At 35.1% G+C, this 72,089-nt stretch overlaps 3 protein-coding genes and 1 pseudogene across 3 annotated transcripts; 2 read left to right on the forward strand and 2 right to left on the reverse strand.

Annotated features, from left to right (window-relative positions):
* The first annotated feature begins 13,081 nt into the window (after positions 1-13,081).
* Positions 13,082-15,115, forward strand: LOC148761747 (desmethyl-deoxy-podophyllotoxin synthase-like). Its single transcript, XM_088807835.1, has 2 exons — positions 13,082-14,140; positions 14,295-15,115. The coding sequence occupies exons 1-2, from the start codon at positions 13,244-13,246 to the stop codon at positions 14,901-14,903; spliced, it is 1,506 nt and encodes a 501-aa protein (XP_088663961.1). The 5' UTR covers positions 13,082-13,243; the 3' UTR covers positions 14,904-15,115.
* Positions 15,116-15,486: 371 nt separating this feature from the next.
* Positions 15,487-18,348, reverse strand: LOC148761748 (peroxidase 1-like). The gene is made up of 4 exons (XM_088807885.1): positions 17,910-18,348; positions 17,318-17,515; positions 16,304-16,469; positions 15,487-16,201 (listed from the first exon to the last, which is right to left on the reverse strand). Exons 1-4 carry the CDS (start codon positions 18,249-18,251, stop codon positions 15,732-15,734), a joined length of 1,176 nt encoding a protein of 391 aa, XP_088664011.1. The 5' UTR covers positions 18,252-18,348; the 3' UTR covers positions 15,487-15,731.
* Positions 18,349-19,305: 957 nt separating this feature from the next.
* LOC18594730 (putative terpene synthase 6) lies at positions 19,306-22,228 on the reverse strand. Its single transcript, XM_018124617.2, has 7 exons — positions 21,989-22,228; positions 21,362-21,632; positions 20,867-21,239; positions 20,541-20,759; positions 20,278-20,419; positions 19,723-19,971; positions 19,306-19,599 (listed from the first exon to the last, which is right to left on the reverse strand). The coding sequence occupies exons 1-7, from the start codon at positions 22,226-22,228 to the stop codon at positions 19,306-19,308; spliced, it is 1,788 nt and encodes a 595-aa protein (XP_017980106.2).
* Positions 22,229-32,312: 10,084 nt separating this feature from the next.
* Positions 32,313-38,182, forward strand: LOC148761749 (putative terpene synthase 9; annotated as a pseudogene).
* Positions 38,183-72,089: the final 33,907 nt, after the last annotated feature.

Here is a 72,089-nt window from a genome sequence, read left to right on the forward strand (position 1 = left end):
TTAAAAAATTTTGAAAACTTCTAGTCAAACCAAAATTTTAAGGAAAGTTCAATGCTATCACATAACTTTAGGAATTTCTTCTAAAGTAGGAAACTATTTCCTATGAATTTCCCAAATTAAAATACTATCCTTAATTTTAGGAATTTCTTTTAAAGTAGGAAACAATTTCCTAATTTTATGAATCACTCAAAATCAAAATTCTATCCTTAATTTTAGGAATTGCTTTTAAAGTACAAAACAATTTCCTATTTTTTTATAAATCACCCAAAATTAAAATAGATGGTATGTAAGTGCTCTTAAAACTCCATAAATCATAAATCAAACTCATGAAAAAGCTACTGAAAATTTCTAGCATGTGTGTTTAACAATTAAACACAAAATTGATGAAGAATTAAGCCACCAAAACCAATCATAGCTATCTAAAACTTTCTACATTGAATCGTTGTTGTTTTGAAACTCGAAAACATAATTTTTATGAACCTTTTTCATACTCAATCAAGTTTGGCTGAAAACATGCAGTAATTTAATTTGATAAAACTAATTTTGAACAATTAAAAACTGCTCATAATGCTTACCCAATGTTAGTAAAAATAATTGGCACATTAGTCCCTAAAACACCTCAAAACTATTCGATTTTAACTTGGCTTTGCAAGCTTTTTAATCCATTCATTAATTCTTCAATTAAACATGATTTTAAACCTGTTAAAACATGTTTTAATGAATTAATTACATGCTGACCAGATTTGAATTAAAACAAAAAATAAATTTTAAAGAAAGCCTTCAAAACTAATTTACACCAAATCAACACACAAATCAATCCTATTGATTATCACTAAGAATCAGGCATGCATTTTACATGAAAACATCAAATAAAGGCTTTGATACCACTACTAGGATTCGACCTCATGGTCAAGCATGAAAATAATCAATAAGTTAAAATAATATAATGCAACGGAATAATAAACTAGCATTTAATCAGAGAAACAGTTGAATCCTACAAGATCAATGTCTATGTTTTTCATGTAGCTTTCAAATTAATTATGAATACTCATAAGTTTAAAAGTTACATACCTTGCTCTAGATATCGTAATCAAGAGCCAATTAAATCAAAATCTTGGCTTCTTCACCTTTAGGATTGGTTAAATCTTCAGCCACCCAAGTGTTTGGCCTCTAACAGTAGTCCACACAATGACCAAATAAGGCCTTCTCAAAGGTAGGATTTTTACTTGTGCTAGCAAGTTTTGTTTCTAAAACAAAAAGACCAAAATTCTTGCTGAATCTTACTTTTGTTAGACAAAGAAAACTATTTTTCTATTCTTATTTTATGAAACAGTTAAGAAGTGGTTGGAGGCTTAGAGTTTTAGCTTGGTAATATAATATATTTATATAGCCAAACTAAGTTGTAACCCTAAATACAACAGTTGTATTTAATTAAGTCTTTGAGAACTTAATTAATTTCCCACTTTATTTTGGTATCTTTCAATGAAGTCCAACTTAATTAATTATCCTTATTTAATCCTAATCATGTCACTTAATGTGTGTCACCCATTAGGATTCTAGCATATTGGCAATAAATATAAATCCTAATCAAATATCAATTTGATAATTAATTTATATTTGTAGATCATGAGCGGCATCTAGGAATACATCATGACCACCCAAATGTTAGAAAATCAATTAAAGAATTTGACAAAGCCCTTCAGTGGTAAGCCTCTCAGTGCAATATGATCCTTTCATCAAATATCGAATATGTCATTAAGCATGGCTCGGTGTGTCACAACCCAAATTCCCAAGCCATGACTGGTGCATGAGCCCAATGGGCATAGCTCACTAAGCCCAAACAAGCCTCTTTATGCAATTCCGATTATCATTCCCATTCATCATCTTTAAAATGAAGTGTTGTAACTCTCAAAAGTAAATGTTTCGTTAATATTTTATAACAACTGAATATTCATATTTATATTATATCAAATTACTGTCATCATCAATCCAACATATACATACTTCATTTAGAACATGACTCTTCCTAGTTTACATTACATATACATGTTCACAAGTAATAGACTCGAGACCGTCAGTTGAGTGACTCTAGGTGAAGATGCAGCAACTCAGATGCCATAATACCTTCCAAGAAGACGAGTATATGTGTGCGACTCAATCTAAATCCCAACTACCTCTAAATCTGAAAACATAAACTTTAAAAACATTAGTACGAAACTTAGTGAGTGAACATAAGAAGGGAACAAGCAAACAGTAGGAAGAACTTGGAAATCATGATGCACTTGTTTCAAAAACAATGCACTTGATTTAATTTCTTACTAAAAAACCCCTCAATTCAAACCTTGATTAATACTCTCATAGTGTTTCACAAACCCATGATCAATCCATGAAGTTAAATGAGTGAAAAGTAGGTCAAAATCAAGCAAGGTAGCAAGCATGGCAGCAAGTTTCTCGCTACAGCAAAGTTCATTCTAGCTACAGCGAGATTCAAGGTCCAAAACAAAACGTTTCTCGCTGAAGCGAGAAATAGTGTCAATTTGCATATGTTTCAATGTTTCAAGCATATCTCCCGCTACAGAAGTCCAATTGACACTGATTGTTAAACCATTAGAAAGCTAAGAGACAGGGATACAACTTTGATGTTTACCACTTTTCCCAGTTCGGACGGAAAAGTGGTCAAAATCTTCATCAAATTGAAGGTACTGCATTAGAATTTGAGAGTTTCTCGCTGCAGCGAGATTTATTTTCTCTACAGCGAGTTTTTTGCTCCCAAAACAAAATGTTTCTCGCTGCAGTGAGAAGCAGGGCACCTAAGTGAAAAAAGAGCCTCCTTTGCACAAAAAATCCATTTGGTGCTGCAATAAAGATCAATTTACAAGAAAATGAGAATTTCTCAAGATTTATCATGCCAAATTTCACATGCATTACAACCATATACCATTACTCATAAACTTCCTAAAACACACATATTTACATATGTATATATATATATATATACCCATCATCATCATGCACACCGTTCCATCATCATCATTCACACCATCCCATCATCATCAGCTCTTGTGCACTCTTTACTCGCACATGGCTGGGTCATCAACTGTTTATGCGCACTCCCTACTCGCACATAACCAAGTCATCATCGGCTTATGCGCACTCCTTACTCGCACATAGCCGAGTCAATATCATTACACAACACTATATTCATACGTATATATATATCAACATAATGTAGCAGTATATGAATCCATAATAGCCACATATCACAACACAAAGATAATTTATCAAGGGTTTGTTCCCAAGGCACCCATTCTTAAGAAAAGTTCGATAAAATCATTTAATGTCTTGTGCAAACACATTCACATTCCCAAAAATACTTTAAAATGCAAGTTCACTCACTGATCTTGTTGTTTCTTTTGCTTGACTCTAACCTCAACTAATACTCCAAATGGACATGTGAGGCCTTGTTGGAACCTATACACACACAACATCACAACCAATCCAATTTACATTAATATCACTCCAAAGCTAGTTTTTAATTCAAATTCTACTAGTCATTCCTAGTTGGCTTCCAACTATATCAAATGTCTATTCCTTACACTACTCTAATCACACTAAAAATGAGTAAACAACTCAATAATAAAATAGCTCATAATCCCAATTACTAGCCATTATCAACAACTTAAAACAAAGCCTAGTTCATCACTCACCGTAGGGTTTCTTTGTAGTTGAATTCTCTTCCAATAGCTTTCAAACAAATGTGAAAAATCTCTTTTTCTCTCTCTAAAACCTCCATCTAGTGAGAGAAAGTGCTGAACAAGGAATTTTTGAGGGTTTTAAAGTGACAAAGTGAAAGAGCACAAAGGTTCTAGTCAAAAGGGCGCAAAAGTATGAAAATTAAAGCTAGAGAGAAAAAGTTATGAAAGTTTCATATCAAGCTTCCATGGAGGATGGAAGCAACGTGAGATGGAAGAAGAAGAAGGAGAAGAAGCTGTTGGAAGAAAAATATATTTATAGCTCAAGCTTATCTATTCCACTTGAAATTACAAAAATGCTCTTAGCAAGTTAGCTTGTTCTTCTTCAATCTTCTGTGAAATATTTTTACTCTTTTTACACTGAGGCCAAGTCCACAATGGTCTAAATATACTCAGGTTTACGAAAACTTAAAAATTTTGACTCGGGGTGCAAAATGACCATTTTGCCCCTGTTGTGAAAATTATTGCCACATCTAGTTTTCTTCATGTTTTCATCATTATACATCATTTATTTGGTCTTTATGCTTATTTAGACCTTAAATATCAGAAAACTTCCTTTTGGGAACTTATTAAAGGAAATGACGAAACTACCCCTAGCTCGGTTATTACGTCTATGCCTCGTTATGAGCCTATAGGGGTTAAGGTCTCACACGGTGTCTACTTATAACATTCCATATTAGTTCTCATAATTTATGACCAACCTTATGAATTTAGGAAACTAACTTTCCTCAAATTCATCATGCTTTGGCCAAAGACTTTATACAAGTTAATCAAGAATTGAGAACAATTGAGATACATTCCCTTATATCAGTTAGGGTGATGAATCTTCTCTTGACCACTCATTCACCTTTGCATGCTTCATGGCATACACAAAGACACCATGTTTAAACATCTGGTCACTTTCAAACCCGTAAGGGTGAAAAGTATGTCATTCCCTATACAAGATGACCTGATGTCTCAAGTTTGAGGACTAGTTACATAACTATCACATGAGAACATTTTCCATAGACACTTGAGTGAAATACTAAATGGAGTTCTTATAGTAGGTCATGTTTAGTGAACTTGTTCTTTAACAAAAACCTATATATTATCCTCAAGTATCCTATATACTTTAATCTATGAGATTAATTGCTTACTTCCCAAGTAAGGAGGCTTAACATATACCAGTCTTTGAGTATTGTCAATGCCCTGTCTTGACAATACAATGACTAGGAACAATTTTAGGAACATAGCTTTGATGCATAGTGATCTCATAATTGTAACAACTTTACAATTCTTTGGTAAGGCTTTTATGTTCCATGGGCTTCATCCAATTAGTACTTAATAGCTCTTTATTATTGCACTAACATGAAGAAAAACTTTTATCACATATAATTATGTGATTAAATATGCATTAAATGACAATATATATTCCTTAACTAATCTAATTGGCTCAAAGGAATACACCAACATGTAAGACCTTGAGCAAGAGGCCTACACATGGTGCAATATGAATTATCGATTAAGGACTATGCCAAATTATGATTAAAGGCACAATGATTGGGTGATATCAAATATTTCGAGGTCAAGGGGCCATGGTTGCTTATGGAGTTGATCTATGCATGAATGCCCACGTAATTATGGTTGATTTGAAGATATGCATAAGGCTATTAAGCCATGATTGATAGGATTAAATATGATGAATACCCATGTGCGGTTAAGGGCAAGATGGCCTATAGATTTATTATGTTTCATTTGATGGTGCCTTAGAGATTTGAAGGCACTTAGAATTATATTGAGCTTAAAGATGGCTGAAGCTCGATGAATTTGAAATAATATTTGATATGGACATATGGAATGTCACAGGCAATATGGCCTAATTTGTGGATATGTGTTCCGTTAAAGTGATGAATTTCGGACATTGATTTGACTTTAGGTTGAGTGGAGTCCCCTACCCTATAACTTTGTGTGCCTATAGGGATAGTGGTAAGTAAGGACGATGGCATTTGTCACGACCCGGTACTCCCTTCGAGCTCGTAACAACTGTCGCGGTGTCCCAATTGACACTCATTACATGGAATGTCAATCGGAACCCCGCAAGGCTTTAATATCAGTTTTTCATTTCCCTTGTCAGTAACCGTTGCCAAATATCATGTTCTAAAAGATTTTAAGCTATTTCCAATTTAAATCAATAAAAACACTTATTTCTGTCTCACATGGGCATTTTGATCATTTTTCTTCAAAAATCTCAAAACCAGCTAAAAATGTAGTATGCAAGTGGAAAACACATATTTCATAATCAAAAATAAGTTTAGATATCTAAAACATTCATTTAAAGTGAAATTATAACTATTTGAATATAATAAAAATATTCAATAAAATATTCTATTTTTTTATAAAATAATATTTATAGGGTTACCGTTAAATAATTTTTACAGCGTAAAAATTAAATAAATTCATACATACTGTAATACAGATAACCAAAGTATAAAATTTAATTTACAATGACACGTGGGCCCACGAACGACCAAAAGTATCAAAAGCGATAAACCAACAGTTTTTGAGGATGCAAGTCCAACTGTAGCCCTCAACAAAGTGAGCTATCTACCGACTATCTTGAGCCTGAAATGGGTGGAAAGGAGGGTGGTGAGATTATATAATCCCAATGAGTAAACAAATACCATCTAAAATATCTAAATCTGAGTAAATGAAGACAGATAAAATAGATAAGCATAAAAATGATTCTCAGCATTTCGAACTCATTTTAATAAGATAAAATAGATTCATTTCATCAAAATAAATAATGAGGCATATGATTTCCTGAAAAGTTTGGCTCGTGCCAAAATCATTCTCATACTTAGTTATCAGGGATACCTTGGCTGAGGGCTATCCCAACCGAGTCTGCCAAGGCTGTTAAAAAGTTATGTATGCATAAATCATGTTTTTATTTTGAAAACATAGCCGTTCCTTGGCATTGGTTGAGTTCACCCTCACGTGGTGGTTTGGCGTGAAGTGAACTCTAAAGTTTTAACCTCAGGAGTTATCCAACCGCGCCTCTCATATTGAGGTATGAATATAATAGGGTTACCGTGCCCCTCTAATAGGTTGATCCACAAAACCCGTCCACTGCAGCAACCAACTATAACCCAACATACAATAAAATTTGTGATAACATGACATGGCAATTATTTTATTTTACAGCCCCTCAAGGTAAATCAACAGTTCATACATTTTCAGCACATTTGCTAATTCAACTATTCATGCCAATATTATCATAAGCCATTCAGTTCAAACCATGATTTATAACACAGCAATTAGTCTCCAATTACTCCATTTTCAAAACTATCTTTCAATTTCAAGACAATTTTACAAAATCATTTCATTTAATCACATTTTGCTTATAAAACATAAAGATTTACCATTTAAACTCATTTTCCATAAAATCACAAAAACGAGTTAAAATTCACTTCAGATAATCAAGATGATGATAAGGTTACTCACTATTTTGGGAGTCGAATTTCGAGTACTTCGATTCTTAATCCTCAGGTACTATCTCTTTACTTTTGCCAGAATGCTCACACCTAGACATAATGCACAATAAGCCATTTACTACGTTTGTGCTAAATTGTTATAAAACCAATTCAGGCTCTATACTAATGCATGAAATGGGATGTAAATTGTTCAAATTATCATCTAAACACAGTGTTCTACACAAATTCAATTGTGTACCTAAATAAAACGGTATTGGCCTAATTCGATCTATCACTCGATTAATTGGCCAATATGTCCAATTCAACTCCAAATAATTCCATTTTTCTCCCAATACTCCAAATCATCAAACACAAATTAAATAACTTGAAATATGGCAAAATCATCCTCACATTTCTTCTTGAGAATTTCGGCCATGGTGAGTGCAGCAACACTATAATTTTTCCTACTTGATTTTCTCACCATAATTCATCATTTCCTAACCAATTCACTTGAAATAAAATCAAATCCACCATCAACACTCTACAAGGAAGATTCGGCCAATGATGAACTCATGAGGAATATGTGAATTTCAAGCTTAATTCTTACACTTGACACCATAAACAACTAAAAACATCCATATATCTTAAAAATCTATTTAAATCATCATCAAATTCTTTCTCCTAGGGTTTGATCAGCACACCATCCTCCATGATATCTTGTGATTCAACCATGAAAAATGCAAAATAATGCATGGGAAAGGTAGATCACAAGTCAAAATCAAGAAATTTTACCTTTAATTACTTGATTACTTGAAATCCACTAATTTTCTCTTGAATTTTCACTCTAGGGTTCTTGTTCTTCTTTTCTTCCTTTGTTCTTGCTTTGGCTGGCCATATGAATGAGAAATGGGCTGGTTTTGTGCTTATTTATAAGGAAAATAATAAATGGATGAAAATTTGACACATGTCACCATTCCATTGATCCATGTGTCATACTTACCTATTAAGCAATCTCTCTCCACCACTTAAATTTTCTCAATTATCTATGATAATATTGGGTAAAATCCATGTGCTGGACAAGTGTTGGGTGGTGTAAATTACAATTTTGCCCTTAGGGTGGAAAAATGACTATTTTGCCCTTATGCTTAGAAAAATGCCGAAATTAAAATTTTTCACTTCTCAAACTCAAATTATACTCCAAATGATCAATCTTAGTCAAAAATTTCATCCAACACTCACATCTTAACCTCGGGTAGCAAAATGACCATTTTGCCCCTAAGTCATGAAAATTCCAATTTGACTCCAAATCGGTCCTCGAACTCCGAATCACCATTTTAAGTCATTTTGGGGTTTTAAAATTCTCAATTTCATCTTAAAATCTCTATTTGCACTAGTTTGAGGCTTAATTCAACTGAATTGTACCATTTGGTACAATACCATCCTTTAATGATTTTTAAGGTACCCAAGTAAGCAAACATGCATTCTTATGTAGGAATGGCACAGTAAACATATTGTAGAGTCAGGCTTGACAACATTAATCTCGCTTGTGATTTCGGCCTGCAGTGCTTTAAAGGCATCCATTGAGATTACTCTAAGTGATGGCAACTGTCGAGCTATTACTTTGGTCGATGATATGATTCCCCGTTAGCTGCTTTATTTTTAAGTGTGATTTGTTCTCCACCCATTGCTTAGGCATGTGCATGATTTGATTCTCTACTAATTGGCCAGTAAGCGTGATTTGACTACGTCTAGCGTAAGACCACTCATTTGATTTTGTTTGACTATGATAACATATATCGAGTATGGCATGATATGATTTGAAATATGAATAAGTGGTCACCACTGTGAATGATATTTGATGAAATGCTTCGGAATAAGCAATTATTTGTAAATATGTCACACATGATGTGCCATTTGAATTGTATAAAGGTTGTATGATACAAACCTGCTATGACAGCCAATGTATGACCTTGTGAGAAATGTCTAAGTTATTGTATACAAATTATGTGTCAAAGGTAACACTTATGTATTTGAATTTGAATGTTATTATGAAATCCCTTGGTTATGTATCTTTGGAAATTCTGGGGCTTGCTCCGGTCTCGTAGGCTTCCCCTGTTGAACTCATGCATCGGTCACGGACCCTCAAGTTTGGGTTGTTACAAGTTAGAAGACACCATTGCAGTAGTCTGAAGGTAGCTCGTCACCATCGTTGTCACCAACGTTGTCTTATGTTAAGTAGAGAAAAATGAATGGGCGAGGTAAGGTCAACAATTAACATTTCATGCATCTGCATTTTGATATAAATGAATCCGACCATAATTTCTTAGTGGTATATTACATGCACAAGCGCAATGTCGGGATATTAAGGGATCAAGGTCTATAGCTTTTCATGCATTTAGAGAAGCCTGACAACCAAATGAGGTCTGAACAAATCGATGCATGCGTCAGTGTCATTTTTAAGCGCCTTATAGGTTCAAAGATGTTTTTGTTGAGCAAGCATTATTACGTGGTTAACACGGCATTCTTCATAAGTTTAGGTTTAAGGGTTCTGAAATTATGATAATCTCTCTGTGTGTTGTAGTTACTAATGGCTAACAACTTTTAATTTTGTTTACAAGACATCATCCACATGTTAAGCATTCAATATGTGGAGAAGTTTGACCCCATGATTGCGTAAATTTTGCTTGGGTTGGTGTCTTATGTGTAGGGTGATTTACCAACCTAAGAAAAAAATGGACAGATGTTAATTACATTCTCACCTCATATAATGTGGATGAGCATTGAATTTTTGTAAAGATTGACTTGGTGAATTGGGGGATAAAGATGGTGGACTCTACACCAACTTTTGCTGCTATTGACTCTAGACTGCATCAAAATCAAATGCAATGCCTTAGTACATTGATTCCCATCATCTACCAGTAATCCAATTATTTCAATTATACGCGGCACAAGAAATGAGATTTAATGCCAATGCCACTAGAGATATCACCCCTAAAATCTGTAATACATCGACAAAGCGATCACTACAGCTATGAGATGTTTACTGTTGCATATATTGAAGACATTATGCTATCGAGACAATTCAAAGTCAAGTAGAAGATGATTGTGAAAAAGCAGAAGGAATTCGCTTTAGAAATATTTTCAAATAGTTGTGAGGGTGAAGTCGAAAGTTGGAAAAATCAATGTTGATTGAGCATTTCTGAATATATTTACTTGAATATGTGTAGAGTTCGTAACTTAATTGAATGTGTGTGATAGCTAGCATTCATGACAATGTCGTTTGAAATGAGTATGCTAAATTATCAAATTAAGGTTAAGGAGTTATTAGATTGTTGTCATTAACGAAGGAAGCAGTTGACCATTAGGAATGGTGTTTGGCAGTTTAGCATGTTAAGCTTGGCATTTTGCCTTTTAAGTTATTAGAGTTGGCGCGTTGCGTTTTGCTTTAAGGCTTGGCGTATTGCATATTAGCATGTTAGGCATGGTGTGAGGCATATTCGCATTTTAGGAATGGCGCATCGCTTTTTCACATTTTATGCATGGTGTGTCACATATAATGAGGTTGCAATATGGCGTCTCGCATTGTCGCCTATTCGTTTGTTTTGCTCCAAATGAAATCATTAACCTAATCAATGATCTTATGTGATTACCCTTTAACCACCTTCATCCAAAATCTTAGATCCACCATTAAGTTTGGGTATATAAAAAATAACAAATAACATACCTATTGACATACCTAATGGTAAGTGCAACAAGATCTAATTACTATAAAAGCAAAAGAAAATAAATATACTAGAATTTAGCACACTCGTTACATGGGAAAAAAAATCGATGTTCTAAAAGAAATAGAGAAGTAGAAGTTGCACAATAAAAAGGGGTAGTTTTTCTCTGTGCATGTGAAACAAAATACAAAATAAAAAAATCTATTTATAGGAAAAGCGTAAAGACATATATATATAACTTTAAACTATTTGATGTAGTTATTTTATTTTTAGATAATTAATCAATTAAGTTAGTATTACTTAATTGTATTATCAAATTCAATAATTGACATTATATTAATATATTAAATAAACTTATAACTAACATCAACTTATTATTTGAAAGTAATGAAACAAAAAATTTGTAAACCTTAGTTTTAGGAATCACATTTTCCCACAGTTTTCTAACCTTCGGTAGTTGCCTATTCTTGCCAACCCAAACCTCGCATGGAAAACCATTTCCCCTCCTTTTTATTCATTCTTACCTTTGAGGATGTGGATGAAATCCAAAATTATCCAATTGCCTTGCTTCAAAGCTATCACCGGGTCGACCAAAATTACCTTTCATTGGAAACTTGTAATCTAGTTTTTTACTGTTGCTCATCAACTTTATAAATTCATCTATGGTACATTACTTTAAAAAGTTCTTAAATTACTTTAAAAATTTTGAACAGACTTTTATTCTTATATTTCGTTCAATCAACCCCTTATACTTTTATTTTAGATTAAATAAGCTTTTGTAATTAATAGTTAATTAAATACTATTAGTCAAAACGTCGTCTATCATTTTATACTTACATGATATTGATGTGATGCTAACGTAGATAGTGAAAATGTCACGCGATCATGTCATCATGCTTTGTCACTATCAATTATGATATATCAACATATCATGTCACTGCTATGTAACCTAAGATGACAAGTAACTTTTTAATAAAGATAGTTAATCAATCGTAAATTATAAGAATTTATTTGACCCAAATTAAAAGTAAAGAGTTTGATTGAACGTAATAAAAGAATAAAAACTTATTTAAATTTTTTAAATAGTTCAAAGACTTTGTTAAGTATTATACTTTCATATATTTATACATATACACATACGAAAATACACATATATATATTTAGACATAAAATTATTAGTTTATAGATCACGATGGCATTTGCATGTATTTATGTGTATTTTTATTATTAATTAAGAAAATTTATTTAAAATTTTCAGTGATAAATAAATCAATCAATTAATATAAAATGATGCATAAGTTTGAACTAACAATTTTGTCCTTTAAGTAGAAAGTTCAAACATATAATCATGTCCCATAGGGAAAAAGAAAAGGAAACAAATAGTCATGTGCTAACAGAATAATTGAATCCTACCCAACAATCAATTGATTTCTTATGGATTTGTCGACACAAAATAGTGGAGAAAATTATGAAGGGCAGCAATCCTTGTTTTTTCTCTTATTTTCATCTTTTTTTTTCTAATCTTTTTGTATATTTATTTCTTTGTAAACCTTATAATTGTTTGTTTTTGCAATTTTGGCATTTTTGAAATTTTGTTAGGACTCTTTTCAATATGTACTCCTTACAATTTGAGTGACACGTGAGACAGGACAAATGAGACCCATACTAAGTGTAACTCAAATTTGATATCACGATTACTTCAGGTCCCCATCATTATCTTCTTCTTTGGCATGTTCTTCCTAATGAGCTGGTTGAATCGTACATCTAGCATCTACAGCCAAACTTTCTTGGTCTCACATGCTTGACTTGAGCGTAATTCACATCTTCTTAATAGGATTCTTTTCATGATTCGTCATTCTCAAAGGATAAGAGTGTTGAGGTTGGGAGTCTGCCATGAATGAAGAAGAAGAAGAAGACCCGAGACCCACAGCATGTGATATGCTGATATTTATCCTTTTATATTTTATATCTTTTGTTTCGTTGTGGAATACAAACCGTTTTACTTTTACATTCTTCCATTCAACTTCTTGCTAATTCCAGTAAAATAAAACGCAAAAGGGTCATTTGATTGGGACATATAACATGCAAATTGCATGCTTCATGGAAAGCAATCATAAAATATCAATAAAAGCACTGTTCAGCTGCTGACAAAACATATGAAATGAGACCACTAAAATCAAGTTATATACATTTGGCACTGCATTTTCCCCATAGTTTCACCCCAAATCTCACCCTTCCAACCCAAGTTTCCAAGTAAGAGAGGAGATTCATAATCAATAAAGGAAACTTCCCCTCCATTTAATTCTTTCCCACTGCTCGCATGGAAAACCAACTCCCCTTTTTCTTATTCCTTCTTACCTTTCTCTTCTTCACATTCAGGGCTTTGAGGACATGGATGAATACCAAATCTAGTGGCTCTCCATCAATGCTACCACCAGGTCCTCCAAAATTACCTCTGATAGGAAACTTGCACCTTCTTATTGGGACTCAACCTCATCGCTGCCTTGCCCGATTGGCTCAGAAGTATGGTCCAGTGATGCTTCTGCAACTTGGGGAAGTATCAACAGTTGTGATTTCTTCACCAGAAGCTGCTAAACAAGTGATGAAAACCCACGACTCTGTTTTCTCTGAGAGGCCTTTTCTCTATGCTGCACAGTTCATAACTTACAACTTTAGAGATATTGTATTTGCCCGTGGAGATTACAGGAGACAAATACGCAAAATTTGTGTGCTGGAGATGTTAAGTCAGAAACGAGTTCAGTCATTTAGACCAATCGGGGAAGAAGAGATATCTAATTTAGTAAGAACCATCTCATCGAAAGCAGGATCGCCCATCAACCTTAAGAACTTCTTGTACTCTTCAACAGTCAACATATTCTCCAGAGCAGCCTTCGGTGGGAAATGTAAGCACCAGGATGCATTCAAGAAACTTCTTCCGGACATTGTAGTGTTGTTTGGAGGTCTCAGTGTTGTTGATGTCTATCCTTCCGCAAAATTGCTCCATCTGATCAATGCCATGAGGCCTAAAAATAAAAAACTGCATAACAAGGTAGATGAGATTCTTGAAAGCATCATTCAGGAACATAGAGCTACAAAATTAACAACAATGACAGGAGAAAGTGAAGTAGACGACCTCGTCCAAGTCCTTCTGGATATTCAGGATCGTGGAGCCCTTGAAGTTCCCTTATCAACCAGCAGCATCAAAGCTATTATTCTGGTTAGTGAATTCAAAGTCTGTTCCTTTATAGTCAATTGCTTTTTTTTTTTTTCTCTTTTCTATATTTTGGCTAGGTGCGATCATAATGTTGACACTCACAAAATCAGTCTTTTGTGCATGCTTAATTGAAACTTAATAATCCTACCTATTTCAGGATATGTTCCTTGCGGGGGTTGAAACCTCATCTACAGTTGTAGAATGGGCAATGTCAGAAATGTTAAGAAACCCTGAAGTATTGAAAAGGGCACAGGCAGAGGTGAGGCATGTGTTTGCTGGTAGAAGAGATGTTGATGAATCAGGCATTCATGAGTTGAAGTACCTCAGACTAGTTATCAAAGAGACACTAAGATTGCACCCTCCAGCTCCTTTGCTACTTCCAAGAGAATGCCAAGTGAACTGTGAGGTTAACGGATGTGTCATACCTGCCAAATCTAGGATCATAATTAATGCATGGGCAATAGGACAAAATCAAAATAACTGGACTGACGCTGAGAAGTTTTATCCTGAGAGATTTTGTGATAGTTCAATTAATTATAAGGGAGGAGACTTTGAATTTATTCCATTTGGTGCTGGAAGGAGGATGTGTCCTGGTATGTCGTATGGTATTGCAATTGTAGAGCTTATACTTGCAAATCTGCTCTACCATTTTGATTGGAAGCTTCCTAATGGAAAGAAGCCTGAAGATTTAGACATGACTGAACATTTCCGTGCTTCATTGCAAAGAAAAGATCTGTGCTTAGTTTCCATACCGCATCATCTGTGACTTCAGAATAATAATTGCGACATGCTTTAAGCGAAAAAAGGAACTTTGCTTGAAAAGAAGATTGGGGCAAGTTTTTGCAAATTAGAGTACGCACTAAAAATCTAGTTCATCTATGTATCAGAACCTGCATTTGTGCACTGTCTGTTGTGCCCCATTCCCTAGTGGTTTTAGCTTCCATCTTTATGTTGACTTGATTTGTTCTGGCAGTGAAATTCATTTTGCTAAACCAAATTAAGCACACCATTATTTGAATATGCAAGACTACATGGAGTTTGTAGTCCTGCTCATGACAGATTAAAATATGAGACAAGCATGAACACAAAACTTTTGCATGTAAAACAAAGAAGAAGACGATGACGATTATGATAACTAAAAGATTTTATGTTCTGACATTCCCATTTTCAACAACCAAAAGGGTTGACAGAATCTTCGTTGCATTTCTAGAGACAACAGTCTTTACACAGACAGATGATAATAATCCGACATCTAGGAAGCCTGTGAGTGATTACCATGACAGCTAGGAATTTGCAAATTAATGCTTCACACTCACACAGAATAGTTTCCAAATACCAGGCAAAAATGATGAAGTGAAATCATGCTCGTACACTACAGATATTACTTATCCAGAATTCTCCTGATCAAACTTACAAACAGATCAAAATGTCATCCTCAACTTGATTATTGCTCCACAATTGGGTTTAATAGTAGTTGAAGGTATTGAAGCAAAAAGTTTTTCATCAATTGTACAACTCCTCGAGATAGTAGTACATTAAACTAGTAAAGAAATGGAGAATCTCAAAATGCACAACCTGGTTAGGAGACTGTTGTTTAAGAGCCATAGAGAGGCAGGGAACAGTTAGTTCGGACCTGACCTTGGAATCCTGTCAATACATCGAGTACAGATATCTTTACCATATCCCTGGCAAAGTCTGTTCTAAAGGCTGATCCATTACCAAAGGCATAATCCCTTACATATCTAGCAGTCTTCTCATCAGCCATTAGTTGTTGATCAGAAAAGAGGAGTCCTCTACCCCTTACCAAGTTCTGATAAAAGTGATTGTCAAAACCAGCTCCGGAGGAAATTGAAGTTAGTCCTTGGAAGACAGTACTTTCCGAGATAGATGGATTTGTAGCAGTAGGAGACATACCATTGCTGCTGTCACGAATTTCTTGACAATTTATTCTCATTTCATTGAGAAAATCCAATGGAACGCTTGGGTCTGGCTGTCCAGTCCCTAAGAAATTGTAGAGGCGATTCTGAATAAACTCACAGCTAATTTTTCCAATATTATGTGCCCCTTCAGATAATCAGAAAGAACCATTATGACATCTTAAGTTTCACTTTTCAAGGACCATATAGAGGGAGATAAGGTAAGGGGACAAAAATTCCAGGTATATACCTAAAAGACTGACTGTTTCTCTTTCATCAAAACCTTTAAGGCCAAAGAGGAAAAGTGTCTCCGAGAGGTTACCATCAGGATTTGGAATCTCAGCAACTGCTTCATTGAAGTAAGACTGAATGCTATCCCTTCTACCCGTGAATACAGGATAAAATGGGCCACCAACCTGTGATTCAAACGGAAGATAGTGCATTAAGAAACCAGCATACTTTCAAATATATAATGATAAACTCTGAAAGCAACATTGTTTCATGATATAAGCATTGAAAATAAATATGAATGAGTATCCTCAAAGAGAACCATGCACGCATTTATCTGGATTGGGTAACATGTTCAGCTACAATCTTAGCTTCTTTTTTTCTCTTTGGTTTTCAGAATACAAAAGGAAGGACAAAAAGAAAGACGTCCAAAGAACAATAGCATGTCTCCAAAGTCCAAACAATTCAGTTTTGAGATGTACCAAATAGAAAGCCCTATCAGTGAAAGCATCATACTCTTACTGCTAATATTGTAAAAGATATTAATCCTCCTCCCAATATCCAATTCCAATCTACATCTGTTTGTCTTCATGCTAATGACATATTAATTCAAGCGTAATGTGAAATCTAAAATCATTTTGAAGTTTCAGTACTCTTGAAGTTTTGGAAAAAGTATAATTATGGGCAATGACAAAAAGGGCATAATACTGAGAGAAAGAAGCATATATGTAAAAGCCTATATCTGTTAAACAGCCCATTACAGTTATACTACAAAACCAACTTAAATTGCTGTACACTTTGATTTTTGAGCAACCAGTTAGAGGAGTAGCCCAGAGTATTTAACCAGAGTCTCCATTTACAAAATTGTGCAGAGAGAAGTACTCTTTTACCAGTCTATGCCTTACACACCAACACAAGTATATATCATACTCAAAACTAAAACGACCCCTCCAATTTTTGAACCTTGATATCCCTTGAATGGAAGAGGAATTTCAGAAAGAAAAAGAACATCTATGAAGAGAGAGATTAAACAGACCAGAAGAATGCCATCTCTGGTGGCAAGTGCAAGTACGTCAGCACATGATACTACTCCAGGACAAGCCTTTTCAACCTCCTCCTTAATCAAATCTATTATGTCAAAACCTTTCAATGTCCTATTTGGCACAGCTTGCCTCTCAGTGAAATTGCTTCGTTCACCTTTGCTGTCAGTTAAGATGACTGAAGCATCACAACCCTGATTCAGAAAATACCTCAACATTAAGAGCTATATCATGATCAAAAGTATTGCAGCAAACCATTGGAGCAATAGAAAGAAAAATATACTCTGTCAGACAATTCAGATAAAGACTACGAAGTATAAAAACAGGTGTAACAGCAACATCTAATCAACAAAACTGCCCAAAAAGATGTAAGAACCTAAGAAACTTGAAATCTTTAGAATAGCCAGAACAGCTAAAGTTAACTACTGTAAAGGCAAAAGGCAAGAAATTAAGTTTCTTTTAATGTTAACCCTAAACCCGCACAGTCAACAGCATATTAATTAATTGCAATTGTGGGAAAACTCACAAAACTTCAAACCCAAATTGCTATTAACAGAGCAATGCTCACATCAAGAAAAGCTAATTTACCTTGACAAAGCAGTCATGAAAGAAGAGGCGCAATAGAGCAGCAGGAACATCGTTATGCCGAGAGACGATTTCAGCCATTTTCGACCTGACAATGGTTTCAGCTTGCGGACATGTGTTCCTATAGAAATCGTAGTCAAGGTAATTGCCTCTGCTGGTTATTGTTGTTGTTGTTGTTTCCTCATCATTTTCTTCCTCTTCTTGATCTTCTTCTATATTATCAAGGTAAATGTTATGGAATCCATCCCAAGAAGGAACCTTCACTTCATTTATTGAGCGTTTCAGGGAGATTACGACTGCGATTGTAAGCAGTACCGAGGCCACTCCGATCGATAAACCCCGCATTCTTTCTCTTTTCTTTTTTCTTGTCGGTTTCTGGAAACAGAGATAGGAGAAGGCGCGGGAAGAGATTCTTGTGACGACCACCAAATTGCCCTCTTCTTGTAACTACTTTCATTCTTCTTTTTGTTTTTTATTTTTTTTTCTTTAATACTTTTTTATGGTTTAAGTAGTACCTACATTATAAGTAATAGGCAAAAAAAAAAAAAGTTACTTCACAATTCTTTTGAAAAGATGCATCACAAAATTATAACTCAGTCAAACTCATTCAATATGTATATATTCATTTCGGTTACAAAATCAAGACCACTAATTGAAAAAGATAGGAAATCAACTAATTTGAAAAACCAAATTGGAAAATTGAAACCAAAATATCTTTTAAAATTCGTGTAATTTCATCTAAATCCAACTACAATCGTCATGAGACAATTCTTTTCAAGCATAAACACGTGGCATCAGAGAAGAACTTTGTACGTTAGAATCAATATTATAAATAAAATATATATAAGAGATGGAAATAAAGTGCAAAAAAAATTAAAAATGAAGAATTGTTGGGTTATATGGCCCAATGAGTTAAGAATAAAATAATATTTCTTGGAGTTTACTTGGGTTGTATTTAATGTTAGCCTAATGTTTTCCTTTGATGTTGCGTTTTTTTACTTTCTTTATTTTTTTAATCCACTTATCAAATAACAAAGAAAAAGGCAAATTCTTAGGCACTCACGTGTTTGCCTAGTCAGACTCTTTGATAGCGATAAATATCTGTGAAGCGTAAATTCTTGCTAAACTTGGGAGAAAGACAATAGCCATGCACTGACCATCAGTGGTTGATTTTAAGAGATGAAAAATTCACAGGCAAATTTAGACGTATAACTCCAAAATTAAATTTTGGTAGATAAAACTTTTCATCATCAAATTTTGACCAGTGAGAATTTTGTTGAAATGAAGTTGAGGCTTCTAATGTTCAATAGGAAAGGGAGGAGGCAAACCAAAATGAACCCTAACCTAACTTGCAAATACAATATGTAGTCGTACTTGTACAGACATGGAAAGCCTTTTCTCAAATAGGAATGGGCTCAATGAGCACTTTGGTAATGTGGTCTTTCAAAATTTTCTCAGACATGGTAAATCCATCCTCATCCTTGTATGTAAGATCTATTACACATGCAATGTTACGAACACGATTAAGGATTTGCATTGGGACAGTCGCTGGCCTCATATGATCTTCATTAAGCTCATTCCAAGCAATGACAAGTCTTTTTCGAAATTCTTCAATAGCTTCTTCCTTTGAAACGCCATATTGCTTCATATAACATTTGATCCCACAAGCAACTAGTCCTCTCTTTTCCTCATCCTTCCATCATATCAAAGGGCATATAGTTAGCTAAAACTATAAAGCTTATTTGGTCGAATGAGAGAATATGGTAATTAGAATATTTTTTTATTTTCCCTTTGAAAATAAAATTATAAATATTACCTCATTGGTTGCGATGTCATCATAGAGACGGGCAATTATTTTTATTGCTGCAAGAGATTTACTGTCACCTTGTCTCAACCATTCAAAAACATTGGCATCTGCTTCTTCCATTCCAACCAAGACTTCAGCAATCACTAGAATGGCTGCACTTGAATGTAATGCAATGTCCAAATACTCATCGAATGTTGGCATATAACCTTCATGCGTCCACTGAGCTTCAACCAGGTAGGAAATCACAATTTTCTTCAACTAATTTACCACAAAAAGGTAAAGTCTCAGTGTCAACTCCAGTGCATTGAGCCCTTAAGCATCAAAGAAATAACAAGGTGCATGTTTTTTTTGTCCCATGTTTTATTGGGCATAGAGTTTTTAGTCAAATGAGAAGTCTTCAATAAAAAATGTGAAATTTGAAACCATAGGGACAAAAATCATAAGTATGCATAGCTTTGGAAGTAACATATACACAACTTTACTCTAAGATATATGCTTCTCATCAATGTAAATAAAACTATCGATAATTGTGTAACTAGGTGGAGGATAAGAAAGAATGATCACCTCATCTTTGGTAAAAGACATGCTGTAACATCTCCCATCCATGCTCACCATTCTATCCACTTCATCATAAACATTAAGGAGTGCCCCATAAAGAAATTTCAAATAATCTGCGGGCAGCTGATCAAGGGCACTAATATCCCACCTAAACATGAAGAATTTACTTGATCAGACATCATCGAAAGAAAAAAAAAGAAAAAACCTTCCATATGTGAAACAAATGGAAAGAAAGACTTGTATAAAAAAGGAAAGGATAAAAAGGGTACCTTTGTATTGCATCTGTGAAACATTGGAGTTCTTCGAAGGTACCATATGCATCATAGGTATCATCTATAAATCCTAAGATGATCAGCAGCTTAGTGAATATGTTTCGGGCAAGTGCATAACGTGGCTCGAAATAAAATCCAACTGTCCAAAAGAAGATCTCCACCGTTCTGTTTCTTGCGTAAGAAAGTTGTGATGCTATGTTCAAGTCTTTGGACCAACTGCAACACAAATAATAGAGTTTGCAATCAATTATCATCTAACATATTTATCTCAAAAGAAGAATACCTTGCACCTATCATCCTTAAAGCTTAGAACTAATATTAACCTCGAAAGGATGCTTAATTCTTGCTGGTGTAGAAATTGGACTCGGTTAAAATCATATTTTGCGAGCTTGAGCAATGTTTCATTGGGCGATTCTTCTTTTTCATAGAAAGTTATATATTGCCTTGCTTCCACTCTCGGCATGCCTTTGTGATAAGGTCGGTTCAAAGCGTTTCCTATGTATTCTCTAAGATGGGGACTTGATTGGTCTGTCAAGGACTCTAAGTGCTTCGTTGTGAAAGCAAGGGCTACATCTAAAATTTTCTCGCCATTTATTCTGAACTGGCTAGCTTCATACAAGCTTAGGATGCCCTTGACATCACTAGCTAACACTTCCTTGAACTCACCATCACCCTCCTTAAACTTGTTAAACACATCTGATACAAAATCCAATATTGGATTAGCTAGCATCCTTCATTGCATGCTAGTGATAAAAAATGTTCTTAATGAACTAATTCAATAAAATTTGCATATACATATATTCGTAAATGAGACTTACCACAGCGCATTCGATAACCATGTAGCCTGAAAACTTGAAATATCGCTGCAACTGTTTCCAAGTCATAGTCTTTATCATCCATATGTTTAGATAATGAAACAAAAAGGTAACTTAATTGCTCTTCAATCTCATTCTCAAAGTGGTACGATACTCCAAGGCGGCATAGAGAGTTGATCAAGAGGATTTTTTCTACTTGGTCACTCGGAGCCGATAACATGCCCTTCACCTTCTTTTTCAACACCTCTACTTGTCTACAGAGTGATTCAAATTCCTGCAGAACGCACAAGGAAAGCAACTTAAGGTACAATAATTAGAGATCTTCGATACTTTCTCGTTATCATACTTTACTCCTCAATTTCAAATGAACTGTTGATTATTTGTACTTTCATACGTCTTTCAATCATGTTTTTATTTCTTTTTCAAACACCAAAAAGTTTCGTGTTTGTTCTGTTTCATATTTATTAATTTTCCAACTATCGTACTTTTACCTTTCTTTTTTTTTTTTACGAAAAACATGTTATATTCTATTTTTGTTTGTTTATCTATAAACACTTACTTATATCGTATATAATAAATGTGAAAATTAACATACAAATGCATATAATTTAGGTGAGAAACGTGAGTTACCAAGTTATCGAGCGAGAGAGACATGAAACAGTCGCCCCATATATCCGGGGGGAAGTCTGCCAAAGGACGAAAGACTTCTTGGTGAGTGTTTGCCGACAGCGGAGAGCCTTGCAGGGCTGCTGCAGCCATTGAGTTTGTGGAAGCCAAGCATTGTCTCCCCCGAAATTTGGACGGAAGAGTTGGCATATAAACGCCTCGGTGGAAGCAGGACTTAGTGAAAATACTGGCTGGGAGTGCCATATAAATGTTTTCGCCTGGGTAAACTTAATTAGCTGCTATAGATATATGGATTTTTCATAGCATTAGCATATTATATATATTGATAACCTTTTGGATTTTGAAACTGCTAAACTATTTATTTCTGTTTAATTATTAACAACTTGCATCCAACCATGATTGATCAGCATATTTTATTTCTCTTTAATAACAGATTTTATCCATCTATTATTCGTCCAATTATTTCTCTCCAAGCCACAATTTGCTCCATATCCATTATTTCTGAAATGAAGAGTTGAAAAATGTACAGTAAGTATATCTTTAGTCAATGGGAATATGTGCTCATGTCGACAGTTGCTATGGATTCAATTAGTCAAACCAGGCGGCAAAAGCTGGTCCACGGCAAGCTTTTGAATCAGACAGCCACAGCCGCAAAATAATAGATGGAGAGAGTTGGGCATCAATAATTCTTTAGGGGTTTTGGTCTCACCAAGTTGTTTTGGTGGGAGTTATAGCCAAATTTTCTATGATTTAATTTCAAGCATTTTTTTTTAAATGTTTAAATATCATTGAATCATGGCAAGGATACAAATGTTCAATAGAGTCTCATAAACGAGACGTACATCACAACCACATCAATCCTGCATCAAAGCTCTCAAAAACTCCATACACAAAAACCACCATATCGGGAGCCAAATAGCAACCATCAAAAAAAAAATCACGCAGCCTGAAGCCCGCAAAAAACATACTCAAAGCAATCACAGTAGACAAAATTCAAAACCCACAACATCAAAACAAATTTTAATGTTATTACGTGCAAGTTTGGGAATCCGTCCATCTTGATGTGAAGGTTTTGGAGTTGTCACCAATCTTTTTTTTATAAGGTGTGATGGGCTACCTATTAAATTTGTTATATTCTCCTTCTTTTCTTTTAAGGATTCTTTTTCCCCCTCACCATGCTCCTATCTCCTAGTTTTATAACTAAAGGAGAAGGGATCACTTTGATGTTGCTCCCATTGGTAGCGAACAAGAGGCTTGACTATTGCCATTGGTAGCATTTGACTTGTCTTTTCCCTATCTTTTCTTAGTTTCATCATCTTTTAGTTTGCGTGTTTTTATTGTGTTTCCATTTTGGGGAAGGATTCAGAAAGTCCAAACCAGTGCTCGAGCAAAAGGGGAAAGCATGAGGCACAATGTCACGAACTACCCCCTATTCGCTTAAGTATACGATAGTCCATGTGGCGCTCGAGTGGACGCTTCCACTCAAGCCAGTCAATTGCTCGATTATATCTTAACAACATGAATAATAACCATGAGTTAAGGCATGGAAAGCAATATTAAAATCAAAGGGCATACCGAATACCATTTATACAACCACCAGTGTTATATAAAAGAAAATGTTTTATTAATATTGCAAATAAGTACAAAAGGACTAAGAAAAAGAACGCACCATCATCGGGCCATACGGGCAGCCTTAGATGGCTAGCCACAGATGCACTTGAATTAGTGAGACAGCCCAACAACCCACCAACTACTTACCCCTATAAAGAATTTACAAGATTTTATAAGCATTTCACCAATAGCCATTACAATGCTTGAGATGGCAACATTCCTTTCCTAAAGGGTTTTCCCCCCTAAAAACTTAACAAGTATTTCTAGAGATGTCACCAAGAGCCATTACAATGTTTGAAAGTAAAGGATATCTCCCTTAGAGGTACAAAAGACTCACTCTCTTAAGAAATTCTACCTTGTCATAGCCCTATACAAGGTTGGCTCATGACATCCTCCCCCACTCAATCTATCGACGTCCTCGTTCACTAGTTGGCTTAGAATACTCCAATTTTCTGCTTCGAGCTGCGGAGATCAATTTCCTTCTCCTAAGTGATTTCATCTGGCCCCAAACCTTCTTATCTCACCAGATACTCTTGTGTTGGTCGTTAGTTGATTATTGTCATCCTCCTTGCCAAGATCTCCTCTATTCTGCGCTATGATAGTGGTTTGGTGCTGATAGTGGCTTTCATGGCTTGACTCCTACTTACATCTGTTGGATCTACGTGGAATGGTTTTAGGTTGCTGACGTGAAATACAAGGTGTACCTTCATCAACTTGGGTGAATCAATAATGTAGGAAGTCTTCCCCACCTTTACCATAATTGGTACTAGGCCTTCAGACTTTCGCATTAGTCTTCAATATCTCTTCCTTAAGAATCAAAGTTGTTCAGGTACCAACTTCACTAGCACCAGGTCTCATGTCTTTAAGTGTTGCTTCTTTTGACCTTTATCTGCCCAGTTTTCATGCGACTGGAGGCTTTCTCTAAATAGGCTTTGGCAATATTAGTGTTTTGTCTCCACTCCTTTACAAAGTTAAAGGCTCGAGGACTGTTTCCACTATATGATTCCACTGAGGTATGGGGAAGTCTAGGTTGCTATCCAATGATGACTTCAAAAAGGGTTTTATTAGTCATTGAGCTTTGTACGAATTAAAACATAGTTAGGCCATATCTAGCAGGTTGGGCCAATTCTTCTAGTTCGCCTATACAAAGTGTCGTAGATATTCTTTTAACAACTCGTTTAAGCGTTCTGTTTGGTCATCTATTTACGGGTGATAATTAGAAGATATGTTGAGTTCTGACCCCAATAGCTTGAAAAACTCTGTATAGAAGAAACAAGTAAACCTCGGATCCCTGTCACTACTAATACTCATAAGAACACCCCACTATTTTATCACATGTTTAAAAACTATACAAGCCATTTCTTCTGTATAACCAAACTTCTACATGGGATGAACATCACGTACTTCGAGAAACGGTTCACCACTACCGAGATTGCTATCATATCTCTCACTTTAAGAAGTCCTACTATGAAGTTCAGAGAAATATTTTCTCATTGTTTGGTTGGCACTGGTAGAGGTTCGAGCATGCTCATTAATCTCTATTTGTTTACTTTGTCTTATTAGCAAATGAGGCATGTCTTGGCATAATCTATCACATTCTGCTACATATGAGGCCAATAGTAACCTTGTTTTAGTAATGTAACGATCCACTGCCAACCTGAGTGTCTTGCGTAAGAGGTGTTTTGACATTCCTGCATCAACTTCTATCTCAACTCTCTCGCTCTTGGAATAAATAAACGTGGTCCTTTTATTGGTAGGAGTCTATGTTCCACCCAAAAGTATTTTGACTTTCCACTCTCAACCAACTTTATAATGGAAATTGCTTGGGGATCTCAATGCAAGTTTTCTTCAACAAGATTACGGATATTTGTGGTCACTTTGTTGCCTATCATTGGCTCGATTACCCTAAGAGCTATGAACTCGACCTTTCTACTTAGGGCGTTTGCTGCACAGTTGGTTTTTCTGGCTTTGTGCTCAAAAGAGAAATCAAATTTAGTCAAGAGCTCTTGTCATCTTGCTTGCTTAGCTATAAGTTTTGGCTATGTGAGAAAGTGGTTTACAGTTATGTTGTCTATCTTAACCATGAACTAAGATCTTAACAAGTAATGTTGCTACACCCGTAGAAAATGAATCACTGCTAAAAGTTCTTTCTCTAGTGCAATGTATTTTCTCTTGACTTCATTCAATTTTCGACTCTTAAATGCAACTAGGTATCCTTCTTGTAACAATACTTCTTCAAGAGCAAAGTCTGATGCATCTATTTGTACCTCAAAAGGCATTTTGATGTTTGAGAGGGCTAAAACAGGGTCTATCATCATGACTTGTTTTAGGCTTTCAAAAACTGCTTGGCACTGCAGTGTCCAACTTCACTTTTGCCCCTTCTTCATCAATTTCATGAATGCCACCATCCTTTTTGAATAACTTTCCACAAATCCTGGTAATAATTAGCTAACCCCAAAAATGAACGAAGTTCAGTTGTATTCTTAGGGGTCACCCACTCCTTAATGGCCTTCACCTTTTGTATATCCATTTGGATATGACTCTATTCAATTATATGGCCTAGAAACTGAATTTTGGTTTGCGTAAAAGCACACTTCTCACTTTTCACATATAATTGATTGTCCCGAAGCCTTTGAAGCACCTTTCGCAAATGTTTTTTATGCTCTTCTAATGTTGAATTGTATACTACGATGTTGTCCAAGTAGATTACCACAAACTTGTCCAAGTAGTCATGAAAAACCTAATTCATCAATGTACAAAATGTGGCAGGAGCAGTAGTTAGTTCAAAAAGCATAACAAGAAATTCAAATGCACTGTACCGTGTGACACAAGTGGTTTTTGGTTCATCCACATCAGCAATTCTAACTTGATGATAGCCATACCTAAGATCTAATTTAGATAAATAGTTTGTGTGACTCAGTTGGTTAGACAAAAATGCTATTAAAGGCATAAGATATTTGTTTCATACTGTGACCTTGCTTAGAGCCCGGGAGTCTACTCACAACCATAAACTTTCGTCTTGCTTCTTCTAAAATAGTAACGGTGCCCTAAAAGGTGATTTTGTAGGTTAAATAAATCCTGCTTGTATCAACTCATTAAGTTGCTTCTTTAGCTCTGCTAGCTTTGGGGGAGCCATCCTATACTCTCCCTTTGTCGAAGGCTTAACTCTCGGAAATAGTTCTATCTCATGATCAATTGCTAGTCAAGGTGGTAGTATTTTAGGTAATTGTTCTAGCATCATATCCTTGAATTCTTCCAAAACTAACTTTAGTCTTACAAGTACTAGATCATGGCTTCTTCCATCTTTATAAATCGAAATCGCCACATAAAACAGTTTTCCTCTTTTAATCCCCTTCTTGAACTGAATGGAAGATATAACCTTCTTCTCACTCTTAGGTAGAATTGTAATTGGTACCACACATGGTTGTCTTCCCAAAAACATCAAGTAGTTAGCCACAGGAAATGGAATGGCCTATGCCTTTGTCATGAAATTCAAACCAAAGACAAAGTCAAAGTCATCTATAGTAGCTATAGTCAAATTTACACTCCCTTCTCAAGAGTTGAACTTGATCTTCACAATTTTTGAATTCCCCATAATAACGAAGGTTGGTGAGTTAATTGCTTTCATCTGTCCAAAGTCTTTCTGAATCTTTAGACCTTAATTCTTTACTTATCCGTAGGTGATGAAAGTGTTTGAGGCCTTTGTGTCAAGCATGGCTTTGGTTCTTTTCTCATTCAATGACACCTTTACATACATTAAACCTCATTGGGCCTCCTTCTCCATCTATTCCAATTGCGCTTGTAAGGCGCTGAGGAAACGAATGGAACCCATTCATGTTGACTCTTCCTCGACTTTTTCGACTATAGTTTGCACTAGTATTACCTGCAACAATAACCAAAAGATTTGCTTAAGTTTTCAATTCTCCAATCTCGCCTTGGAGAGTGCTCAACACATCCTTGGTCTCATCATTCAAGGTATTAATAATCTTGGACAGTTTTTGCTAGACTGTCTCAATTTTATTTATTCACTCACGTGGGACCATCTAAGCTTTTACTGCGGTCACCACGGTCTTTAGCTCATCAATCTTCTAATGGTCCTTTGGTGAACTCTATGTGGTGACCATGATTATTGTTTTGCTTAGCACATCTCACCCATGCTCTAATACCAACTGTCACATACTACGCCGTATTTGCTTAAGTACATGATAATCCGTGCAGCACTTGGGTGGACATTTCTACTCAAGCTACCCAATTGTTCAATTATATTTGAACAACATGAATAATAGCCATGAGTTAAGTCATGGAAATCAATATTAAAATCAAAAGGCATACCAAATGCCATATATGCAACCACTTGTGTTATATTAATATTGCAAATAAGTACAAAGGAACCAAGAAAAGGAACGCACCATCATCGAGCTATAGGGGCACCCCTAGATGGTTAGCCACAGACGTACCTAAACCAGTGAGATAGCCCAACAGCCTGTCAACTGCACACCCTCTATAAAGAGTTTACAAGATTTTTTAAGTATTTCGCTAATAGCCATTACAATGCTTGAGATGGGAACAATCTTTTCCTAAAGGGTTTTCTCCCCTAAAGACTTAACAAGTATTTCTAAAGATGTCACCAAGAGCCATTGCAATGTTTGAAAGTGGGCAACATCTCCCTTAGAGGTACAAAAGACTCACTCTCCTAAGGAATTCTACCTTGTCATAGCCCTATACAAGGTTGACTCAATACACACAAGGTAGCGGTTGCCATGGTAGGTTTTTAGCAATGACCTCCATTTTTCAAATTTGTTGTTTTTTTTTTTATTTTTTATTTTATTGATTTTCTCTCTATTTTTTTGTTTTATTATTAAATCCATTTAATTAAAGGCCTTTGGACCTGGAAAGTCCAAGAAAGGTTCATGTAATAGTGGCCCAAAACACTTTGGATTTAAAAGCTCAAAAGACCTAACCTTTTAATTAAACTTCCATCCTAAAGGGGCTTAATCACTTAAACCCACACCTAATTTGACCCAATACTAAATAAATACGGATACAAATAAAATAAAATAAAAATAATGACTTAAATTGACTTGGACAAAATGAGGTGTCTACACCATCACCACATTTGTCTTGTCGGAGTGATACAAAATGGTGCAATTATAGTCTTGAAGTAACTCTATTCATCGATGTTGTTTAAGGTTAAGGACGCTTTTGTTGAAAAATGTACTTCGAGCTCTTGTGATTGATATAAACCTCACATGTCTCTCTATATAAATAATAGCTCTATATTTTCAGTGTAAACACAATGGTTGCCATTTCCAAAATTCTTGTTTTGTATACAAGTTGTCAAATCAAAGGATCTCTAACAAATTTATTTCTACACTATTAATGAAAACAATGTTTTGGATTGTAGCTGGAAAACAATAAATAAAACAAAGTTTCTCAATGCATTGAAGTAGCTTAGGCATTGTAGCTTTCTCAATGGGACGACGTTGAGCCAAGTTGCCAATATTTAATTAAATTTCCTGTACCTACTCTTCTTACTTTCTTTGGTTTGGAAGGCTCCATGCAAAATGAGCAACGTTGCATCAGAAGAATCACAATACAGTGTAACAAGAATGTAAAACTACGTTAAAGCATAATCTGAATTTTACTAGCTGCTGCTGCTACATGTTAGCAAATTACCAAGTATTCTCATTTCTTTCTTCCATCTTTCTTCTATTTTACTTGTTAATTTTTGGGTGGTTCGTTTGTATTAACCTCCTAACCATCTTTACTGTTTATACATCAATAAATAGGTGGTTGATTAAGCTTTTAGTTCTTACCACTTCGAAAAATAGGCGTGTTAGTCTTCATAAAATATAATTATTCTTGGGAAATTTAGAATAATATTTTATACATTATCAGTTTAGTTTCTAAACAACACAAGATAGATTAGAATATTGTCACGTATCTTTTTATTCATCACATTAATTTATTATTAATTTTTTAAATGCACTTAATAAGATATTTGACAACCTTTTAACTCGACTGGTAGAGATTTTAAACTCCATCAGCAATTTATTAAATAGTTTTCCATAATTTAATCAATTTAAAACTTAGCTTATTGAGGTCTTCATTATTTAGAAAAGGACAATATATTATATAGATGTTTAAATAAGGTATTTTCTCATAATTGTAAAATGACTAATAATTATTGGAAGAAGCCACTAGTACTCCAAGGCCATCACCTCAAAGACCAAGGAGAAAGTCAAGTGATGAAAGATGGAAGGAGCATCAACTATAAAAAGGGTAAAAGGCTTTGGCTCCAATTTTTTATTTTGATTTTAACTATATAAATACATTTCTACTGCCTTGTTAATTAATTGACGATTATCCATACTTCATCCATGAACTCATGGCCTCCAGCCATTGAATATCACTAAACTAGAAAGCATAAACAATTCGAAATTGATTTTGTTTATATGGGTGAGATTAGGCTAGTAAATCTTAAACAAAGAGTGAAATGAAATCAATTGATTATTGATAAAACAAACTTGAAGAAATAAAAATGTTCTTCATCTGCAGAGCTTTTGTTTCATAAGGAAGTTGTCAATTGCATTTTCAATTTTCAAGCTGGTCGTTCGACAATTTATTCTCATGTGACTCACATTTTCATTAAGATATTGCTCAGAAGGTAAGGTACTTAATTTGTAAATATTTCATAATGGGGCATTTTAAAAAATAGTCCTCAAAGATAAGATGTTTTAAAAAAATAACCCTTTTATAATTTTAATTATGTTTAACTAAGTTTGACAAAATTACCCTTAATGAAACCTCTTTATATCAAGTGCACATAATGTTACATGCCATATACAAAAACATATTATACGTCATGTATTAAACCTCTTTATATCAAGTGTACATGATGTTACATGTCGTGTTGAAAAGAAATATTATTGTTACACGCCATGTACAAAAATATGTTACATGTCATGGTTAAAAAAAGTTATTACACGCCATGTTCAAAAATATGTTACACGCTATGGTTAAAAAAGGGTTGTTACATGCCATATTGAAAAAAAAAAAATTGTTGTTACACACCATGTACAAAACTATGTTACACACCATGTTGAACAAAATGATGTTGTTACACACCATGTTGAAAAAATATTATTGTTACACACCATGTTTAAAAAAATTTGTTACACTTTAATGCTTGAAATGTTGTTGTTACCTACGAACCAAAACTTCAAATCTTTTCAACTCTCTTCATTTCTTTTTTTTTTTTTTTACGATTTGGCACTGATTAAAATGTTTCTAACACGTTTTCATAAATCAAAACACAATTTTCCTAATCTAAAACACATATTTTAACTAAAAATTGAAAAAAATTCCCTTTGAAACCCTAGAATTATAAATTTTAAATTCTTGAGTTTATTAGTGTTTAGGCCCGAATTGATTCAATTAAAAACTATTTCAAACATCTGTGATCATTTCTATAATTTTAGTTTCATCCAAAACACCTAAAATCAAATTTTCTAAATAGCCACCCACCCCAAGCACATTAAAATCATCTCTTGGCATCCTGAAAGCATAGGAAAGAAAAATCAAGAGCACGATAGACAAATGTTGAAAAGAGAAATCGATAAATTAGAGAGAGCTGAATGGTGAGAGAGAAATCTAAAGCAGATACGATAATCGAGAGCAATTGTAGTGAATAGTTTAATTTATTTGAAATGGTTTCAAAGATATTTTTGTCAAGTTATGGTTAAATATGGCTAAAAACAGTTAATTTTATTTTGATGGTTATTTTTGAAGTCAAGTTTTGAAGACGACCAACTTTCATAATTTTCTCTTTCATTAATTGTATTTATCTCTCTGTAACACTTTTTACTTATTGAAGTCACTTTTCTTTTCTTTTTTCTCATCAAAGTTGCTTTTCAATCTCAAATCATCAAAGAATGGCTGCTGAGTTTGCTATTGCTGCCAACATTGTAGGGAACCTGGAAACTAAATACGCATCACCTTATGTCAATTGCTTTATTCGTTTGGGCAAAATTGTTGAGCAGTTCAAGAATCGGCAAAACCAACTTGAATTGAGAAAAGATCGGGTGAAAAATGATGTTGATAAGGCTTTAAGGCAAACTGAGGTAATTGAGAAGGACGTTGAGGACTGGCTAACAAGGGCAGAGAAAGAACTAGAAGAAGCTCAAAGTTTGGAAAATGAAATAGAATGTAAAAAGTGTTTCAATTAGTGTCCTTGTTGCGGTTAGCATTATTGATTAAGTAAGAAAGTAGCGAAGAAGACACTTTCTATCTCTCAACTTTTAAAGACTTGTAATTTTCAACGAGTAGGTTACCAAGCTACTATTCTAGGATTAGAGTTCATTCCATCTAAGGATTTCATGTCTTCTGAATCTTCGAATTCTTCTCAACATGATTGGACTATATGGGATGGGAAGAGACGGTAAAAGCACTTTGGCAAAAGAAGTGGGAAACCAAGCCAAACAACTTTTCCATAAAGTTGTGATCACAACCGTGTCCCAAACTCCAAATTTCAACAATATTCAAGACAAAATCGCAAACTTATTAGATTTAGCTTTTAAAAAGAACGCTATCAAAGGAAAAGCAAAGCAATTGTTGTTGAGAATAAAAGAGGTGAAGAGCATCCTTATAATCCCTGATGATGTTTGGGAAGAACTTGACTTGAAGGTTATCAGAATTCCATTCGGTGATGATCACAATGGTTGCAAAATTTTTCTAACCACCTGCCTTAAACAAGTTTTCACTCAAATGAATTGTCAAAAGGATGTTCTGCTCAATATCTTATCTGAACATGAAGCATGGGCTTTATTCAAAGATAATGTTCGGTTAAAAGATGTCACTTCCCTTTTGCATGATGTAGCTAAGGAGGTTGCCGAAGAATGCAAGGGTTTGCCTCTTACAATTGTGATTGTGGGAAGAGCTTTGAAAACTGAAACTCTAGATGGGTGGGAAGTAGTAAATCAATGACTAAAAGGCTCTAGACATAAAGAGAATCAAGATGTTTGTGGAGGTATCTACAACGGACTTCAGATTAGTTATGATTATTTAAAAGGAAACAATAGTCATTCATGTTGATTATTGTGTTATTCTTTTCCTAGAAGATTATGAAGTTAGTATCGACCAATTAACTATGTATGGAATTGGGGAAGGAATGTTCGACGATGTTAACTTGACGATGCAAGGAGGGAAATGCATGTAACAATAAAAAAAACCTCCAAAAGTTAGGTTTGTTGTTGGAAAGTAGTAATAAAAGACATGTGAAAATGCATGATGTGGCTCATGATTTTATTCATTGGATGAAATCAGAAGGGGAAAACACATTCATGGTGAAAAGTGAGTTAGAGAAATGGCCTAGCAATGAAAGGTTTGAAAGCTACACAACAATGTCATTAATAAAGAGTAACATAAATATTCTTCTTCACAAAATAGAGTATCCACATCTCAAAACTCTCTTGTTGAGTTATGGTTATCAATATCACAAAGGCAGTTTAACAAGAGTTCCAATTATGTTCTTTGAAGGAATGAAAACCCTTAAAGTTTTAGTTCTTACAAGAATCTTTTGTTGTTAGAAGGACTTCAATTCTTAACAAACCTTCGAACTCTATACTTAGTACGTTGTCGTTTGGAGAATGCTTGGGCATCCAGAAGTTTGAAAAAACTTGAAATTCTTGTTATCTTTTATTCTAACATCAAGAAGCTACCCTACGAATCATGGGAATTGACTACTTTAATGTAGCATTTGGTATAAGAGAAGTGGGAGCCCATTCCCTATAATGTGTCAAATTAAATTACACTGCAATATTTGTTTTTGCAACAGACCACTGCAATGTAAGATTGCAATGCAATCACATTGTAGCCAAGTAATGTAATGTAATTACAATTCAAAACCAATACAATCCCATTACATTGCACTCTGCAATGTTAGTAAAGACATTTTTACCCTTCAACTTTATTACTTTATTAAAAACATTTTCTAATGTTATAATTAAAATAAAAAATATTAAAATAAAATATATAATATAAAAATTAGAAATTAAAATAAAATAAAATATAAGAAATTAAAAGTTATATAATATAGGTAAAAGAAATTAAAATAAATATATAATGTAAAAAATTATATTAAAGAAATGAAAATAAAATATATAAGATTATAATAAGAAATGAAAATAAAATATATGACATTAAAAATATATTTAAGAGATGATATTATATAAAAATTAACAATAAAAAATACAAGTATATTAAATTTTCATTTTAATAGTAAGGGTAATTTTGAAAATTAATATTACATTTACATCAAAATACTTGTAAATCAAACGCTGTAATATTATCTCCCTACATTTTAATTATTATTTTGCTTGTATACCAAATATTGTAATGTTATTTTTTCCTATAATCATATTGCTTGCAATCATATTATGGTGGCGTTTGTTACTTTACAATGCTATTTGATTACAAGTAATGTGATTGTAAGTAATGTGATTGCAATTGAATAATATTATAAATGAATATGGATTAATCAAATAAAATGGTGCAATTGAATAATATTTGAGTGTTGCCTAGAGTTATGAATATGAATTAATTTGTACCATTTCAATTGCGTATCTTCATTTCATCAAGTTATTTAATTTTAGAAATTAAATTTATTTAAATGAATATAGATTAACTTTTGAGCATATTAAAGGAGAGGTAATTAAAATTTTAGTTACTTAAATAAGAGTAATTTGTACCATTTTATCCTCCTTATCTTCATGCTTTCCAAACCTACAAACTCAACAAATAAGGTAAGGAGATGTAAGTTTTTTATTAGCAACTCGTTTGTCACATTCACTTTAGGGAATGAACTATATAATAGCAAATTCACTTTCCAATCAAGGGACAAAATATAATATATACAACATAATAGTAAAATTCATATTAAGGTTGATTTTAAAAGAATGAAAATACTAAAGAGATATCAAGTCACTTACCTGATTCTCTAGAATCAGAAATCAAAACCCAATCATTGAAATTCTTTTGGAGCTTGAAGATGATGAAAACATAATAATTTTAAAATTTGAGAGATCGGATAATCGTTCTGATAACGTGTTATGAAATAAATCTGAAAGAACAATTACAAGAGAAATATAAAAGAAAGTATTTAGAGGAAAGAGAAAGTATTTAGAGGGAGTAAGAAGATCTTATTCAAGTGTTTATTTACAAATGAAGTGAAGAGGCCTATTATAGGCTAATAACCCCTTATCTATATTGAATTTACAAGAAGAAGATAATACTAAGGGATTAGATGGATTAAATCTTAATATTCATCCAATCTAATTTACATCTAACTCTAGATATACATGGTATAAATAAATATTCACAAAAATATTCATAACATTTTGATGATTTTTTCTAATCAAATCAAATTAAATCGGATCAGAATTTGAATAAGTCAAATGGATTTTTATCAATCCGTAGTACAAATCTCCAATTATGTTTGATGCATATCCATCAAAAAGATTTACACGTGGGTTCTTCTATTTGTTGGTATAATGCTTATATATAAGTAAATAATTTAAAAATTAATTATTTGAATAACAAAACCGAAAGACATGCTGTTTTGTCATTTAGAACTATTTGTGGGTTCTACTATTTCTGCTGTTAATTATTATCCTCTGTTATGTTATGGATAAATTCTTCATTGCATCTCTATATAAATACCTGTAACCGGTCGAGTTACAACGCAATATTAATCATTTTAGTATTACCATGGAAGCAGAAGGTATTGAACAACGATCAGCAGGTAACCTTCCCACTGTTTGGGATGTTGAACTCGTCAAGTCCTTCACCACACCCTACTCAGTAAGTTTACTTTCATTAGATGCCCAAGCTTCATCACCTTAGAATTACTCTGTGTTTAACCTGCACCACTTTATTTTGGTTAACTTTGCAGTTCGAGAACCATGTCACTCGTCTTGAGGAACTTAAGCAAGGTGCTGGGGATTTACTTGCTAGCATGAAAGAACCACGTGACCAACTGGATCTGATCAATACAATGCAACGCTTAGGAGGGGCTTACCACTTTGAGAAGGATATCAAGGATATTCTCGCTAAACTTGTTGATGCCAACATTGCCACTGATCTTTACACTGCCGCCTTGCAATTTAGACTTATACGTCAAAATGGTTTCTTCATTGGTACAGGTTGTATGCGCAAAATGTTTTCACTATAGTTAACTTATTTTTTTATCATTTTGAATAGCGTTTCATTAAAGGACACTATATTTAATTTATGGTCATCTTTTTTTGTCAAGCCTAGTGTTAAACTTAAATATGATATTTGTCTCTTTCCTATCAACTAAAGTTTTGAAATAATTGAACGCCCAACTTAATATAATATTAGAGCTTTGATTTCGAATGTTAGAAAATGTGTTTCTCTCCTTTTAATATTGTTTCGAGTGTTTGGTTACAATTGAACTTTACAATACTTCTTTAATCCTTTTTTGGGCGTGGCTTATTTCTACACTTGAGTCCACCTGCAAGCCCATTAAATATTCATCTGAAATACATGTGAAGAAGTGTATTAGAATTTAAATATAATAATCAAGTTTTTTTTATTAGTTTAACTTTTTGGAATAATCAATCATTCAATTTAACACTTCAGATTGGCTAACAAGACTCAAAATGTTCGTGTTCTTTTTTAATTTTAATTTTCCTCCTTATTTAATTTTTTTTGACAAATCTAGTTTATTTCGCTTTATTGAAACTATCACAATAAATAGATATTCATGAATACAATATCTTTTACCAATCTATACCCAACTATCTTGAAAGGAATAGTTTGCTTTACTATGCATTCGAATCCTTACCGACGCCTCATCTTCATTTAGCATTTTCAACAGCTGTGCCCTTGCAGGGACCCTGCAGCTGGATCATTTAAGGGATTCCACTTCTTGTTTATTTGGGTAACATACATACTCAAGATGTAAGGGGTGAAAATGTGCAGATCTGTTTAATAAGTTCATGGAGATAGATGGAAAATTCATGGACAGCTCACGAGAAGATGTTATTGGGCTATTGAGTTTACACAAAGCTTCTTACCTTGGGATGCCAGAAGAAGATGTTTTAGACGAGGCCATGAATTTTAGTACAAAACATCTGTTAGTGCTAAAGAAGACTATAGCTCGGCAAATACAACAATCACTGGAATATCCACTGCACTGGAGGATGCCTTGGACAGAAGCACGAGATTTCATTGCTATCTACCAATATGATGATAAGATGAATTTGGTTTTGCTCGAGCTTGCCAAGTTGAACTACAATATCATGCAATCTGTTTATCTGAAGGAGTTGCAGGAACTAGTGGAGTAAGATTATCTATTAAAAAATAAATCTGAAAAAGAAAAAAAAAAGAACTAGTGAATTGGTCCAATATGCCTTGAAAGATAATGGCATGGATATTTTACCCTATATTAAGGAATAGCTATGTTCACAAAAAAAAAATGTAATAGGTATGGTACATAATCGAATGACCAAATAAAATATTATTTATTTGTCTTTCTTGAACTTTTATAGAAATTAAGGGAAAAAAACCTTTAGTTTTAGTCTATTTGTTAAAAAAATTTCAAAACAATTTTGTAAATTAATTGATGTTTTACAATTTTTAATGCTGAAAAGTAAAAAAAGAAATTATAAATAATAATTTATAAAATACAAAAAAGAATATTAGATGTTTAAAAAAATGACATAATTTTAAAAAAAGATATATAAAGAAAAAATGGAAATTATGCATGGAGTACATACATAATGAGAACTTTATCTATTAATTGTAATTTATACTGACAAGTTGACATTCAATTTTTGTAGTGGTTGTGTTATATTAGAGGATATCTCAAGGAAGCACGATGGTTTCACAGCGGATACACTCCAACTGCAGATGAATATCTTGAGAATGCTTGGGTCTCGATTGGTGTACCTGTATCCATTGTCTATGGCTTTTTTGGAGTGGCAGGACACTCTATAAATGATTATTTGTCAAAATTTGTGGAGCATTGGTCTGTCTCTGACTTAGTTAGGTTGCCTGGCTACATTGGTTGACTCATTAATGATTTAAACACTGTCGAGGTTTGTTCTTGCCTGCATTGCTATTGCTTTATTGCTGTACCAATTTAACGTTTCAACAAATCTCTCTCACTTGTCTACCAAACTAGTGGCTACCTATTTTATTATATTTCAATAATTTGTTAAGTTAGATATTACTTATCTTTTGAAGGTTGAAATCAAAAGGGGAGAATCAATGAATTTCATCCATTTTTACATGACCCAAGAAGGTGTTTCGGAAGAAGAAGCACATAATCATGTGACAGGCTTGATAAGAAATTTGTGGTAAAAATTTAACAAAGTAATAGTTAAAGATTCTCTTCGAGCACCCGATATTGTCAAAGTTGCTGTCGAAATGACACCATGTATTCATCGGATCTACCAATATTGCGATTGGTTTGGCATTCAAATCAAAGAAAATCAAGATTGTGTCAAGCCAATCCTTGAGCCCATTCCGATGGAACAATGTGATCAAGCTTTACTGAAATAAGATTTTGAAATTTCAGCCCAAGAGTGGCTTAATAATTGGATTTTATGCTTTATGAGGTCTTTGAATAAAAGGTTGCTTATCTTTTTCTAATTGAGTCTTGCTTGTAACTATTATGCTATGTTGTATCATTTATTGCACCTAATTCTAGTAAATTATATTTATACATTAAGGAAAATTTTTTAAAGCTAGCAGGGGTCCTATGTAGTACATATTGAATCAAAATACTAAATGCAATCTCGTTTTCCAAATGGATATTTGGTCTTGCTCTTAGCAATTTTGGTGTAAATAGAAAAAAACTACTAACCGTAAACATTTTCCCATTATATATCTACTTACATCTAAAATCTAGTTGTGTGTGTCATAATGTGCAGGTTCCGAAACTAAACCATTTAATGTTAAATGAAATCATTATCAATATTTTTTGTTTAGGTGTGATTGACCACCTATTTGAATTTACTTTATAAAATGTTACCTATTTTTTTTTTGAAAGGTAATGACTTTGTATTCATGATGAGAACAACAAAAGAAAACACATAAGGGTGGCCTAGATAGCCTTCCCCTGTGATCTCAAAAACTTCAAATGAGCAAAAATAAATCTGCGTAGCAACCATATAGCTTTGTCAGCTACCCCTACTAACAATACCCTTTATGATACTATCACGATCCCTTTTTGGGGTTCCATGACCAGCACTAGAATTTAGATAGGTATAGCCCGCTAGTCCCAAGCAAACCTCTTACATTCATATAATGAAACTCCCACCTTTTATGAAATGATGTTGCTTAAACTTAAGTAAATGTTGGACAAGTTTGAATGAATTACGTGTTAATATAATTTGAATGTTGGTTGAGTTTTCCTAACTAGATTGACATGAACTTCCTAATCTGATGTTGTTGGATTAATGTGGTATCAATGGATGAAAGTATGATTGGATAAGGAAACCAAAGAAATGTAATTTTTGCAAATAAGGCATGAAAGGTTATTCACATGGCAAGGAGGGGTCGATCCCTAGAGGTTTTAAGCTTGACATAGCTACTGGCATTGTAATACCTTGTACTTTCATATGGTGATTAATAAAGCTTATTGAATGCCAATTGAGGTTAATTATAATGTTTAAAAGTGATAAAAGATGAAAGGAATAATTTGAGATAAAGTATTCCGCACGCGAAGAAATAATAATAAAATAATAATATTTTTATCAAGGAAGAATTTGCAAGATAAAAAAAGTGATTTGACATCATAATAAGGTATTTTGGGCACCAAGGAGACAAGAGGAGTGTGAGACCTCGACCTCTATAGACTCGTAATTAAAAGTAAATGCGATAACATGGACTAGGGGTAATTTCGTCATTTCTCATGGTGAGCTCCTTGAAGTAGCTCTCAAATGTTATTAAGGTCTAAATAGACCTAAGGAATAAATGAATGATGATAAAATAAATGAAGAAGATAGAAATACTGATAATTTTCATGGTAGGGGTAAAACGGTCATTTTACATCTTGAGTCAAAACTTTTAAGTTTTCATGAACCCGAGTATTTCTAGACTATTATGGACTTTGTCTCAGTGTCAAAGAAGTACAAAGATTGTCTAAAGGTAAGAGGAAGACAAAGTGACCTCGTTAAGGGCATTTTGGTAATTTCGTGAGAAATTGGATAAACATTAGGCATAAATATCTAAGTTTCTAGCAACTTCTTCTTCTTCTTCTTCTTCTTCCCTCCTCACATTTTCTCACATTCCATGGAAGCTTGCTTTGAAACCTCCATAAATTTTCTCAAGTTAACCCCAATTTTTATGCTTTTCTTCACCTTTTTACAAAGTCCTTTGTGCTCTTTTACTCTTTCACCTTAAAACCCTCCAAAGCCTTTCCTTAATACTTGCTCTCACTAGTTGGATGTTCTAGAGAGAGAAAGAAAGATTTTTCACAATAGTTTGAAAGCTTTTGAAAACGAATTCAAATACAAAGCTACCAAGGTGAGTAATGAAAATTGAGTTGATTTTTAAGTTGTTGATAATGGCTAGTGGTTAGATTTGTGAGTGTTTTGTAGTTGAGGTGGTTTATTCATTTTAGTGTGACTAGAATAGTGAAAATAGATATCCACTTAATGGTAGTTGGAAGCTAGCTAGGAATAACTAGTAGAACATGATTTAGGAGATAGCTTTTAGAATTATGGTTATGTGAATTGAGTTGATTTGTGATGCTATTATGTGTGATAGGTTCTAACGAGACCCCACATCTCCATTCGGACCATTAGGGGGAGTTGGAGTTGATTTAAGAATCAATGAGGACCGGTGAATGTGTTGGTCCTGATAATATGTGCTAGAAGGGGGGTGAATAGCATAATTTGGCTCTTGACAAGATTGGAAACTAATTTCCAGAACTTAAGAAAACAAAAACAGAGTATAAAATGCACAGTAATTTAGAGTGGCTCGGTCTAAGACCTACATCCATTACCTTGATTATCCAACCAAGGATGTTCCCACAAATCCACTATAGACCGGTGAAATTCACAAGCTTTCACCAAGCTTTACAATAGCTTTTACCAGGCTCAGCCACAAACTTTTACACTAGTTTTTCACGGGCTCAATTAAAACCCAATGTGGTTTTCTAAGGCTCAACCACAACCTACAACAATCAAGCTATCCCAAGCTTGAACAACCCCTTAGAGTGACTCCCTCACTCTAACAATACAAGAGAAGTAATAAAAAAGTACCTACGATCACTTACTTGATCTAGATGGTACAAGATGAAGTACTGAGCTCTGTTACAAAGATTGACGTTTAAGTACAGTAAGGTGCAGTGAAGCTTTTCTGGTTTTTTCTACTTTCTATAACTCAAATCTCATTCAAGGCTTCAAAAAATTTCTTTCTTATTGTTGGAAGACCCTTTTATACTTGGAAACGCAACTCTGATGGCAGTTTGGCAGTTTATATCTGTTGAAAACAGTTGAGGATGAGTTCTAGCTGTTAATTTTCCTTGTAATGCTCTGGTTCAAATTACAGACAGAGAGCTTTTAGTCGACTAACTTGGTTGACTAATTTGGTTCTGTTTTTGGTTTGCAGATTCTGGCAAAGAGCACTTAGTCGACTGACTTGGTTGACTAAATTGGTTCTGTTTCTCAAACTCTTCAGCCCGTCATTTCTCCAATTTGAAATTTGGTCAACTAATGTTCTTCCTTGTTTCACCAATAAGCTTGCTCCTTGTTATTTAGTTACATCTTGTTGATTTTATCCATCTTTTTCTTTCAAAAATACTCTTTGAAGAGTCAATAAATTAATTTCATATATTACTTTCCTGCACACTCAAGTAAAGGCATTAAACACACATAAATGGGAATGTTTTATTATCATAAAAAACTAATGGAGTCAACAATCTGTCCCTTTTTGATGATGACAAAACATTCCTTGATTAACAGCATAGTGTCATTTTAATTCTTTTTAGTTTTCTGCAAAAATTGAGGATTGCTCCCCCTAAGTATAAGCTCCCCCTTAGTGTGTGCATATTTTGCTTATTTTATTTCAGCTAATTTTATTCTTGTCATATAGAAAATGATATTGTACATTTAGAGTATACATATGTTCAGCAAAATAGAGTGATTTTCTGTCACGACCCAAATTCCGGGTCATGACCGGCGCATGGGTCCAATGGATGTAATCCACTAAACCCAGGCAAGCCTATTATTTATCTTACTTATGATTCTATTTATTATCACTAAGTCCTATTCCATGACTTTGAGTCAAAATAGTAATATACATTGCCAACTCGTACTGGCATTACTCTTTTAAAATTTACATTTAAGTTCATCTATACATAACAAAATAATACTCGACCTCCAGCGGAGTGACTCGGATGGATATACAGCTACCGAATGCCGAGACACCTACCAGAAGATGTACACAGATCTACAAGGACACCTCGTCCTAATTATCGGCTACCTCGTGATCTGAAAACATGAATTTGAAAATGGTGAGTATAAACCCAGTGAGTGAACAAGGAAGGGAACAAGCAACAATTAGGAAAAATTTAAAATCATGATGCACTTGTTTCAAACAATGCAATTTAGTTCATTCCTATTTAAAACCCCTCCAAACCCCAGAGTTTTTTTTTCGCTACAGCGAGCATGAATTTCGATGCAGTGAAAACAAGGCAACAAGATAAACATTTTTCCTCACTCAACAAAAGCCATCCTGTTAAACTAATAAAATCAACCTAACATTTATGAAAATTCTCAAAGTATAATGTGTCAAATTTTACGTACATTACAACCATAAATCATTGTCCATCAATTTGCTATATCACACACATTTACATATGTATATATATATATATATACGTATATACCCATCATCATCATCTCACCAACCCATCATCATCATCACCAGCTCATGCGCACTCCCTACTCGCACATGGCTGGGTCATCACCGGATTATGCGCACTCCCTACTCGCACATAACCGGGTCATCCTCGGCTTATGCACACTCCCTACTCGCACATAGCCGAGTCAACATAATTACACACATTATATTCAAGCATATATGTATATCAACATAATGCAGCCACATAGAAATCCATAATAACCACATTTCATAACATAAACCTTTTCTCAAAAGCTTGTTCCCAAGGCATTCATTTTCATGAAAAATTGCATAAAATCATTCAAACACTTTGTTCAAAACAGTCATATTCCCAAAACAATTTTGATAGGCAGTCCACTCACAGGTGTCGAAAATTCGGATTCTGGGTGAACTCTGACTAATAGTCCTCAGGCGTAATTCCTTTGCCTTTTCCGGACGTCTCACCACCTTGACAAATAACAAAGTCGAGGAATTTACTATATTGTCCCTAAATTGATATAAATTAATTTAAACTACTAATGCTTGATATGTAAATGCAAAAATATGTCCGATTACCGCTTAATCACGGTATCGATTAAATTCGACCGATCACCCGATTAATCGGCGATTGTGTCCAAATCACCTCCAAATTAATTCATTTCTCCTCTAATACCTTAATTTACCACATACATTTAAATAAAGCCAAATTCAGCATTAGAACCCTCACAATTCCTTATAGAAAAAATTTGGTCATTTGGTGTACTAGCATCGAATCTTTTTCTACATAACCGTTTCACCTTACTTCATCATTTTCCATGCCATTTTCCTTGAAATAAAAACAATCCCCCATTGATATTCAGCCCTCATGGTTCAGCCAACAAGGAACCCTAGAGAAATTGAATATTTCTTTAGTGTTTTTGTTCATAACCATGCTTAACTATCTCTAAACACTAACATAGTCTAAAATCAAATTATTCCAACAACAATTCCTCTTCCATACCCATTTTTCAGAATTGAATTCATCATGATAACTCAATATTCAACCATGGAAATCAAGAACAAAAGCATGGGTAAGCTAGGTATCAAGGAGAATTAAAGAAATTTTAACTTACCTAGCTTGTTTCCTTGATTTCTTCACTTTTTCTTTGAATTTCCACCTAGGTTTTCTTGTTTTTCCTTTTGTTCTTCCTTTTTTTTCTGGTTGCTGGATGTCTAGGCCGAATATGGTGAGGGAATTGGGGATTTAATGGGCTGATTTCTATAGAAAATAATAAAATAATCAAGCATGCCATGTGTCACATGCTTATTGGCCAAATTTTTAACTTTTTGACTTTTTCTTCTTAATTTTCCACCACAAATATTTTGGTATTTATCCAATCCTACCACAATTAAAATCCCTTGGTCTTGACAAGTGCTGGGCCAAAAATTTTACTGATTTGCCCCCGAGACAAAAAAATTACGATTTTGCCCTTCTACTCCGAAATGTACCGGAATCTCATTATTTCTACTTTTCAACCTAAAATAACACTAATATTGATCAATATTAACCAAATGGGGCAAAAATTGTTTAAAAAGATTTTCGTTTAGTCCACTAGTGGCAAAATTACCATTTTGCCCTTCTACTCCATAAATACCGGGAATCACAATTTTTCACTACTAAACATCATTTTATACTCCAATAATCATAATTATATTTCATATAATTATTCTTGGTCAAATGTGATCAAATCTTGGCTAAAAATCTCCATTTAATCATCAAATGGTAAAATGACCGTTTTGTCCCTAATTGGTCAATTTTCTGATGGACTCCAAACTGGACCTTGAACTCCAAATCACTATTCTAAGCCATTTTGTTGGTTTTAAAATTTTCAAATTCCTCTTAGAATTTCTATTTGAACTAGTTCAAGGCTCGATTTAACTTAGTTGTACCACTCGATACAATACCATCTTTTAATCGAGCTTGACAGGGTCTCACATTCTCCCCCACTAATAAAAATTCGGTCCCCGAATTTAAATTCAATGTAGAGTTGCTTACCTTTACATATCGAAGAGGTGTGGATGCTTTGTCCGCATCTCATCCTCAGCTTCCCACGTTACCTCCTCGCTAGTGTGATTCCGCCACAACACTTTCACTGAGGCTACATCCTTTGAACGGAGCTTTTTAACTTGCCTATCAAGGATAGCTACCGGTTGTTCCTCATAGGTTAGATCATTTTGCAACTGAATAGTTTCATACCGTATTACATGTGATGGATCTGGGTTGTACTTCCTAAGCATGGACACATGAAACACGGGATGAATATTAGAAAGGTCTGGCGGTAATGCCAAACGATAAGCCACCGCTCCAACCTTTTCTAAGATCTCGAATGGCCCTATATACCGAGGACTTAACTTCCCTTTCTTGCCAAACCTCATTACCCCTTTAGTTGGCGAAACTTTCAAAAATACATGATCTCCTACTTGGAACTCCAAGTCTCTCCGTCGGTTATCAGCATATGATTTCTGTCTACTTTGTGCTGTTAACATCTTCTGACGGATCATGTGTATTTTCTCGGTTGCATCCTGCACCAATTCAGGCCCCAAAAGTTTCCTTTCTCCCACCTCTAGCCATCCAATGGGTGACCTACATCTTCGTCCATATAAGGCCTCAAATGGTGCCATTTGGATGCTAGTTTGGAAACTGTTGTTGTAGGCAAATTCCACTAAGGGTAGATATTGTTCCCACCTGACACCAAGGTCTATCACACAAGCCCTCAACATATCCTCCAATGTCTGTATGGTTCGTTCAGATTGTCCATCAGTCTGAGGGTGGAAAGCTGTGCTGAAATCCAACTTAGTGCCCAATGCTTCTTGCAACTTTCCCCAAAACCTACTAGTAAACTGAGCTCCTCTGTCAGATACTATAGAAATGGGAATACCATGTAGTCGCACTATCTCATCCACATAAACTCGAGCATATTGGGCAGCTCCATAAGTAGTCTTAACTGGAAGAAAATGAGCTGACTTTGTTAACCGGTCCACTACTATCCAAATTGAATCATATCCCCCACTGGTTCGAGGCAAACCCGTTACAAAGTCCATAGCAATATGTTCCCACTTCCACTCGGGTACTGGTAATGGCTGTAGTAGCCCTGCAGGCTTTTGATGCTCGGCCTTAACCTGCTGACAAACGAGGCACTTGGAGACAAACTCAGCTACATCTCTCTTAAGTCCTTCCCACCAATACACCTCTTTCAAATCTTGATACATTTTTGTAGCCCCTGGATGTACCACATAAGCTGCCATGTGAGCTTCCTCCAATATTTCTCTCCTCAACCCGTCACCATCAGGCACATAAAGTCTGGTTCCATACCTCAACACTCCATCTGTGCCTTTAGTAAACATTTTTCCTTTCCTACCCTGAGGATCCTCTAAGGCCTTAATCACAAACTCATCTTTACTTTGTGCTTCTTTAATCCTGTCCATTAAAATAGGCCTCACTCTAAAGTGTGCTAGCAAAGCATTTGTCTCCGCAACTTCCAAACGCACACCTATGTCTCCCAAGCTATGGATCTCTCTAACCAAAGATCTCCTACCAATGGAAATATGTGCCAAGCTTCCCATTGATTTTCGACTCAAGGCATCCGCCACTACATTGGCCTTACCGGGATGATAAAGAATAGTACAATCATAATCCTTTAGCAACTCCATCCATCTACGTTGCCGTAAGTTAAGATCCCTCTGCTGAAATATATATTTCAGACTTTTGTGGTCCGTGTATATCTCGCAAGTCTCACCATACAAGTAATGTCTCCAAATCTTTAAGGCAAACACGATTGCTGCCATTTCCAAATCGTGTATGGGGTAATTCTGCTCATGCCTTTTAAGTTGCCTAGATGCATACGCAATCACCTTCCCATGTTGCATCAATACACATCCTAAACCAACCCCCGATGCATCACAAAACACCGTGTAACCCCCTGTGCCTTGCGGCAGGCTTAACACTGGAGCTGTGGTGAGACATGCCTTAAGTTTCTCAAAACTATTCTCACAAGCATCAGACCACTCAAATTTTGTATCTTTACGTGTCAGCTTAGTCAAAGGGGCAACTATTTTGGAGAAGTCTTTCACAAAGCGACGATAATAGCCAGCTAAACCCACAAAGCTTCTAATCTCTGAAACTGATGTTGGCCTTGGCCATTTTTCCACTGCTTCAATTTTCTTTGTATCAACTCGTATCCCCTCCTTAGATACCACATGCCCCAAGAATGCAACACTTTCGAGCCAAAACTCACACTTGGAGAACTTAGCATACAATCGATGTTCTCTCAAAATTTGGAGCACTATCTTAAGATGCTGCTCATGCTCCTCTCGACTCTTTGAATATATCAAAATATCATCAATAAACACCACTACAAACTTATCCAAATAAGGTTTGAACACTCGGTTCATCAAATCCATAAAGGCCGCAGGAGCATTCGTGAGCCCAAATGACATCACTAAGAACTCATAGTGCCCATATCTTGTTCGAAATGCGGTCTTGGGTATATCTTCGTTCCGGATTCTCAACTAATGGTACCCAGATCGCAGATCTATCTTAGAAAAACATTGTGCTCCTTGTAGTTGATCAAATAAATCATCTATCCTTGGGAGAGGATATTTATTCTTCACCGTCACTTTATTAAGCTGTCGATAATCAATGCACAGCCTAAGTGACCCATCTTTCTTCTTCACAAATAACACTGGTGCTCCCCATGGGGATACACTAGGTCGTATGAAACCTTTATCCAACAAATCCTCCAACTGATCCTTAAGCTCTTTAAGCTCTGCAGGTGCCATTCTATATGGGGGTATGGATATAGGTCTAGTGTCGGGAATCAAATCTATGCAAAACTCAACCTCCCGTTCAGGAGGCAAACCTGGTAGCTCCTCAGGAAATACATCCACGAACTCCTTCACCACCGACACTTGAGTTACATCTCCAATCTTTGCCTGACTATCCTTTACAACAGCCAAGTAACCTATACAACCCTGTCGTAATAATCTTCTAGCAGATATGACCGATATCAAATTGGTTGGAGCATTACTCCTATCCCCCTGAATACTAAATGATGGTTCACCGGGGAAATCAAATCTAACCAATTTATGATAGCAGTCCACACTAGCATGACAGGGTGATAACCAATTCATCCCCAAGATTACATCAAAGTCTAAGGTGTCTAGCACCACTAGATTCACCGAAGTGTCTTTGTCCTTGACTCGCACTACACATGACTCATATTCCCACTCGGCCACAAATATCTCCTTTAAAGGAGTAGACACCACTAATTGTTCCTTTCTCCTAACACGACCTCTACCCAACCGAGATGCAAAACATGGAGAGATAAAAGAATGGGTCGCACCAGGATCAAATAGTACTCGAGCATTCATATTACAAACGGAGAGAATACCTGAGACCACGGCATTGGATGTTTGAGCCTCCTGCTGTGTTAAAGCAAACACCCTCGCTTGGCCTCTACCAACAGAACTTTGATGTCCGGACCCAGATGGTCTGCCTTGAGAGGAAGTACCCGCACCTCTACCTCTCGATCCACTAACCTCCCGGCCAGATGAGACGGCAACTGACGGAGCAGATGAAGCTGGCTGGGTGGAACCACGAGCAGAATCTGGTGATTGATGTGCCATCGGACAATCCCTCCTAATATGCCCAGGTTGACCGCACCCGTAACAAGTTTTTGTAGTAAGGAAGCACCGTCCACTATGTCGTCTCCCACAAGTATCACAAGAGCGAATGACTTGACTACTCTGTCTAGAATCTTGCTGCCTCCTAGAACTGAAGGTTCTCTGTCCCACCCTAATATTAGCACCAGGTGCGTCACTCCCCTGCTGAGGTAACCGTGAGTCCCTCTGTGGACCCTGACGGCTAGAAGATGAACCACCACTGCTGAAATCTCTACGGCCCTGATAACCCTCTGTCTTGCCCCTTTTTGCTCTATCTCTCGCAGCTCTACTCTCACTGGTCCTCATCTCGATGCGTTGAGCACGATCCACTGCTGCAGAATAGGTAGTGAAATCTCGGGATGCCACAGCCCTAAATAATGGCTCCACTAACCCATCCACAAACCTCTGAATCTTCATCTCCTCAGTAGAAACGAGATAAGGCGCATAACGAGCTAGCTGCGTGAACTTGATGTCATACTCAGACACCGTCATGCTTGAAGTCTGTACCAAAGTCTCAAACTCTCTAGCTCTGGCATTACGCACACTGAGTGGTAAGAATCGATCTAAGAAGGCTACACTGAACTCACTCCAGGCCAACGGTGTTGCATTAGTCGGTCTGCCTCTACATAAAGAGCTATACCATTCCTGCGCCACAGCCTCTAATTGGAAGGCAGCTAGCTCAACTGACCGAACACTAGAACATCCCAAGGCTTTACAAATTTTCTCCATCTTATCCAAGAAAACCTGGGGTTTCTCCGATGCATCAGACCCTGAAAATGTTGGAGGCTTAAGCTTGAGAAAGTCAGGAAGAGAAATATCTAGACGTCCCCTCTCCTCCTCATGATGTTGGTGATCGGCCTGTCCTTGGGAGCTAGGGGATTCTTGTACTGTAGGTCTCCCCTCTACCACCCTTTGTATATCTTCCATGCGGGTCGCCATCATCTCTACAACCCGGTTAACTCCCTGTAGGCCTGCCGCCAAATCCTCAATAGTAATACCCCTAGCTGGGTGTCTATCTACATCACCTGAGGACTGTCCCTCTTCTTGCCTACTCACAGGCGTATCCAACCCCACCGGCCTAGTGACCCTGCCACGTCTACCTCGGCCTCTCTGGGTGGATGCCCGTGGTCTATCTGCCATCTCAATGGGAGCATCTTTCTCCCCTACCCGTCTTGAGGCGGCTCGTGTCTTAGGCGGCATTCTTACCTAGACAAAAGCAAACGCCTGTTATTAAACACATATTATAATCATACTTAAAGCAAAAGGTGGTTTCTAAGATAGGGAATCTATGCGGTCATTTGGTTGTAAAATGTGCCGCGGTTCACACTTTACAACTGAAGTTCCCACATAAAGACCCGACTCTCCGCTGGACTAACAAAAAGGAAGTTCTAGGACCTAGACAAACCTAGGGCTCTGATACCAATACTGTCACGACCCAAATTCCGGGTCATGACCGGCGCATGGGTCCAATGGATGTAATCCACTAAACCCAGGCAAGCCTATTATTTATCTTACTTATGATTCTATTTATTATCACTAAGTCCTATTCCATGACTTTAAGTCAAAATAGTAATATACATTGCCAACTCGTACTGGCATTACTCTTTTAAAATTTACATTTAAGTTCATCTATACATAACAAAATAATACTCGACCTCCAGCGGAGTGACTCGGATGGATATACAGCTACCGAATGCCGAGACACCTACCAGAAGATGTACACAGATCTACAAGGACACCTCGTCCTAATTATCGGCTACCTCGTGATCTGAAAACATGAATTTGAAAATGGTGAGTATAAACCCAGTGAGTGAACAAGGAAGGGAACAAGCAACAATTAGGAAAAATTTAAAATCATGATGCACTTGTTTCAAACAATGCAATTTAGTTCATTCCTATTTAAAACCCCTCCAAACCCCAGAGTTTTTTTTTTGCTACAGCGAGCATGAATTTCGATGCAGTGAAAACAAGGCAACAAGATAAACATTTTTCCTCACTCAACAAAAGCCATCCTGCTAAACTAATAAAATCAACCTAACATTCATGAAAATTCTCAAAGTATAATGTGTCAAATTTTACGTACATTACAACCATAAATCATTGTCCATCAATTTGCTATATCACACACATTTACATATGTATATATATATATATACGTATATACCCATCATCATCATCTCACCAACCCATCATCATCATCACCAGCTCATGCGCACTCCCTACTCGCACATGGCTGGGTCATCACCGGATTATGCGCACTCCCTACTCGCACATAACCGGGTCATCCTCGGCTTATGCACACTCCCTACTCGCACATAGCCGAGTCAACATAATTACACACATTATATTCAAGCATATATGTATATCAACATAATGCAGCCACATAGAAATCCATAATAACCACATTTCATAACATAAACCTATTCTCAAAAGCTTGTTCCCAAGGCATTCATTTTCATGAAAAATTGCATAAAATCATTCAAACACTTTGTTCAAAACAGTCATATTCCCAAAACAATTTTGATAGGCAGTCCACTCACAGGTGTCGAAAATTCGGATTCTGGGTGAACTCTGACTAATAGTCCTCAGGCGTAATTCCTTTGCCTTTTCCGGACGTCTCACCACCTTGACAAATAACAAAGTCGAGGAATTTACTATATTGTCCCTAAATTGATATAAATTAATTTAAACTACTAATGCTTGATATGTAAATGCAAAAATATGTCCGATTACCGCTTAATCACGGTATCGATTAAATTCGACCGATCACCCGATTAATCGGCGATTGTGTCCAAATCACCTCCAAATTAATTCATTTCTCCTCTAATACCTTAATTTACCACATACATTTAAATAAAGCCAAATTCAGCATTAGAACCCTCACAATTCCTTATAGAAAAAATTTGGTCATTTGGTGTACTAGCATCGAATCTTTTTCTACATAACCGTTTCACCTTACTTCATCATTTTCCATGCCATTTTCCTTGAAATAAAAACAATCCCCCATTGATATTCAGCCCTCATGGTTCAGCCAACAAGGAACCCTAGAGAAATTGAATATTTCTTTAGTGTTTTTGTTCATAACCATGCTTAACTATCTCTAAACACTAACATAGTCTAAAATCAAATTATTCCAACAACAATTCCTCTTCCATACCCATTTTTCAGAATTGAATTCATCATGATAACTCAATATTCAACCATGGAAATCAAGAACAAAAGCATGGGTAAGCTAGGTATCAAGGAGAATTAAAGAAATTTTAACTTACCTAGCTTGTTTCCTTGATTTCTTCACTTTTTCTTTGAATTTCCACCTAGGTTTTCTTGTTTTTCCTTTTGTTCTTCCTTTTTTTCTGGTTGCTGGATGTCTAGGCCGAATATGGTGAGGGAATTGGGGATTTAATGGGCTGATTTCTATAGAAAATAATAAAATAATCAAGCATGCCATGTGTCACATGCTTATTGGCCAAATTTTTAACTTTTTGACTTTTTCTTCTTAATTTTCCACCACAAATATTTTGGTATTTATCCAATCCTACCACAATTAAAATCCCTTGGTCTTGACAAGTGCTGGGCCGAAAATTTTACTGATTTGCCCCCGAGACAAAAAAATTACGATTTTGCCCTTCTACTCCGAAATGTACCGGAATCTCATTATTTCTACTTTTCAACCTAAAATAACACTAATATTGATCAATATTAACCAAATGGGGCAAAAATTGTTTAAAAAAATTTTCGTTTAGTCCACTAGTGGCAAAATTACCATTTTGCCCTTCTACTCCATAAATACCGGGAATCACAATTTTTCACTACTAAACATCATTTTATACTCCAATAATCATAATTATATTTCATATAATTATTCTTGGTCAAATGTGATCAAATCTTGGCTAAAAATCTCCATTTAATCATCAAATGGTAAAATGACCGTTTTGTCCCTAATTGGTCAATTTTCTGATGGACTCCAAACTGGACCTTGAACTCCAAATCACTATTCTAAGCCATTCTGTTGGTTTTAAAATGAGAGGGCTCTCGGAGAGGTGATGAATGTCTTGGGGAAGGTTCTGGTGAGGACTTGTTTGAGACAGGGATTGGAGAGGAGGTTGAAACTGGTCTGGATTTCTCTACCAACCTGGAAGACTTTCTTCTCTTGAGAAAAGCTGTCTTAGTTGCCATGGTCTTCCTGCCTTTGGTTGGTAGTTTTGCCTCAGTTGGTGGTGCTGCAGTGGCTTTGGCTTTCCCTGCTTTTGTCTTTACTCTAGTAGCTGATGCAGATTTCTTTCCTTTTCCTACACCTTCACCATCCTTTTGAGTTTCTGTCCTGGCAGTGTCCTTTTCAGCTTGTCCCTCCTTAACCATTTGGTGGAAGACATCCATGATGGAAACTTCCTCTGAGTTTGGAGGAGAGGCCTAGTGTTTCTCTATCTCTGAATTATTTTTGCTTTGAGGTTCAGGGGAGGGTGTCTTGGCTGGTTGATCAACCCTTTGGGGAGAGTCTTCAGTCTGTAGAGTAGGACTGGCAGATTTATGGGTGGAACCTTCAGTCTAAATGCTAGAACTTCCAACATGAGGAGCAAATTTTTCTACTGACTTAACTAAACTTTCAGCACCTGTTGTGCAGGTGCAGTGCTGGATGTGGCAGAGCTATCTGTAGCCACAGGTTCAGATGGCATGTTTTCCTTCTCCTTCAGCTTGTTTTCCAACTTAGTGATTTTATCTTCCATTTTCTGTAGCTTCATTCCTTGGTCAGTCAGCTTACCATCAATCCTCATGAGCAAATTAAAAATCACTTCATTTTAAAATCTGGAGGGAGCTTTTTAAGGTTAAGCAGGTAGGCTGTGTTCTTTTCTTGGACCAATCTTGGAGGTTTTAATGAACCTTTCTCCATCAAGTACATAGCCCATTTTAACCAAGCTGCCAAAATGAATAGCTTGGTCTCTGGTTTTTACCAAGTCCATATCATACCTCTTTACCCATATTCCCTTCTTCTGCACAAGGGATGTAATCATATTCCCATACGGCAGATTTACCTTATCAAGTCTGCAGGCACTTCTCTTTTTCTCAATCATAAATCTTCCCAAATTCATAAACACTCCATTGAAAGCATGCTCCATTAGCCAAAGGTCCTGAAAGTTGATGTAGCTAAGGCTTCCACTTCTGCCTTGTATATTTGCTACTATGAAATAATGTAGAATTCTGATATGAGGGCTGGTTATCAAACCAGAATTACTTTTTGAAGAATAATTTTCTTTCCTTCTAGTGATGATCTCCCACAATGAGGACGGATCATATTTTTCAAGCAATTCAAATTCACCTTCTTCATACTCTATTTTCAGCAGGTTCCCTAAATCCTCAACAGTCATAATAAACTCTTTTCCATTCAGATAAACATTCAACCCATCTTCTACATAATCATCAGAATCTATTAATTCTTTTCCTTTCAAAGCAATTTCAGAGTAAAACTCTTTGACCAGACTTGGACTACAAGACCTATTCTTAAAGGTGCTGTTACCTTTCAATTCTAGTTCATCAAAGTACTCAGATAAACTAGTTTGGATTTCGACATTTTCCTCAAAACTCTTCCAATCAATAAACTTTCTATAGGAGATTGGTGCATTCTCGATATTTTTGAATCTATACTCATGCAACTTATTCCTAAATTTTGAAGAAGAAGAACTGGTACCTTTGTGGAGTGAAGGCTCTATATCTTTCTTCTTACCAGTTTTCTGCTTCTTTTCTCTTAGTTTCTCGAATATATCTTTCACTGAACCAGGCATGATTTTCAGTTTCTTCTTCAGACTTTCAGTTCCTGTTTCTTCCTCCATTAGCCTTTTCCCTTTCTTTTTCTCTGATATCTCTTTGCTTTGAGATGTTCTAGCCATATTGGTTGTAGAAATTTTTTAGGGTTTGAGTCGGTTTTAGAGGCAAAAAGGGAGATTTAGGTTTTTATTTTTAGAGCAACGAGTTTCAAAGGAAAGAGGAGGAGAGGCAATCAGCAGTTGTTACCAAAAAAAAATCCTCACCTTTCTTTAAGTGCTGCCTTATTTTATTTCTTTATAATTTCAAACTTCCCTCTAAAATCTGGTTATTTACCTTAGACAGTTTTTCTTCAATCTTTTTGCACCCAGTAAACCCAAATTTTTACCACATTTTACAGTTCTTTCTCTAAAACTCACCGAGTTTTATTATTTAAGGCTATCAGACCACTCTTAGTTGACTGAAAGCATTCTATTTTCTATGTGAGAGCCTAAGGTTTTCTTATAATTCCTTCACACTAATCATCCCTAAATTTCTTTTAATCTCACAGAATTTATCTTCACTTAGAGGTTTGGTAAAAATATATGCTAATTGATGTAAAGTATTCACGAATTCTATCTTAATATCATTTTTCACCACATGGTCTCTAATAAAATGGTGTCTAATTTCAATGTGCTTTGTCCTAGAGTGCTACACAGGATTTTTTAATATATTGATTGCACTTGTGTTATCACAGTATATTGGTACATTATGCATAGTTATTCCATAGTCTTTTAATTGTTGCTTGATCCAAAGGATTTGTGCATAGCAGCTACCTAATGATACATATTCAGCCTCTGCTGTCGACAGTGCCACTGAGTTTTGCTTTTTGCTGGACCAAGACACAAGCATCCTTCCTAAAAATTGGCGTGTTCCACTAGTGCTTTTCCGATTAGTTTTGCTGCCGGCAAAGTCAGCATTTGAATATCCAACTAAGCTAAGAGTTGAGTCTTTAGAGTACCACATTCCTAGTTCTTGAGTGTCTATAAGGTATCTAAAAATTCTCTTAACAGCTGTTAGGTGTGATTCTTTAGGGTGTGACTGAAATCTACCACACAAGCACACACTAAACTGAATATCTGGTCTACTTGCTGTTAAGTAGAGAAGAGAGCCAATCATACCTCTATAGAGCTTTTGATCTACATCCTTACCTTTTCCATCTAAGTCGAGTTTGGTGGATGGGCTCATTGGTGTAGACATTGATTTCAGCTTCAGCATATCAAATTTCTTGAGCATATCATGAGTGTATCTTTCTTGGTTGATGAAGATTCCTTCCTTACTTTGTTTGATTTGAAGACCAAGGAAGTACTTCAACTCTCCCATCATGCTTATTTCAAATTCACCCTGCATTTCCTTAGCAAAGTTCTTGCACAAAGCCTCATTAGTTGCACCAAAAACAATGTCATCCACATATATTTGCACAACAATTAAATCATTTATATATCTCTTAATGAACAATGTAGTATTGATGCTACCTCTATCATACCCCTTTTCAACTAGAAATTTTGAAAGCCTTTCATACCAAGCTCTAGGAGCTTGTTTCAATCCATACAAGGCTTTATGAAGTTTGAAAACATGATCAGATTTTTCAAAGTCTTCAAAACCAGGTGGTTGTTCTACATATACTTCCTCTTGAATTAATCCATTTAAGAATGCACTTTTCACATCCATTTGGAATAATTTAAAATTCATGAAACATGCAAAAGTTAGCAACAACCTTATGGCTTTAATCCTAACAACCGGAGCAAAAGTTTCATCATAATCTATTCCTTCTTCTTTGTTGTATCCTTTTGCTACCAACCTAGCTTTATTTCTAACTACATTTCCTTGCTTATTTACCTTATTTCTAAATACCCATTTTGTACCAACAATAGGGTGATTTGAAGGTTTAGGTACCAATGACCATACATGACTCCTTGTGAATTGATCAAGTTCTTCTTGCATGGCCATTATCCAACTTTCCTCTTTTTCAGCTTCTTCAAAGTTTTTAGGTTCAATTTGAGATATAAACGCTGAAAACTCACAAAGTTCTCTAGTTGCTTTCCTAGTTTTAACTCCTTGAGAAATCTCACCAATTATTTGGTATTGTAGATCTTTGTGATCTCTCACAAATCTCCAACTCCTTGGTAGATCATCATGCTGATTGTCTGCTCTTTGCAGATTTTCTAAAGGTGGAGTTTCATCTTCTTTTCTAGGTGAGCTTTCGTCATTATTTTTGTTGTTTTCTAAGCTCATTTCCTTTATTTGTTTTTCTAGGACTTCTACATCATCATCATCATCATGAACTTCTTTTTGCAATGCATTTGACTCATCAAAAACTACATGAATTGATTCTTTAACGGTTAAGGTCCTTTTGTTGAAAACTCTATAGGCTTTTAAGTTTAAAGCATATCCTAAAAATATTGCTTCATCACTCTTTGCATCAAACTTCCCTAGGGGCTGTTTTCCATTGTTCAATACAAAGCATTTACAGCCAAAGCTCCTAAGGTGATAAATATTTGGTTTCATACCTTTATAAAGTTCATATAGAGTCTTTGAAATTAAGGGTCTTATTGAGACTCTATTAAGAATATAAGCTGTTGTATTTACTACCTCAGCCCAAAGATATTTAGGTAGGTTGTTCTCACATAGCATGGTCCTAGCCATTTCTTTCAAGGTTCAGTTTTTTCTCTCTACAACTCCATTTTGCTGGGGTGTTCTAGGTGCAGAAAAATTGTGATCCAACCCCTTTTCATTGCAAAACTTTTCAAACTCATCATTTTCAAATTCTCCTCCATGATCACTCCTTATGCTAACTATGGCTATTCTTTTTCCATTTTCTGTTCTCTTACAATGACTTAAGAATGCTTGTAGAGCATCATTCTTAATAGCAAGAAAATACACCCAAGTATATCTTGAATAGTCATCAACTATAACAAAGCCATAAGATAATACTCTTAAGCTAGTTGTACTTATTGGACCAAATAGATCAATATGAAGCAATTCAAGAGGTCTAGATGTTGACACAATTTTCTTAGACTTGAAGGATGTCTTAACTTGTTTTCCTAGTTGGCAAGCATCACATATCCTATCATTTTCAAATTTTAACTCAAGCAGTCCAACAACAAGAATTTTCTTAATTAATTTTGACATAGTATTCATGCTCACATGTCCTAATCTCCTATGCCATAGCCAACTATCATTTTTTGCATTTGCAATAAGACGTACTTCATTATTTACTTCAAGATCTTCAAGAAAAATTACATATATATTCTTCAATCTATTTCCTATAAATGAGATTTTATTTGTACTCATGTCTATCACTTCACACTTAGTTGAATCAAAGCACACTCTAAATCCTTTATCACATAATTGACTAATACTTAGTAAATTATGCTTTAAGCCTTTAACCAACAACACATGACTAATTTGAGTTTGGGAATTCTTACCAATCGTACTTATGCCATGAATTCTTCCTTTTGAATCATCTCTAAAGGATACGGTTCCTCCCTTTCTCTTATCCAACTGAGCAAACAGCATTTCATGTCCTGTCATGTGCTGTGAACAGCCACTATCCAAGTACCAAGGCTGTTTCTTCTTGAGTTGAGTTTTTGAACATGTCTCATTTAAGTCTAGCTCAACTTACAAAATAGAATTTCAGTTTTTCTTTATAGGTACCCATACTTTGATGGGTCCTTGAGTGTTAGTTGCAACAAAAGATCCCTTAGGAACCCAGATTTTCTTAACTTTCTGCACTATTCTTTTCTTAAAACATTTATATGATAAATGACCATGTTTACCACAATTATAACATCTAGGTAATGCTTTAGTTGAATTTTTATTGTGGTGTACATCTCTTTTTGAGGATTCATTTTTCAAACATTTAAGAGCTGTATTTTCATTAGGAGTTATTTGCAAAGCTTCAGACTTGTTTTCCAGCTCTTGTTTAAAAATCTCAAAGTCTGTTTTTGAGTGTTCTAACTCAATTTGCAAAATGTTTCTTTGCTTAAAAACAGAAGTAAATTCTTGTTTGATTTGTTCCAAATCATTTTCAAGAAATGCAGCCTTTTTCTTTAATGATTTGTATTTTGAAAAAAGCTTTTCAAATTCATCATAAAGGCACTCATACTCATCCTAAAAATCATCATTTGAATTAATGCAAGGGGATGAGGGTACCTCTGTTTCATCCTCTTGTTCCATTAAACAAATGTTTGCTCTTTCCTCAGATTTTTCATCATCAATTTTCGAGCTTGATGTGTCACTATCCGACCATGCAACAGCCACCATTGCTTTCTTGGATTTCTTATTTTTCTTGGGGGCTTCATCTTTCAGCATTGAACACTCGGACTTGAAGTGACCAGGTTACTTGCATTCGTAGCAGATCATCTCCTCTTTTTTGTTCCTTATTTTCCATGAAGCACCTTGGTCTTTCCTGAAACCTCTTCTAATTAGCTTTTGATTTCTTTTTCTCATTAGCTTTTTGAATTTTCTTGCAACTAGAGCTAATTCTTCATCATCATCACAAGAAAGCTCTTCCAACTCTTCTTCAAGGATGCTAGCTTTAAGTTCAATACTTTTTTTCTTTTCGTTTGCTTCCCTTCGGTCTTTTTCTTCTTCTTCCTTAAGCTCCAGCTCATGAGTAAGAAGAGAACCACAAATCTCATCGAGAGTGATGATGTTTAGATCTTTAGCCTCTCTAATGGCAATCACTTTTGGTTTCCAGGATTTTGGTAGGCTTTTAAGCAGTCTCTTAACTAATTCATGTTCAGAGATAGGTTTGCCTAGCTGGCTCAAGTTATTTGTGATGTTTGTAAACCTATCAAACATGCTGGTGATGTCTTCACCATGCTCCATTTTGAACATTTCATAATTATGTGTTTAGAGAGCAATTTTGGACTCCTTGACTTGGGAAGTCCCTTCATGGATTATCCTAAGTTTCTCCCACACTTGTTTAGCTGTTGTATAGCTTGAGACTTTGTTAAATTCAGTGGGGGTCAAGGCACAATGTAATGTGTTGATGGCCTTAAAGTTTGTTTGAACTTTCTTAGTTTCAGCCTCAGTCCATTTAGACCTTGGCTTGGGCAACTCATTTGTCACTACATTCACTGTTGAGGGCATAAAGGGTCCATCAATTATGACATCCCACATTTCATAATCTATAGCCCTACTATAAATTGACATTCTAGTGCTCCAATAAGGGTAATTAGAGCCATCAAACAGAGGTGGTCTATTTGTTGATTGTCCCTCTGCAACTATGGTTTTTTGTTGAGCCATTTGGATCCTCTTAAAGGATGTTAAGCCTTAAAAATAGGTAACTAGCTCTAATACCAATTGTTGGTCATGATAATATGTGCTAGAGGGGGGGAGGGGTGAATAGCACAATTTGGCTCTTGACAAGATTGGAAAGTAATTTCTAGAACTTAAGAAAACCAAAAACAGAGTATAAAATGCACAACAATTTAGAGTGGTTTAGTCCAAGACCTACATCCACTACCTTGATTATCCAACCAAGGATTTTCCCACAAATCCACTATGGACTTGTGAAATTCACAAGCTTTCACCAAGCTTCACAATGGCTTTTACCAGGCTTAGCCACAACCTTTTACACTAGTTTTTCACGGGCTCAACTAAAACCCAATGTGGTTTTCCAAGGCTCAACCACAACCTACAACAATCAAGCTATCCCAAGCTTGAACAACCCCTTAGAGTGACTCCCTCACTCTAAGAATACAAAAGAAGTAATAAAGAAGTACCTATGATCACTTACTTGATTTAGATGGTACAAGATGAAGTGTTGAACTCTATTACAAAAATTTGGCATTTAAGTGCAGTAAGGTGCAGTGAAGCTTTTCTGGTTTTTTCTACTTTCTATAGCTCAAATCTCATTCAAAGCTTTAAAAAACTTCTTTCTTATTGTTGGAAGACCCTTTTATACTTGGAAATGCAACTTTGATGGCAGTTTGGTAGTTTATATCCATTGGAAACAGTTGAGAATGAGTTCTAGCCTTTAATCTGTCTTGAAGTGCTCTGGATCAAATTGCAGACAGAGAGCTCTTAGTCGACTAACTTGGTTGACTAAGTTGGTTCTGTTTCTGGTTTGCAGATTCTGGCAGAGAGCACTTAGTTGACTAACTTGGTTGACTAATTTGGTTCTGTTTCTCAAACTTTTCAGCTCGCCATTTCTCCAATTTGAAATTTGGTTAACCAATGTTTTTCCTTGTTTCACCAATAAGCTTGCTCCTTGTTATTTAGTTACATCTTGTTGGTTTTATCCCTCTTTTTCTTTCAAAAATACTCTTTGAAGAGTCAATAAATTAATTTCATATATTACTTTCCTGCCCACTCAAGTAAAGGCATTTGACACACATAAATGGGAATGCTTTATTATCATAAAAAACTAATGGAGACAACAGAATGAACTTGCATCAAAATGTTTTGGAATAAATGATTAGATGCTTGATTGAACCACTTGAGATATTTGGTTGGTTTTTCTTTAAAATTTGCATGGGAAGAAGCCCTTAATGAAACGTTTTTATGTTGTGAAATATGAATGTGATGAATTCCTGTGTTTCCACATTATGTTGATGTGAATGTTATGCATTGAATGATATTATTGTTTGATAATTATGACCCAGCTATGTGCGGTGTGGGAGTGCACATGAGCTGATGATGACCTAGCTATGTGTGGTGTGGTAGTGCACATGAGCTGATGATGACCCAGCTATGTGTGGTGTAGGAGTGCACATGAGCTGATAATGACCCAGTTATGTGCGATGTGGGAGTGCACGTGAGCTGAGGGAGAGTTGGGGTGATGCCGGTGGTCGTATGTATGTTTATATATGTTATATATAGAGAGGTTATGGAAATTATATTGTGCTTGCATTGATTATTGAATGTTAAAATTTGAGAAATGCTTTCCAATTGATTTTCACTGTAGCAAAAATGGATTTTCATTGTGATAAGAAATTAAGTTGAATTGCATTGTTTTCAACATAAGTGCATCATGTTTTCTAAAACTTCCTGAATTGATACTTATTCCCTTCTTATGTTCATTCACTGGGTTTATACTCACGTTTTTAAACTTCATGTTTTAGGTTTTCTGAGTTAAAGGTGGTTGGTCCTAGGAAGAAGTGCTCTTCCTTATCCATTGCTCGGTAGGTTTACCATGACACTAAATGTTAGCAACCGTGCCCAGATTCACTCCGCTAACGATCAAGGTCTAATTATGTGTATATGAATGCTGGATGTGAAATGCTAAGACTCATTTGTCAAGCTATATATGTATATTATGGTTGATGATGTTATTATGAATACATTATTGGGTCTTATGAATCGTTTTCAAAGGAATTATATTTGAACATTACAAATTTTGGATTTTAAAGACATATGGATTAGTGTACCAGATTATATAAATAGGCTTGCTTGGGCTTAGTGGGCTGAGCCCATTGGGCCCTTGCACTGGTCATGGTCAGGAAATTAGGTTGTGACAGGAATAGCCAAGGAGCAACTCCCATGGACTGGTATATCGATCCTCACAGCACAAGGTGCTTGTATGAGTGTTATTGATTTTTCACATAAGTGCATGTTATCACAAACAAGTAATATAGTTATAAGTAGAGTATCGTTCCCACAAAGATTTCTTCCTAAAGTTTTACTAAGTACTAAAATTTTATAACAAATTAATCTTATTTAAGTAACTCAAATTTTAAGAAAATTAATTAAAACTAAATTAAAGCAAGAACTAAATTAACTAACAGAAATTAAAGTTACTTGAGAAAGACAACAGACTAAAGACCTAGGATTATGGGTTCGTTCAACACTTCATTTGATACCAGCTTCGCTTATTATTTACCTTCCTAGGTGGTTTTACTAACCTAGAATCCAAAGCTGTCTACAAGTCTCCATCGAGATGCTTGCACAAATACCTAACTTAATTAGCTCACTATATGTCTATAGGACTTAATTAAATTAAGTTCATTAAGCTAGTGTCCTAATTTGGCTATGTATGGCAATTGGCGTATGTCTATCCAAATCGCGAATCAGATCACCTAAGTGATGTTAACATACACTATTTAAATCTTAGTCCAATCTAAAACCTCTTTGTCAAGTCTCAATTAGATTCACAAATCAATTAATTATTGATCAAGCAATTAAAAGCATTAAGAATAGATTTGAATAAGCAAAACTATACCCATTCATGATAAATAAAAGAGAAACTAATATTCAAACTACATGTTGAAATCCATCATAATCCTAGACAAATAAATTAGTTCATGATATCTAAGTAAAACATTATCCAAAGAAATTTAGCTATGAATTCAAGTCAAAGAAAATAAGGAAAACACAAAATAAAGAAAGAAACTAATGTTGAAGCTTTTTGATCTCGAATCTCTCTCAATTTTTCTTGTTCTCTTGCTTGATTGTTAGCTACAATTCTTCAAAATAGCTACTATTGTCCTCTCTCTAAAATTCTTTGAAAATGTCCCTTAAATAAGCACAAATTAGCTTAATTTCCAAATTTCTAGTCAAACAATTATTTTTGGAAATAAGCTTTAACGCTGTGGCTCTCAACAGTTCTGACTTTGAAGTTCGCCACAAATTCCTTTTAGCGCCGCGGCTCTCAAGTGTTCTGTCTTTGTTTTACTCTCTTAGTGCAGTACTCTCTTTTTGACACTGGTTTTGATCACCTTCCAATCCAAACTGGGCAAAGTGATAAATAGAAAAGTTGTAGCCTTTCCTTGCAACTTTCCAATGGTCTAGAATCACCTCATTTGGAGTTCTTTAGAAAGTGTTATGGCAGAAATACTACAATATGTTTAGCAAATTCTACACCTAACCATCTTGCACATTTCACTTCCATGAAGCTTTTTACACTTGAGAACCTTTAAAATAAAGACGAAATTTGTGATTTCTCAAATTAAGACTTTTGATGTGAAAATAAGCTCAAATTACTCAAATTAAAAATAATTCAACATGCAATAAACTAAATAAAGAAAAGTATAAAAATTACTTAAAATTAACTTCAAAACACAAGAACTTAGCTATGCTTTTTACAATCAAAATGTGGCAAACTAACTCTATATCATAGAGTTATTACACCCCCAAACTTGATATTTTGCTATTCCTCGAGCAAAAACTAAGAAAACAAAATAACATAATTGAAAACATCAAACTAACAAAATCGGATGCACCAATTCATTTATAACCTTTAATTTGCTCATAAACTATCTCGTTATCTCAACTCATAGTAAGACATAAATATTATCTAAATTCACATTACATTCCAATGCAAGCTCATTTTTGGATAAATTCTTGTGTGTGTGTGTGTGAATGTGTGTGAAATCTCTTGCCATGAATCTCATGCACTCCGGATAGGTTTATGTTCATTCAAACTTCAAACTAGTTAAAAATTTCATAAGTTTGTTTTTCATCTCCCTCTCCAATAATGTAGGCTAATACTAAATTAAGGATCCCTAGGACTTTATTTAGCTTGTAATGTGTGGCTAGGGTGGAGGTAGGATCCTGGATAATATGTAGCATAAGTCACTCTAAACACATAATTGTTTTAGGACCTATATAGCCTTATTATTTTTCTTCATCGAGTACACCCTTTTTCTTTCACTTTCACTATTCCTTCCTTAAACATATTTTTTTTTCAACAACCCCAAACTTGGTTTTTTCATTAATAGTGGGATGAATACTTCAAAATCTTTTGCATTTTTCTCTATATTTCATATTTTCCACTTTTCTCATCAAACAGTTCAACATACATTTCTTAAAACAATATATATGTTTAGGAGTGAGGGTTGTAAAAATAGGAGAAGTTTCTCAAACGCTAAGCTAATGTTATTTATGGGTTAAATCAAATAAAAGACAATTTAAGCTCAAAGGGGCATATTAGGGATAAAGATGTAAATAGGTTGGCTTGAAAGGCTCAATTAGTCCAAGAATGGCCTAAGTCAAGTCCCTGACAAAGTATAGCTTTATGATTTTGCATCAAGGAAGAATTAAACAAATTCTAAAACTATAAACATACTTATAAAATCTTCATTTACATAAACTTTCTCTAAAGAGATAGGATATTTCAATGTAGAGATATAGTGCTCAAGTATGAAAATTTCATCCGATCATGATGCTAACAAGACTCCACATGACATTCAAACAACTAAGAGTAAAAGATCAACAAAATAGTTAGTTATCATCATTGGATGGGCGAATCAATTTCATTAGTGCACTAATTTTAGCTTTAGTTTTTCAACATTTTCCTAAATTCACTACTCCTAAATTATCATGCTAAACAACTAAACTTAACTTCAAAACATAATCAAAGACATGAAAATTTAAAAACTTCCTCCCCACACTTAAAGTAAGCATTATCCCTAATGTTATGAAAAGTAAGGAAAAGAAAATACTCCGTTAAACTATAGCTGCACCGTATTGGTCATCTTTATCATCCTTACTAAAATCGTCATCAGAGTTTGAATTCGTGGGCAACGAAAGGAAAACAGCCATATCCATCCCAATATGTTTTTTCTTAGCCTCACATAATTTGCTGAAGTGTTCTATTCTACCTTTCTTGGCGGTCCATATGATGATCAATCCATTCCATCCATTTGCACTATGGGTTGGAGCTCGCTGTGGAGGTTATGGAACAGTTGGAGAAGAACTACCAGCCACTACTGTGGACTCTTCCAATTGCCTCAGAATTCCAATGGTGGTTTGAATTTTAGATTGCTGCAACTCTTCACTATCATTCCATCATACACCAGCTTTTCCACACAAAGCAGTTATGAAAGAAAGAAATCCTATACCATCTCGATTGATTCGACATGTGTGAAGTATAGCATGAGAAATAACCTTCCCGATGTCGATGTATTTATGAGTCAAAATAGCATACGTAAGAATTGTACGATCCTTGGTAACATCACTGATGTGGGTAGATGGGAGCAATCTTGCTGCCGCAAAAATGTAACCACACTTTTAGCTCCTTCTTCATGGCACTTCATTTGAACGAAACAAGCTCTCCATGAGATGTTTTCCATTGGGTTCCCATAACACAAAGCTCCGAGATGATCACATCACTATCTTGTTGATCCCCCAAATATTGCTTGTATTCATTATTTTTAAGGTTTAGAGTTCCAAAGAATTTGTTAATGGCCTAACTGTCGAATGGTACCTGTTTGCCACGGACCAAAACAACCCAATCAACATGCTCAAATACATTCGCATAGAATTCCTTTACCACTGGCACAACCCCAGCTTTAGGTTAGGCACAAAATCGCTGCAAATGTCATTCTTCAATCATCTTATGTATCTCTTCATAATGGACTAGAGGAATATTTAAACCTCGTTCAAGGATAGGCACATTGTTAATCATCAAATTATAATATCTTGTTGAAGCATCCATTGAGACAAACTTTGCTCGATCGAATGTGCCACTTTAATTTGGTTTTGAGCGCTTAGGTGCCATTATTGTAGAATTTCCAAAAACCAACAAAGATAAAATGCAACCAAAATAACAAGAGTTCAATTATTTCCAATATCTAAAAAAAAATTTGAGCACAAAATATAATAAGTGTGTAAAAGAAACCAAACCAAATTGTTTTAGCACAAATTATTTCCAAAATCACCATGTTTGTAAATGCCATAGTCTAATTGTTTCCCAACCCAAAATTGCAACTTCTGCTACATGCCCATCATCCACCAAGCAAATTTCTACCAACTCACACCATAGGAAACAAGACTTTCAACATATGCATTAGCAAGCACACAAAATTCTATGAACCAAACCCATAATCAGTAATAATTTCACTATAATCATCATCAATCAAACAAGAATTCACCTCCCCCAAAGCATAATCAAGAAGAAAATCTTCAAACCCATCACCAACCACGTGCAAGTTACCATCAATATGTAAAATCTATGGAATCTAGCAATGGCAATTACTATCAACAAAAAATTCTCAAAACAAATGAAAATTGTTGAAGAAAGCACTTAATTGATTGCATATATGGAGAAGATGAGGAATGGTGAATGAGATAAATGCACACACTTACAATTTAAAAGCACAAGTGGGTGAGTATTGTAGAGGCAAGAACCAGGGGATGAGGAAGAAAAAGGATTGTTTAGGAGCTTAGGTTATGTGTTGAAGCTATTGCAGAATGTGAGAGGACTGATGAAAATCATGTCTTAAACAAGGTTGGGGCTGGGCCTCGACTCAACGCCTTGGCTCTCACTTTGAGAGCCACGACTCTCGCTTGGTCTACACTTGAAGCATTACACTTCATGTTTCAATGCTGTGGCACTCAAGCTTTCTATTTCTAGCAAATTTAATTCCTAATTCCAGTGCCGACCATTCTATGTTGGACATTTTTTTTCTTCATGTGCCAACGTTGTGTCTCTAAGAAATGAAGGTCGCGGTGCTCAACCATTCTATTTGTAGATATTATGTTACCTACTTTTAGAGCTGTGGCTTTCAATGTGAGGGTTGTGACTCTCACTTTTTTTTTTTCAATATCACTTTACTCTATTGTATTTCTAAGACTTGCAAAATCAAACATAGAATAGAAAAGAAACATAAAATGATAAGAAAAAAATTGTAAATAAACTAAAAACTAAAAAAAATAACTACTAAAGTAAATTAAGATGAGAAACTTGGGTTGCCTCCTAAGAAGTGCTTCCTTTATAGTTATTAGCTGGATTTTTTTAAGCTCATTTAGAATCGAAAAGATCGATGGAAGGTTGTTGGCGATCAATATTTCCTCCCTAGTAGTGCTTCAATTGTTGCCCATTCACCTCAAATGTCTTATTAGTTGACCCATCTACTATTTCTACTACTCCATGGGGAAACACCTTGGATACAATAAAGTGTCTTGACCATCTTGATTTTAACTTGCTTGAAAATAGCTTTAATCATAAATTGAACAACAACACATGCTGACCTAGCTTGAAATGCCACTCGACAATCTTTTGATCATGCCATCGCTTTGTCTTTTTCTTGTATAATTTGGCATTTTCATAAGCATCCAAGTGAATTTCATCCATCTTATTTAATTGAAGAAAACACTTCTCACCCATTACCTTTAAATCAAAATTTAATTCTTGATGGCTCAAAATGCACTGTGCTCTAATTCAATCGGGAGGTGGCACACTTTTCCAAATACCAATTGATATGGGGACATACCTATTGCAGTTTTATAAGTGGTCCTATATGCCTATAATGCATCATCAAGTCAATTGGCCTAATCCTACTTTGATGGAGATACCACTTTCCCTAAAATTCTCTTGATCTATTGGTTTGACCATTCAACTTGCTTACTCATCTGAGGGTGATAGACCGTGGCAACCTTGTGTGTCACTCCATACTTAGTTATAATGTTGTAAAATACTTATTACAAAAGTAACTCCTTTCATCACTCACAATAGCATTTGGAGTACCAAATTTGGTGAAGATGCTCTTTTGTAGAAATTTTAGGGTAGAGCTAAGGCTTTGACCCACTTTGACACATAGTCAATAGCCACCAAAATGTAGTGGTTGTTGAAGGAGGATATAAATGGTCCTATGAAATCAATTCCCCTGACATAAAAATTTTTTACATCCAACATGTTGCTATCTGGCATCTTATGTCTTCTAGAAATGTTCCCCATTCTTTGGCATCTATCACAATGCAAAAAAAACTTATGAGCATCCTTGAATAGTGTTGTCCAATACAAACCTAATTTAAGAACTTTGGCTGTTGTTCTGTCATGACTAAAACCTGAAAGTTCATGACTAGTGCACGAGTTCAACAGACAAGTCCACTAGACTCGAGCAAGCCTCAGAGTCCAAAATCATACAACGTAAATGCCAAGGGATTTAATAGTCAAATATTCATCATAAAATTCAAATAATATGCATTATCCTTGGCTCACAATCTGTACAAATGTTCATACGACCATACATTGGCCACACTCATCATTAGACTTACTCTCGAAGCCAATTCAAGATATTCTAAATCAATCTCCATGACACACTCTAGTCGTCGGAGTATCACATCATATATATTTAAGCCTTTCCACGACTATCTCATCTCATATGCAAATCACATCAACGAGTGATCCTCCCTTAGACGTAGTCAAATCACACTCAGTGTCCAACCGTTGGAGAATCAAATCACATTCAAGGCAAAGCCATTAGGGTGAACAGATTACACATAGCGCCGAAGTAGTTGATGAAGAATCAAAGTCATCAAACGACGTAATCTCCTAGCGGTCGGCATCACCTGAAATAATCTCCTACAGGTGGCATCTAAACACCACAGGTGGGAATCATAAGCGGGACTAATGCCACCATCCTTGCTTACCACCATCCCTATAGGCACACAAAGGTCACAGGGGGACAAAACTCCATTCATCCACAAGTCAGATCAACGTCCAGAATTCATCCCTCGGACGGAACACAATCCACAATGAGGTCATCATGCCTTTACCATTCCATATGTCCACAACATATCTCAAATCATATTTATCGAGCTTTAATCGTTTATAAGCTTGTTTAACATTCTAAAGTACTTTATATCCTTAAGGCATCATTTGGTCAAATTCTCTTAGCACATCATTAACCTAGGGTAACCTACTCTTAGGGGTTAACCATAGCTTCTAGACATTCTAGCCTAGGCTTACACAATATAAACCATCCACATGGCATTGCACTAAGGCACATAACCTCAACACATATCATTTACACACATATATAAATATACATACATATATTCTTACTTGCACATAAAACATTTGTTCTTTAGCCTAGGCATGTTCATCTAGGCTTACATGCATAATATAATACCAGTGCAATGCATTTTCCATGCGTTATGCATTACATGCATTTAATTAACCCAGTCATCATGACAAATTAGAAGTACTCCAAGCCAAACTTTGATCTTTAGCCTCTAATTGTCCTTCAACTCACCAACGAGTTGAATTAACTCTGTTTTCCCCTTAGAACACATCAAACATTAAATTATTAGTTAAATCCTAGCTTTTAAAAAATGCCAGCTTTTTCACAACTTACCAAATCTTAGCAATCCAACTATTTAAGCTTAAATCCATCAACAATGAGCTAAACTCATACCTTCAAAGTTAGATTACCTGGATCTTAGCTCCAAATTTGAGCTGAATCGAGGGAGATTCACCAATGTTGGAAAAACTAGATTTCTTAGAATCTAACAGAATAAATTGAAAAATAATTGGTTAAAACGTTTAATCTTACCTCTATAGGTGTTTCACAAGCTCAGAATAGGTCCAAATAGCTCCCAGAATTCATATGGGGCAATAGGTTTTTGAGATGGTAAAGAGAGAAAGAGTTTGGGGGTTTTTGTTAAATAGGTGAAATGCTCGTGAACCCTTTTTTATGTTTGCCTTTCTTTCAGTGATGTATCGATACATTTGCCCGTATTTCAACTAAATCTATTGATACATTTGGAATGTATCAATAGATTTCGGGTAGAATGGCTCACTACCCAACATGTATTGATACATAAAGGGAATGTATCGATACTTTTTTCGTTGGGTGTTTTTTGCTTCAAATGTATCAATACATGTTCATCTTTGGCCAAATCTATTGATATATTCTTGAATGTATCAATAGAAAATCTACTGAAAGCCTTTATTGTTTATCTTGCCAAGAATGTATCGACATATTTGGGGATGTATCAATGCATTTTCTCTTGTAGTCAATTTTCAGCTTTCAAAATTTCCAAAAATTCAAGTCTAACCCCCTAATTTTATTTCCTATTAATATCACACCTCAAATCATCCATTTAACTTAATCCCATACATATATATTCACAAATATGAAGTCAAACTTAAATCAAAACCTCAAATTATGGGATTTATCACCTATTTCCTCAAAATTTTGCCTAAGTGTCAATATGTTCACTCTCCAACACTTGGCATATATATCATATCATTAAAGTCCTCAAGACTTCACATATTTTGTAATTCATTCTCAATTACCTTAATTTACATCAAATTTGGGAATGTTACATTTGTTCTATCTCCTCCAAAATGGCCCCCATATTCTGACGAGTGACTATGTCTCATCACACTTTCAACTTCCTCCTTTGGAATGCACCTTCTTATCATTCTGTCAACACATTGCTTAAACAAAAATAGTTTATCCCAATATATAATTTAACATCATGTGAAAATTTCTTTCTTTGCTGAAAAGTTAAATTTAGAGGGAGAAGCTTACTTACAATGAAATTGACATAGCCAGCATACCATGGTAAATTCTTTTGACCAACATGTAACTATTGTTCATTAGGTAAATTCATTATATTACATTACTCAAAATATTAAACATAGATCAATGATGAAAGAATTTACAAGCATTTCTTTGAGATCTTTTTTGAAACTCTCAATTATGAGACATGAAAGACTATATTTTCAAAAAGGATATTTGTGTGACCATTTATCAAAATTTCCTCCCATCAAAATGTTGCATCAACAAGAAAAATTCAATGAACTTACCCATAGTAACTCATCATTGAACTGAAGTGATCGAACATTACTCATTCCATTAAACAAATTACATGTAGCATCAACGTTGAACTCATCTCAAAGGCCATTACATGATCACTCATGTCAGGATTGACAAGAGAATGTAAGTTTACTAATTAGTAGCTTTTTAATCGAACACAACAATAATTGGATTTGACGTAGACAATACTTAAGGCATCAAGGCCAAGATGAAAAGGTTTATATCGGACATATCACCATGATCATCTCAATTCAATCTTTTCAGTCATGTTTACAAATATTTAAATTGGTAAAACTTTTAGATTGACGAGAAGATCGAATCAAGAACTCTTCAAGCATAGGGCAATCAAGCAAAAGCCTTCCAACCAAATTATCATTGACAAAGTCTAAACCACCATTATTGATAGTCTTTAGTAGAAAGGATCTGTCAGTCGAGATGCTCCAAACAATAATAGTATAAACAGATAGTTCCAATTTCATGAGTGTTTTATTTCTAAAGAGACTCGCAGGCAACAAACCCTTATAATCATTTATAATGTACATTTGTAAATAAAGTTCTTGAACACTTTGCCATAATGTAACAGATATTGTACACCTAAAAGGTTGATAACTTTCAAGATCTTCATATTATCAAGAGTAATAACGAGCGAAGAAAGAAACTTCCACATACTTGATAAAACGAAGGTGTGAACTGCATCTATTGCGGGAAGCAAGGACAGGATTTTAAATGGAATTGAATCTGGTCAAGCATTAGGTCTTTCAATGCTACTATCAACTCTGCTCCTGCCTAAAAATTACCGAGCAATGGTTTTGGTGCATGTGGGGCTAGTGGCCATTTAGGGATTTTTATTTTGAGTTGTTTTTAATGAAACTCAAACAGTTGAAATGATCACAAAGGTTTGAAATAGCTTCTCACTGGATCAATACGTGCCCTCAACAACCCTAAACCCAAGAATTTGAAACTTCTAAACCTAGGGTTTCATAAGGGATTTTCTTCGATTTTTAAACAACATGGGTGCCTTTGATCGGAAAAAAAATTGCATTTTGATTTATCAAAACGCATTAGACAAACCTCAATCACCACCCACTTCTAATTTAGGTGCAGAGTTTTGAGACGCTAAATTAGTAGTCTTCATTTTCATTATTGTGATTAAATGTATAAGGACTAAATGTCTTTTCACTTACATTCCTTGAAAACTGTTTCATTTTGAAGTTGCTCCATTTTGAATATTCATTTATTTATATGTTTTTCTTTCTAGCTAAACCTTTTCTACTACTATAAATAGCTACGTAATTCAACATGTAAATGAAGTCATTTGTAAGTCATTCTCAAAGTATGGCAAAATTCTATTAATTCTACTTCACTCATATTTTAGTGATTTCCAATTTTCTCATATCATTAAACCCTAAACCTTCAACCATAAACCCTAAACACTCAACACTCAAGCCTAAACAAGTGCAATGATGCAAACATGGCCACATGTCCAAATGATTAATCTTTTTGTCTCTTATTCGCACTTCGCCAAGTCGGTTAAGCTTTAATTAGCAATAGCAGACATTGCAATTAATCCTTGGACATTGTAT

Source organism: Theobroma cacao, chromosome 7, assembly GCF_053813885.1.
Source record: "Theobroma cacao isolate CCN51 chromosome 7, ASM5381388v1, whole genome shotgun sequence".
Taxonomy (NCBI): Eukaryota; Viridiplantae; Streptophyta; class Magnoliopsida; order Malvales; family Malvaceae; genus Theobroma; species Theobroma cacao.

Excerpts from the sequence above, each read along its gene's own strand:
- LOC148761747 (XM_088807835.1), top strand. The coding sequence starts at position 13,244 with ATGGAAAACCAACTCCCCTTTTTCTTATTCCTTCTTACCTTTCTCTTC. Across the intron at positions 14,141-14,294 it reads GCATCAAAGCTATTATTCTG|GATATGTTCCTTGCGGGGGT; the intron begins GTTAGTGAATTC and ends TACCTATTTCAG.
- LOC148761748 (XM_088807885.1), bottom strand. The coding sequence starts at position 18,251 with ATGCGGGGTTTATCGATCGGAGTGGCCTCGGTACTGCTTACAATCGCA. Across the intron at positions 17,516-17,909 it reads TTCATGACTGCTTTGTCAAG|GGTTGTGATGCTTCAGTCAT; the intron begins GTAAATTAGCTT and ends TTTCTGAATCAG. Across the intron at positions 16,470-17,317 it reads CCAGAGATGGCATTCTTCTG|GTTGGTGGCCCATTTTATCC; the intron begins GTCTGTTTAATC and ends TTTGAATCACAG.
- LOC18594730 (XM_018124617.2), bottom strand. The coding sequence starts at position 22,228 with ATGGCACTCCCAGCCAGTATTTTCACTAAGTCCTGCTTCCACCGAGGC. Across the intron at positions 21,633-21,988 it reads CTCTCTCGCTCGATAACTTG|GAATTTGAATCACTCTGTAG; the intron begins GTAACTCACGTT and ends TGCGTTCTGCAG. Across the intron at positions 19,600-19,722 it reads ATGACATCGCAACCAATGAG|GATGAGGAAAAGAGAGGACT; the intron begins GTAATATTTATA and ends ATATGATGGAAG.